Source organism: Vigna unguiculata, chromosome 9 (assembly GCF_037176805.1).
Source record: "Vigna unguiculata cultivar grain cowpea cultivar isolate G323 ecotype 2 chromosome 9, ASM3717680v1, whole genome shotgun sequence".
NCBI classification, from domain to species: domain Eukaryota; kingdom Viridiplantae; phylum Streptophyta; class Magnoliopsida; order Fabales; family Fabaceae; genus Vigna; species Vigna unguiculata.
The window spans coordinates 10607251-10679339 of NC_140800.1; the positions used below are offsets into that span (position 1 = coordinate 10607251).

The 72089-nt window shown below is 32.5% G+C and overlaps 2 protein-coding genes and 1 pseudogene across 2 annotated transcripts; all 3 read right to left on the reverse strand.

Annotated features, from left to right (window-relative positions):
* Positions 1-18508: 18508 nt before the first annotated feature.
* On the reverse strand, positions 18509-19678 carry LOC114164728 (polygalacturonase inhibitor 1-like). The gene has a single exon (XM_028049478.2). It carries the CDS (start codon positions 19644-19646, stop codon positions 18636-18638), a length of 1011 nt encoding a protein of 336 aa, XP_027905279.1. The 5' UTR covers positions 19647-19678; the 3' UTR covers positions 18509-18635.
* A 26491-nt stretch (positions 19679-46169) lies between these two features.
* LOC114162347 (uncharacterized) lies at positions 46170-46984 on the reverse strand. Its single transcript, XM_028046204.2, has one exon. The coding sequence runs from the start codon at positions 46833-46835 to the stop codon at positions 46305-46307; it is 531 nt and encodes a 176-aa protein (XP_027902005.2). The 5' UTR covers positions 46836-46984; the 3' UTR covers positions 46170-46304.
* Positions 46985-69535: 22551 nt separating this feature from the next.
* LOC146883520 (uncharacterized) overlaps positions 69536-72089 on the reverse strand; it is a 2591-nt pseudogene continuing 37 nt past the window's right edge.

Below are 72089 nucleotides of genomic sequence, written 5' to 3' on the forward strand. Positions count from 1 at the left end.
TTGTCTAGATGCATTGGCCACCAGTCTTTTCTCTTTCATCAGAACACAACCCAGCCCTTGGTACGACGCATCACAGTACACTTCAAATGTCTTTGTCGTATCTGGAATTGGCAAGACTAGAGTTGTGGTCAGCCTTCTCTTCATCTCTTCAAAGCACACCTCACAACTATTTGTCCAGGAGAAAGGCTGGTCTTTGCGAGTAAGTTGTCTCATAAGACTCGCTAACTTAGAGAACCCCTCTACGAACCTCTTATAATAGCCTGCCAACCCGAGGAAACTCCTCACTTCTGATATTATCTATGGTCGCTCCCACTTCATCATTGTGTCAATCTTTGGTGGGTCCACTCCCATACCCTGCACTAAGATCATGTGACTGAGCAACTGGACTTTCTCTAGCCAAAACTCGCACTTGGATAGCTTCTCGCACAATTGGTGCTCTTTGAGTACATTCATCACAACCCTCAAATGGTCATCATGTTCCTCTCGATCCTTGGAGTAAATAAGAATGTCGTCAATAAATACCACGACAAACTTATCTAACCACGGTCGGAAAATTCTATTCAAGTAGTCCATGAATATCGTCGGGGCATTGTGTAAGACCCGAGAAAAAATTAAATAATTAAATAAAGACTTATTTAATAAATGCGAGTAGTATAGGCCTTTATGGCATTTAATGTTAACTGTTGTGATGTGGAAAAGTACTAACTTCAATGGTTGAGAGTACTTGATTGTGTGAGAGGACTTGGGTTCAAGTCCTATGTATGCCAATTGTGTGATATTTTATTTTTTTGTGCATTATTTTAAGGTTAGGAATGAATGTGAGTAGTGATAATGTAATTCTAAAATTATAGGAATTATCACGAAACATGAATTAGTTGAATGGTTGTGCATTGACTTTATGATTCCATGGTTGTGTGTTCAAACCTTGCTGAGAACGAAATTTACTTGTTATTTTTACTAATTTAATTATAGTCTGAATGTGAAAGGGTGGATAAACCCTAGAGAATGGGAAAAACAACCCATAATGAGCTATGAAAGCCAATTATAAAAATTAAAAAGCCTTTTTCATTTTTTTTACCATTTACCATAATTAATGAGCATATAAAAGGGAAAATCAGGCAAATAGAAGTTTTTTTGGAGTCTGAAAATCTAGGGTGTGGTAAGGAGCACGAGTTTTAGAGTGAAAAGTGAGTTAGAGGGAGTCAAGATAGCTGAATTTGGAGGGCATCAAGGGAAGTCAATTTTTGGGGCAAGAAGAGCTATCACCCTTCATTGTTCTAACCAGAGGAAAATCAAGTTAGGGGATCTTTATGCTTTGATTTTATGGTTATGAATAAATTGCATGATTTTATGATTGTGTACCATGAATTTTCGTGTTAAACCTGATGTGAATTAGAGAGGGGGTTGTTTTGATGTGGTTTGGAAAGCATCTTATACTTTGGTATGAATATGATTGGGGGTTTTTGGTGCTGTCTGATTGTTTATGTCCCAATCTCGAATTTTGGAAGTCAATTTGGGTTAAATCATGTTTATAAAACTTGTGCACTATTGTAGATTGTTTGTCAACAATTGGGATGTGGTTTGGCATTGTTTTTGTGATTGTGTGTGCGTAAACAGGGATTCCATCTGCTAATTTTGCTCAAGCGAGCCAGGCTCGCCTAGGTGAAAGTTGTAGAGTCGTTACCATGATTCTACTCAAGCCACTCGCTCAGGCGGAGGCCCAGGTTTTTGGGCAACATGTTATCTCGTTCAGGCGAGTGCATCTCGCCTAAGTGAGAAATCGAGGGTTGTGAGACTTGGGTTGGGCATCTCACTCAGGCGAGAGGTTCTCGCTTAAGCGAGAACTTGTGCTTAGTTTTGCGTTGCGCTTAACTCGCCGCTTAGACAAGAGTGTTGGCTTTAGGCGAAGGAGGGGCTCACCCAAGCGAGATAGGCTCGCCTAAGCGAGACTTTGCAAGTGAGCTACTGTAGCACGATCGCTCAGGCGAGAACGATTAGCTTAAGCAAGACAGGCTTGGTCGCTCAAGCTAAGTCTTCTAGCCCAAGCGAGTTTAGTGCAGTTTGTGTGTGTAATACGCATTGATGTGAACGTGGATCAAGAGATGTTGTGTCATGAGCGGGTAGGTTCGTGGATGGTGGCTAACATGTGATCGTATGAGCGGGGAGGTTCATACCCAGCGACTCTCATGTGAGGATACGAGCAAGGTAGGTTCGTATGTTCCGTGCTCACATTTGAGAGATGTTGCGTGCAGGGAGGTACGCAGTTGGTGCATCACATGTGTTGGACTATGGGCGGGTAGGTCCGTAGAGTAAGACTACGAGCGGGGAGGTTCGTAGAGGCAGGACCACGAGCGAGCAGGTTCGTGTGAGCATCATGAATCCTGAGTCCATGCTAACCTTGTTATGTGAATTGAAGGTTGTAAAGCCTTAGGGTATTAAGAACTTGGCCAGGATCTAATTTTAATAGTATAGTTAGGTGTAATTATGTTATTGAATTGATGTGTTTATTTTATTTTTGAGCTCACCCTTTCTGTTTGTGCTAGGCGATGATCGTGTAATTCTTTACACGGGAGCAGTTGATGATACAGGTGACGCTACTAACACTTGAGGCGGAGAGAGGGGCTAGATTGGGTTGGAGCTAGGAAATTGTTATGTTTTTATTTCCTTATCAAAACTTTTGTACTTGTAATAAGTTTAATTACTCTAAGCTTGTTTAAATTATGGCGCCTTGATTAATATTTTGAATTTTTCCCGCAGTTAGGATTATTAAAAATTATGTCGATTGTTTTTCCATTTTTTTTATATTTATTTAATTGAGTAATTTTCAATAGGGATGTTATAAAATTAGCTAGTTAAAAAATATGGTGACTTTTAAGAGCTTAAAAAAAATGTTTAACTGAATCAAATTAACCACAAAGTATGGATGCAAACACTTCTCGACTGGACACTTACAACTGATTAAAAACAAAGACAGTCGATTGATTTCATTAAATAGATACAGTACTGATAGAATCAACAGATTAAATCACAAAAATAGTAGACTGAAAAACTGGGAAAATCGTAGAAATGCAAATTTGTGATTTAAGTCAAGAACAGTAGGAAAGATCAAGCAAGATAGATTCAAATGAGTTAGACAAACATGAGCAACGCTATAGATAATGCCAAATCACACAAGAATGTCAAAATATGCAAAAACACTACACAATGACTCTTGAATCACACAAGAACCACACCAGCACAACAAGACAACCCTTGTAGACCAGGAAAACCACCAGGCACAACCCAAAAGCTTGAGAAAGACCAAACCTGATTGGTAGCACAACCTAACCTACCTTTCTCCAAGCTTCAAAAACCAAGCTAAAAGCTTCAAGAATGATCTGAGATCAATCTTCAACAGTTGCACATTTGTATGATCATGAAAAAGAGAGAGAGTTCCACTGATTCCAAACAGTTTTCACGCTAAGAAATGGTTGTCTTACCTCTTTTTCAATTATAAAATAAATCAACTGATTGAATATGTACCAATTAAAACTACCTCAACAAACATTTTAATTTGTTAAAAAGTAATTTAACAGATTAAAAGATATTATTTAACCTATTGAAAAACATTTCAACATATTAAAAGGCACAACTAAGACCATATTCTTCCATACAATGCTAAAAAGTTTATAATATGAACTTCAATCTTCAAGATTGTTTTCTTCATGAATAAACCAAAAAGAGAGCATGTACACAAGGCTTGATCAACACGTGAAACATCAAATCTTCACATCTTCATCAATTTAAGCATGGTTCCAACATGTTCCAAGGTAATGAATTCATATATCTTCATCAAATCTTCTAGCACCAAATCATCCAGGCTATGTGTGCTAACAAAAACATCTAACTTGAAATCTCAATGAGTCAAGTGAATCCCACACCCTTAAATTTAAGTTAAACAACTTCCCTCATAGAATTCTTTTGCTTTTGAACCTTAAAATACATTTGAACAACAAGAAATTAGTCAAGTGAACAACAAAAATTCAAAACCGAGAACCCTAAATAAAAAATTATTTTTTCTAAACTTACCAAAACCTAAAATGAACAACTTCCCTCGTAGAACGATGTCAACGATGAGCTTCACAAGCAAACAAAATGAGCGACGGACGTAGGACTTCGGAAATTGAAGAATGACGACGAACAAAATAGGTTCTTTGTCCACGACGATGACCTACATCTCCATGGTGATGAGCGACAACTATGACATTATGCAATCTACGTGAGAAATGGTTTCTCATGCAAAGGCAACAAATTGATTTAGGAAATAGCAAATGCGGGAAATGTACACTATGCAAAGACAAATATTCACTAATCTAATTAAATCGTACCAGGGAAATTTTAAGACTGGGATTTATTACAATAGGGCAGTTAAAATTGACATATTTTACATATAAAATTTGACAGTTTTCCACTATTATAAAATGGCAGTTAAAATTGTTGTAAATTATAGGTAATATATGGTGGTTCAAAAAATGCCATATTATTTTTTTAAATGTGGCAGTTTCAAATAAAAGCTATATTAAAATCGCCACAATATACACAATTTTTGTAGTGATAGAAGTACATAAATGTAAGAGAGAAGAATAACCTTGTGAAAAGAAAGCATTAGAAATAATGTGTGGGACAAATTAGAATGGAGAGAGAAGAAAATCTAATGATGTAGTTATGATTTTAATAATTGATATTTTCAAAAAGAGTTGACACAAGTTTTTAAAATTTAAATATGAAAACAAAAGTGAAAGAAATAATTGTTAAGGATAAAATTGAAAAAGTAAATGTGAATACAAAAGAGATATGTCTTCTTTAGGTTTTTCTACATGACTGGTGCCATTTCATTTCGAAATTATAAAACTGGTGCGAAATTTGAAAAAATCACCAATAAGAGCAAGTCGTGGGAAGTTGAGACGACTTCATTGTAAAGAAGTTGTGTCAACTAAGGACGACTTTAATTAAAATGAGGTGAAGTAGTGACAATTTGAGGAGGCTTTATTGTAAAAACTAAAGTAGTCCCATGATCAGACGACTTTAACTAAATTAACCAGTTCTCTAAGCAAAGTCATAAAAAAATGGAGAGACTTCAATGTTGCATTTAAAATAAAGAAGTCGTCCAAGTGAAGAGACTACCCTAATGGATTTGAAACATAGAAGTTGTCCCATAATGATAAGACTTCATTGCAACTTTTTGTGTGTTGATTTCTTTGTAAACTCATATAGTTTTTTTTTCATATCTCTTAAAATTAAATAAAGCAAAAATTAAATATTTGTTGTATAACTGATACAAGAAGTATTGGTCGAGAAAATGAACTGGATTTGTTTTTGGTATACTTTTAGCAAAGTTATTTTTAAAATGTTAAATTTGTATACATTATTAATAGTTATAAAAAAATTAAAATTATTTTATAAAATGAATATATTATTTCAAATAAGAAATGTTTATGATAATTTAGCATTAAAATCATACTTTAAAAAAATAATTATGTCTATATTTTCAAACTTTTGCTATGTCACATGTTAAATTACATTAAATTTTACATATTTTCATAATTACTTCCATTCATACACATTAACTTTAGATAAATAATTAATTTTTAGGTTAAATATGTTTTTGGCTCCTTAACATTTAATGAAAATTAAAATTAGTCCTTCTTTGAAATTTTGAACAAATTTAGTCTCCTATCTTTAGAAATACGTGAATTTAATCCTTTTAACCAAATTTTGTTATGTTTATTTTACATTTTGAATGTGTTTCTCAGCAAACATTGAAGCGAAAATATGTCAAACGGTGCAAAAAATTCAAATGTTATTATGAAATATATTTGAAACGTCAAATAAACTTAACAAAGTTTGGTTCAAAAGATTAGATTCACGTATTTCTAAAATTGGAAGACTAAATTGGATCAAAGTTTTGAAAATGAACTTATTCCAATTTTCACTATGAGGTAAGGAAGCAAAATCATATTTATCCCTTAATTTTTTTTTCTCCGTACATATTTATTGGTATACATTTAAAAAATAATAATGCATTTTGTGATTAGCTGATGAAATAAAATTTCTTTAAAAACATATAAACTTGTGTATGAAAATTAAGTGAGTTAGTGGCATATTTTTCCACTTTCCTGTTTTAAGTGCTATGCCAACAAATCCAAAGAAAAAAATTGTAAGATAACGATACTTGTTTGTTAGCTTTAGAATAAATATAATATAATATCACCACACATGGTAGTCGTTATTACATTTTCAAGACTTCGAGGTAAGAATATATTTTAATATATTCTTATTCTCCATACATATTTATTGGTATACATTTGAAAAAATAATAATGCATTTTGTGGTTAGTTATGAAATATTTTTTCTTTAAAAACATATAAACGTGTATAGAAAATAAAGTAAGTTGTGACCTGTTTTTCCACTTCTCTTATTTAAGGGCTATGCCAACAAATCCAAAATAAAAAAATGTAAGATAATGATACTTGTTTGTTAGCTTTAGAATAAATATAATATAGTATCTTCAGTTTCTATGCTTGTTAAAAGTTTCAATACAATATATTTGTTAAAAGTAATACCAATAACAATTCAACTTTGTTGTTTGAATCAATACGTCTCGTATCAATTATATATATATATTTAACTTTTACTCTATTTAATATTAAAAATATAGAAAATGAAAAAAAGTTTAAAAAGAATTCTAACGAGTTTACAACGACTTTAACACATAAAAAACTGTAATGAAGTTTTGCCATTTTAAGATGATTTTTTTATTTATTTATTTCAAATCCTACATTAAAATTTCACTATCTCAGGACAACTTTGTTTAGGAAAATCTCTTCATTTTAGAAGGACTTTTTTATTGGTTAAATTTTACCTTTTATAATAAAGTCTATTCAAATTGTCACGACTTTAATTATTAATTGAAGTCATTCTTAATTAGTAAGACTTCTTTATAACGAAGTTGTCTCAGTTTTCCATTATTTATTTTTCTGGAATTGTTTTCAAATTTTACACTATTTTTATAATATCAAAATAAAATTATAACAATTATCTTTTTTACATGACTTCTTTACAACAAAATTGTCTCAGCATCCCATAATTTGTTCTTCTAAAATTGTTTTCAAATTTTAGACTACTTTTTATAATATCAAAATAAAATTGCAACAATAATCTTTTTTATACGTGTAACATCCCAATTTTTAGCAGCTTGAAACTAATAAAAATAGTGAGTTTCATCATAGTTCCAAACCAGATAATCCAGTACACACAATATATTAATATAGTCTATAAAAATATATCAATTATACACTTAAACTAAACTAGTAAACTCTATGCTTAAACTAACCATTGCTAAAACTTCCATTGGAAACCTCCTCCTCAACCTAAAATGATGGCTCATCATCCTCCAGAAGTGTCTTTGACATTGCAACCACATCCGCTCCCACAAAAAAGGTGATCATCGCAAAAGAAAAACATACAACACGAGATAGAAACACAGAAAGCAAGGGTAAGCTAATGTAAACAAGGAAATATTCATATGAAAACTTAACTCAATTTACCAACATAACACACATAGGCATACATATAAACAAAGATACAATTGACACTAAACTCAATTATCCGGATACATGCAAGTGACATCGGACCTCTTAGTGGCTTCCACCGGTGTATGATTCTAAAACTCTGCAGAGTTTGGCCTCAAAGGGTTATCACCCAATCACCACACTAGGTAAGTCTACTTCTCGCCAAAGACTTAATCGAGACCAGTGGCTAAGACCTCCTGCTACTCCTCACGACATAACTCATTATACTCTACATGAGCCTTAATGGTTATTGGAGCGTCAAGATAGCTACCAAAATCGAGTCCTTATGTCCTTGCATACACTGCCTCATCCACACTTAGAATTTCTCCACGAAACTCTTCCATAATTCACATACAACAGGTCCATATTCACCTAATCTCACTCAAAGCATACCAAGACAGTCAAAATAATCCATTTCAGATCATTTAATGTAATGAAACACATCAAAATAGTAAACACATGAAATCTGGCAACATAGCGCTCAACCTCAGCATTAAAATTTCGTTCCAAACCTGTAGAGGTCCCAGCGTTGGGGCACCGCTCGGATGGCGCTCAACCTCATTCTTCTCGCATTTTTCAACGCTAGGCACCGCTGGGCTAGCGCTCAGTGCTAATCCTCTCGCATTTTTCAAGGCTCAACCTTGAATTTTGAGGCTCAGCCTCACACCAGAAAATAGCACAGATTCTGGTTTTCGTTGGGAGATGTTTCACTTGATTTCATGACCCAAATTGGCACCTCCATGGCAGTGTTGTCTAGTTTTCAAAGTGGTTTTCAAGCAAAGTGAGATGATACTAATTAGAGCCATGATTCAAGTGCTCATTTTCCAATTCAACCTCAATTCACACAATGCAATCACAATTTCACTTATACCAAACATCAAACAATTCACATTGCATCACACTTCAAACAATTAATTCTGATTACACACAATTACATTCATTGTATCCTCTAATTAAATTCAATTATCAGCTTCCTTTACTTGTTATCCTGTTCAGACAACTTTATAAATGTCAACGCCTTAAAAAGGTCAACGTCTTTAACTCTACAGGATGCTCTATCTACACATAGAAACATCACAAGAACGATCAGGACATACCGTTCTAATCACTAATCAGCAAAGACTCATACTAAGGATTAAAACGTTGCATGCAAGTGAAAGGGAGCCCGCATACAACCGAAAACAAAAAAGACTAAAAAGAGAGCGAAAACTCAACTTACACGAACAGAGAAACTGATCTATCCAGTTTGAAGAGCTTGCCGAGAGGATCAATCCTACGGTCTCGATTCTTCAATCAGACGAACAGAGAGACAAAATCTCTAGAGAGAAGTTAGAGAACTTTAGAAAAGTAGTTTCTAAAAAGATGGTGTGTTTTAAAATAATGAAATTCGTTTATAACAATTCTATTTATACTACAACCTTTTAATATTAAAATAATCGAGTCTAACTATTTTTAAACCACTATCACTTTTTAAAACGCCAGTTTCTAGGATCTTACAATATGTATTATTATAAATAATTATTTAAATTTTAAAAATACTAATTAAAATAAAAAATAAAAAAATATTGAAAAACATATAAATATATAAATATATATATATATATATATATATATATATATATATTTATAATTAAAATAATTTTTTATTATTGATATATATATATATATATATATATATATATATATATATATAGTTATAGATATAGTTATAAATATATTAAATTTTTATTTTTAAAATAAGAAATATTATAAATAATATTATGTAAATAATTTTTTTGTTATGAATAATTATTTAATTAATATTTTTATAATAATAATTATTTAAATTAAAAAAGTAACTATTAAAATAATAAAACTAAAAAATAAGTATTTTACTATGAATTATCGTTTAAATTTTAAAAATAGTAATTAAGAAAAATAAAATTGAAAATAAAAAACAAAACAGCAAATAAAAGTATAATATTTGTATATAATAATAGATATATTATTTACTTTATTTAATAAAAAGAAATTTTCGTAACAGTATTTTTCTTAATAAATAATTGTTATTGGGATGAAGCTGTATCTAACGGTCCACAATTTTAAAATTAAAATTGTCTTTATAATTTTCTCGAAAATTCAACATTCTAATGATGAGAGATCTTGAAATCTGCACCACGCAGTTTTAAAATGATATTCAGGGATCCCATTTAAACTACTTTACCCATATGGGTAAAAAACAAGTTACATCGAATTTTCAAAAACATTAGCTTGTCGTGTGGACAATCACAAATTTCCTAGACAAACAACTTCAGCAAATCGTTATAATCATTGTATTAGTATATTTTCTTATTCGGAATTTGAAAGACACACACCAATAATTATTCTCTTTCCGATTTGCTAAAAAAGTGTTGCATAATCTAATTTTCAAATTTGTTCAATAATTCTTATCTTAAATAAGATCAATAGTATAATTAAATTCTTTAATTTAAACAATAATCATTACTGATTCGGTTCCATAATTGATCATGTATTGAGAAAAATAATAAATATTTTACTTTTTAGATCAATTTTACACAAATCACTCCCACTTTATTTTATAACTATATTACTTTGAATGAGAAAGAGAAAATAATTGATTTGATGACACATTAGGTAGAAAACGAATTAGTGTTTCATTTGAGAATTTTATATATAAGCTTAGTTCCAGTTTCATTTAAAGAAATTAATTGTTCATTGGAAAGTTCTATAAACTTTGTTCCACTTTTATTTAAAGTGAATTTCACATAAATTCAATAGTTTAGTTTCAAGAACAAACATAGTTTAGTTCGAATGAGAAATAAAAAATAATTGATTTGATTAGAACTAGTGAAAAAAAAAAACGTTTCATTGGAAAGTTTTATGAGCTTTGTTTTAGTTTCATTCAAAAATAAAATTGTATTGAAATTCAATGCTTTGTTTTCAAGAGAAAACATGAAATAATTTAGTTGGTTCGAACTAAAACAAAATTCTGGCCTCTGTCTTGCTTAATTTAACTGAGTTTCAAGATAAAATTTTCCCTTTAAATATTATAAAATTAAAACTTGTGTTCTTTGAATTTAGAACTTTCCCAAATACAATGTTATTGTGGTTGGTTTTCACCACACAAATTCAACAAAAAGATTTGCATCACTCATGGGGAGTAAACATGCAAATACATGGTTAAGATCCTGAAAACAATATTTTTAAGTCCAATTATATTATTAAGTACTACAAGTATTTATCTTTCATCTTGCATTTTACTGCAACTAAGGTTATTTTGTTTATTTTTGTATAGAATTTTCTTTTTCAAAACATTGTTAATGGTTTCTTCTTTCTGAAAATATATTATTTATGGTTTATGATTTTTAACTCACTTTAACTTTATTATCTTTTACTTAAAGAGCTGTTTTTAAAGAAGAAGAAAAATTAATTTTCAAATATCATATCTAGAAACATTAATGATATTAAGTTGTAATTTGTTATAAAATTCATAGATGAAATACTTTTTATTATATTTATGCAACATAAAAAAAGTCCTCAAAATAATTCATTTGAGAGTTGAATAAAATATGGAGATCGAAAAAAATAAGATAGAATGATAGCTCAAATATCAAGAGAAGTATAAACTGAGAGACAAGTAAAATCAAAGAAATCTATCTCTGACATGGAGATCTACTTTACACATTCGCACATTTTTATTAAAATTTCAAAAATGTTACGCTGTCGTGTGGACCCCACAACTTTCTTATCCAAATGCACCAAAACACTTTTCATAAAATATTAAAGAGAAGCAAATCATTACAAACATCGCATAGTAAATTTCCTTACTCGAAACTTGAAAAGGACTGATTATCATTTGTTTTCCATCGTGTAATCTGACTTTTCAAATTTGCTTAATACTCCATATCTTAAATAAGGGGAAAAGAAATTTAAACTTGAAATTTAATTCATAATAATTTAAATTTAAATTATTTTATATTTATTTTAACTTCAATCTACTTAATTAAAATTGGATTCAATTTAAATTAAATTACATTTTCGATTTTGAAAATTTGTAAATTAATGTATGTTTAGGTCATATTAAGATAATTAAGAATAAAATTTAGCTAAATCGACCTAAATTCAAGGTCGAATATAGTTGGTTCAAGTCAAAATTTGAATTAAGTTAGTCCAAGACAAAGATTAAGCTAAATCAATCTATGTCAAGCTAAGTTCAAACAAGTGAGAGTTGAACCGAGTCAGGGACATCCAAGAGTTGAGGTGAGTCAAAGGTCAAGTTTAATCAACTCAGGTCAAAAGTCATGTCAATCGGCCTAAGTTGAGGATGAAGTTTAGTCGATCCTAGATGAATGTCGAGTCAGGTCATCCTAGATCGAATGTCGAGATGAGACGAGTCTGAGTCAAGTCAACCTAGGAGGAAGTTCAAATTCGGGTGGTATGGCCAAAGGTCGACCTAAGTCGGCCCAAACTAAAGATCTAGCTAGGTCAGCCTATGCTGAAGGATAATTTGAGTTGGTACGTGCGATAGGTCTACTCGGCACAACATGGACCAAAACAACATGGATCGAAGTTCAAGCCGATACGGACCGGGCCGTCTCATCCCAGAAGTCGAGACAACCGACCTAGACCAAAAATCGACCTAAACTAAAGGTCGAATTAAATTAAATTAAATTAGACTCAAATATAGAATTGAATTTGTCGTAAAATAAAAATTAAATTACTCTATCTAAACATAAAAATTAAAAATTAAAATATTTTAATTATTTCATTTAAACTAATTATTTAAAAAAAAATAATAATAATTATACATAATTTAATTACTAATATTTCAATTTCTTTTAAAGTTTCTTGATGAAAATATGCCTTCAATGGCGTATATAAAGGATGTATAACCGTATGACAATCATTACTTGCATTTCGAAAAACTTATCAGTAAAGTTACTTGTAAGATCCTAGAAAATGATGTTTTAAAAGTGATAGTGGTTTAAAAATAGTGAGACTCGATTATTTTAATATTAAAAGGTTTTAGTATAAATAGAATTGTTATAAACGAGTTTCATTATTTTAAAACACACCATCTCTCTAGAAACCACTTTTTTAGAGTTCTCTGACTTCTCTCTAGAGGTTTTGTCTCTCTGGTCGTCTGATTGAAGAACCCAAACCATAGGATTGATCCTCTCAGCGAGCTCTTCAAATTGGACCGATCAGTTTCTCTGTTCGTGTAAGTTGAGTTTCCGCTCTCTTTTTTAGTCTTTTTCTGTTTTCTATTGCATGCGAGCCCTTTTCCGCTTGCATGCGACGTTTTAATCATCAGTATGAGTCTCTACTGATCAATGATCATAACGGAATTGTCCTGATCGTTCTTGTGATGTTTCTATGTGTAGAAAGAGCATCCTGTGGAGTTAGAGGTGTTGACATTTTTAAAGCGTTGACGTTTATAAAGTTGTCTAAACAGGATAACAGGTAAGGGAAGCTAACTATTTTGCTTGAATTTCGTATAGAAATCATTTTGAAGACTTTGAATTGCATGATTGAGTGTTGTATGAGTTCTTTAACTATGTAATTGAGTGTATGATTGGATTGTGAGAGATTTATGGACTGTTGCATGTGAGAACAAGAGATTTCTGGATCTCTTGTGAGAGCTTACCCTCTCTTTCTGTGTGTTTGTCTCGTGTTGTATGTTTTTCTTTTGCGATGATCACCTATTCGGTGGGAGTAGATGTGGTTGCAGTGTCAAAGGCACTTTTAGAGGATGAAGAGCCATCGTTTTAGTGTTGAGGAGGAGGTTTCCAATTGGAGCTTTAGTAGTGGTCAGTTTAAGTATATAGTTTATTAGTTTAGTTTAAGTGTATAAGTGATATATTTTTATAGTCATATCTTTTGTAAGACTGTATTAATATATTGTGTACACTAGATTATTTATTTTGGAACTATGATGAAACTCCCTCTTTTTATTAGTTTTAAGCTGCTAAAATTGGGATGTTACATTTATGGTATCAGAGCAGTTCGTCCATAAGATGACCTAAGGGTTGTGGGTTTGTCATGTCTTGTTTGTGTTAGAGTTCGAGTTTAGTAGAGTTTGTCTGTGAAACCGAAAGTATTAAGAACAAAAAACGTCTTGATAAAGTAATGAGGGTGTACACTCATGACTAGATCAAAGATTGTTTTCCTTTCTTAATTCTAATGGTTTGAGGAAATAAGAGAGATAGACAAAAAGTTATGGCTATCAATAGATGTTAGAGTTTTGCTTTCTATGTCCATGATTGTTTTGTTGCACCTCTGTGGTTTGCGTTTAGTGTTTATAGTGATAGAGGAATGCAGATTCAACGTCAACTTGACCTGCTTACCTTTGTGAAGGTTGGATGTAGTTTTTTAGACAACTTTTTGCCTCAAGGATATAAGTTTGTTGTATGAAGTAGATCGATGAGCGAGGAAAGTTAAGCTTTGGGATAGTAGACTGGATAAAGAGGTTAAAATTCAGCATCAATGTTTAGACTAAGGAAGCTTCAAGAGCAGGCTCACGAGATCGAATATCACAAGTTTCCCAAAAGGAGTTGAGTTTAGAGGTTAGAAATATGGAAGATATCAGTGTATGCCAGTGCAACAACGTTTGAGAAGACCAACTTGGTTATACATTCCAGAAGTGTTGAGGTTCAGAGATAAGCAAATACAAGCAGTGTTAGGAGTTGTGTCATTGGATATAGTCATATGGCCATATCTAGTGCTTTCTTGGATCGGTGAAAGAGAAGCAATTGGCAGACCCTAGGTTGCAGGAAACGGTGAGATTGCTTGGCATCGAACGAGCTAAGAAAGATAAAGATCTTGAAGTGTAAAAAGACGAATCTCTAGTGGGAGGTTAAGACAGAGCAGAGTTTGCGGATCAATTAGGTAAGGTGGTGTTTCCTAAGTAGAAAAAATAATATGTGCATGAGAATGAAGTGGCATAAAGGTTTCATATTAGGTTCAATAATCAGAAGGAGATGCTTGGATCTTTTCAGTAGACAGCAGGATGTTTCAAGGAAAAAGTAGTTCATGAGTATAAGTATTGACATTGGGTTGAGGTAAAGAAATTGAAGTGTGGGAAGAAGAAACAAACCGTTAAGTTCGATCTTGTGGGAATGATAAAAGCTAGAGAAGGCAGAGTACCATAAATAATGAAAGGAGAAGAAAAATCTTAAGTAGTTGGAATTGTGTCTACGATAGTTGGTGCTAGAGCTATTAATTCAAATTATCAAATTCAAAAGGTGGTGTTTGGGATATGAGTTTTGGTTTCGTTCGTGATCATAAAACCTTGGTGTCGTCAATATGGTAAATGAGTTATGGTTAACTGCAAGGAGGAGTTGGAGTTTGAGTTGATAGTTTTTCTTTTATAGTGGACAAGTGAAGATTTCTTGGATGTGTGGTATGTTTCGGGGTGATCAAAGGATTCAAATTCAGAGTCAACTTGAATTACTTCCTTTACAAGGTTTGGTCAAAAGCATAAATCTCAAGGGTGACTTGGTTGATTTCCAAGCTCATTCGGGTGGAATGTGATATCATAGGAAATGATGTTCGTTGTTTCAAGAAGGTGAGTAAATGATTGTACATCAAGTATGAAACAAGTTGAAAAGTGAAGACAAAATGTTACCGATATGAGTGTTTATCTAGTAAAGGCCCGCGAAGAACATATGCAAGGGATCTCAGTGGTGAAGCAATTTTAGTTATGTTATGAAGAAGATGTTAGAACAATCACCGACAAGCGGTGGGATTCATTATTGCATTGATATCTGAAACATAACCAGTGTCAATAGTTTTACATTGGATGATGTTACTAAAAGTGTGGAGTCAAGACAACAGGTAGAGGAGTCCTTAGAAAAGTAATGGTTTAATCGTAGAGTGTCATCGTGAGTAATCCAGTCTAACAAAGTTTGGAAAAAGAAGTAATTATATGTTAAGATCTACGACCAAAAGTGGTTAAGATGAGTGGGGAAACATGTTAAAGGAAGGGAAGTTCTAAGAGTGACTTTAAGTAAGGTTTTTCAAGCAAGTTGTTATCAAGGTTTCGTGACAAGTTTCTCAAATGTGAAGGGAGTCGTCAAGACGTTGAAGAAAAACATGATCAGCGCTTCAATGATTGATTATTCTTTGCAGTCTATTGTGGCTAAACACATTAGAGGTGAAAATGGTTGTTGATCAGAGTGACACAGCGGAATAATGGTGGGATATACTTATCAATAGTAGGAATACAAGAGACGGGGAAATATCTTACTCATGACCCGGTGGTTGATGTGGTAATGAGTTCTCTAAAACAACAGAGGTGTCAGTGTTATGAAGATTTGTTAAAGATGTTTAGTGACATCAACAGCTAGAAGTATGGAGTTGCATAGAGGGAGATGGATAGGAAATGAGAGAGATGATTGAGCTATGGTTTTGAGTTGTGCTATCACCTTAGAAGTGGAAAAGTATTGGTATATGTTTTAAGCAGAAAGAGAATTGTAATGGTTGGTTCAATAATGAAGGGAAAGAATTGGTGGAGGGATGGTTGCAGATTAGTGGTTTAATAAATGCTGAGGAAGTGTCAGAATTTGGTGTCGTTGTTGCCACAAGTGAAGGGTCTAGTCTGGAAGTGGGATAACATTGTTATAGACTTTGCTGCTCTGGTCAAAGTTAGTATGAGAAGCATAATGTCATGTTGATGATGGTGGATAGGGTGGTCAAGAATGTTATGAAGTTGTGTGTGATCAAGTCATATGAGTGGTACCTCAAGGAAGAAACTAGATAATGAGAAGTGATAACAGTCACGTTTAGGGTTGAGATCGGTTGCAAATCTTTAAATTTTGGTAAAAACCTACTAGAGAAATGAGAATTCAAGTGTGAGTCTAAGTCCCACATTGACCAGAAATGAGAAAGTAGAGCACCATATAAGGATCAAGGCCCATAAACCCATCGCCTTAAGGTTTTGGGTTGAGAGTGGTGTCAATGTCTTATGTGGTTGGGCTCAGGTCTCATTGGTGTTGTTCTCCCCGGTGAAACCCCCTCTGTAAAACCTAACATGTAAGACCCTAGAAAATGACGTTTTAAAAGTGATAGTGGTTTAAAAATAGTGAGACTCGATTATTTTAATATTAAAAGGTTTTAGTATAAATGGAATTGTTATAAACGAGTTTCATTATTTTAAAACACACCATCTCTCTAGAAACCACTTTTCTAGAGTTCTCTGACTTCTCTCTAGAGGTTCTATCTCTCTGGTCGTCTGATTGAAGAATCGAGACCATAGGATTGATCCTCTCGGTGAGCTCTTCAAATTGGACCAATCAGTTTCTTCGTTCGTGTAAGTTGAGTTTCTGCTCTCTTTTTTAGTCTTTTTCTGTTGCATGCAAGCTCTTTTCCGCTTGCATGCGACGTTTTAATCATCAATATGAGTCTCTGTTGATCAATGATCATAACGGTATGTCCTAATCGTTCTTGTGATGTTTCTATGTGTAGATAGAGCATCCAAGGCAACCAAGTATTCAACCTAGGCCGAGTCAGTCTAACTTATATCGGACCTGATCATTTTAACCGTATAAATGATAACCCTCATGAATATGCCAGAGACAACCCAAGTACACGACTTGGGCCGCCATGATCTCGAACTTAACTGAACAAAGGTCAAAGTAACAACAAAATGGCCAACACGGATAGTACCCGGCCAAGGACGACATCTGACAAGCCAAGAAGTAAACAGATCTGACCGCTCTCGAAAACTTAGTAAAATGGAAGCCCCCGCGTTCGATGTGCCTTAAGGGCCTGGGTTAGGGCCCAGGCCCACTCATAGCCCAGGCTAGGGCCCAAGCCAAGGCCCGGCCCATTGGATAACCAGGCATCATTAATGCTCTATAAATATGCATGGACCCCACGAATTAAAGGTACACATTCATTAATCACTGATTTAATTCTCTAAGAGCTTTGACTTACTTGAGCTTCGGAGACTCTTCTACAGGTAACCCCTCCTGGGTTCAAGCTGATATGTATCAACCGGGGAGAGGCCAACTGAAGAGATAGTGGACTACATGGTAAGGTGACACTTGTGTCTAACTCATCTTGTTTGTTCTTTGCAGGAACAAATTGAATTGCATGATTTTTCTTATCAGATTAGCTTACCCTTGCTTTCTGTGTGTTTGTCTCGTGTTGTATGTTTTTCTTTTGCGATGATCACCTATTCGGTGGGAGCAAATGTGGTTGCAGTATCAAAGGCACTTCTGGAGGATGAAGAACCATCGTTTTAGTATTGAGGAGGAGGTTTCCAGTGGAAGCTTTAGCAGTGGTCAGTTTAAGTATAGAGTTTATTAGTTTAGTTTAAGTGTGATATATTTTTATAGTCATATCTTTTGTAAGACTGTATTAATATATTGTGTACATTGAATTATCTGTTTTGGAACTATGATGAAACTCCCTATTTTTATTAGTTTTAAGTTGTTAAAATTGAGATATTACTTTACTTGCCATGTTAAAGTGTTAAATTACTTAGCTTGGCACGACGTAAATAATGTTAACTCATCATGAATGGTTAAAAAATGTGAACTAGTACAATTTGACTTGCTTTTCGGCCAAGTAAAAAAATAATTAACTTAAAGACCACAGTTTCTTTAACAAGAGATGCTCTCTTTAAAGTGATAAGAATTATATTGTCCTCTCAAAACAAGGTCTATGATGGTTACTCGTTATAAGCATCGGCACTCTTTCTTTATTTACGGATAATAGTCACGAGTGCAGATAAGTCTTTCTATACGGTTAAAACAAACTTTTCTATAAAACTATTGATTATAACTATAAATATCATTTATATTGAAGACCAAATAACTGAGACGAATAAAGTTACAGCGAGAAACGTTGTATATTCTGAAAAGCTGATAAACTTGATAAACTTGAAATCAGAGTGCGAAAATATAAAACTTATTTGATTCAAACTGGAAGGATTCCCTTACGTAATCTTATTGGTGCAGAGCGGAAGTAGAGAGACACACAACTTAGTGGGAAAATAGAATGCTTATTGTATCTGTTAATCTATTTGGTGCAGGGCGGAAGTGGAGAACCACACAACTTAGTGTGAAAGAAAGCATATTTATCGAATCTATGCAATTCCCCACCCTGCGGTATTTGGCCCTTCAACCCAGGATTATAACTCACGTTCAACTGCTGCAAATTTTCCACTTTCGTCAACGCCACTGGAAGGTTCCCATAAATCTTATTGTGATTGATATCCAACCAAATCAAGCTTTTCTTAGGAAACGTCACAGGAGAGAGATCAAAGGAGAAGGCGTTCCTGGAAAGGTCAAGTACCTGAGTCTTTTTCTTGCTCCCGAAAAGAAATGAAGCATCGCCTACAAGTTTGTTCCTTGACAAGTCTATGTTGTCTGGGTCTAGGTTGCCCAAGGAAGGGGGAAGGGGCCCAGAGAGTTGGTTGTGAGACAGTTTGAGATCAGGCCCGGGCTTCTTGAAGGACCCGAAAGACGCCGGGATTGGGCCCGTCAATTTGTTCCTGTCCAGCTGTAGAGATGCGAGATTAGGCAGTTGGGAGAGTGAGCTGGGAATGGAGCCCGAGAGACTGTTGAAGGAAAGTGAGATCACCTCCAGGGTTTTAATCTGGGCCAGAAATTCGGGTATTGGGCCTGTGAGACCACTGTTGGTGATTTCGAGACTTTTGAGTTTGGTGAGTTTGGTGATGGTGGGCGGAATTGGGCCGACGAGGTTGGGGAGCTTGTGGAAGGTAAGGTACTCGAGGTAAGGGAGGTCACCCACAGAGGGTGGTATTTTGCCGGTGACATTGGGGTCTGGATACGAGGATATTAGAAAAACCTCGTAGATACGGTTATTTCTGTCGTCACACTTGACACAGTACCAGTCGCAGCAATCTTCTTTTGGGTCCCAAGAGGCTAGGAAGTAAGGGTTGTTGAGTTCCTTTTTGAACCGGAGCAGCACCTTCTTGTCCTCTGGGTGGCACCGCTCCGATAATGCAACTGGAAATGGGGACAACACTAGGACGCATAGTCCCAACAACATTAACATGCTTCGCATTTTGCTTATGAATGTGAAGTCACAGGTTGTGTTTCACTCATTTTAAAGAACGATGCGACTGTACGGTGCATGGGCAAGGGACATTTCACGTTTTCCACATTAGAATGAAATAATGTCCAGTACTAGTCGCCGATCACACGTCAAAATCACCCATGTGGGGGTGCCTACCCACACAGTATCCCGTGATTTACAGCTTTTTCCTATTCACTGGCAGATACACGCCAAAAAAGGTAAAAGAACAAAGCACTTAAAATGACCAATAATGTAATCATAACAATGCATTATTCATTATTTAATAGAAAGAAAATTCCGAAAACAGTATTTTCTTTAATAAGTGTTATAGGATGAAGTTGTATGTATCTAACGTTCACAATTTAAAATTTAACTTGTTATAATTTTCTAGAAAACTCTTTAAACATCTTGAAATGTGGACCACGCAATTTTAAAATGGTATCTAGGGATCCAATTTAAACTACCTTACCCATAGTGGGTAAAAGAAAAACTACATCGAAATCTCAGAAACATTACCTACGCTTGTTGTGTGGACAAGCACAACTTTGCTATCCCATATCTGTTTCGTGAAGAATGACAAAGAACTTGAGGAAATCGTTATAAGCATTGGATTAGTGTATAGCCTTATTTGGAATTTGAAAGGACGGACAAATAATTATTCTCTTTCCTATGCTAAAAAGTGTTGCCTAATATTAAAACATATTAACAGAGAATTAGACAAAATTAATCAAAATTAGTCAAGTGAACAAATTCATCTAGATAAAAATTCATGATATAAATAACATTTACATTTCTTATTATTGTATTTAATATTTTTTACACTTAATTAATTTAAGTGTTGTAATGTTGTTGTAATATTTTTTGCAAGGACATCTCCTTTATTAATTTTAAAAAGATCGGTATCTAAAACATTCTGCCTAAAATATGTCAAGTTGTAACTTAAAGTGTGTAAAAAGTCAGAATTATTCTTTACAAGGTATAGTCAGTTTTATAAGAACGAGATTAATAATATATTTAAAGTGATAGTAATAAACATTTTACTTTTTTATTAATTTGACTGAAATAACTTCCACATTTTTTTTAAATTATATTACTTTTAATGAGAAAGAGAAAATAATTGAATTGAAATAACTTCTACTTTTGTTTAAAAATTATTTACTTTTAATGAGAAAGAGAAAATAATTAATTTGATGACACATTAAGGAGAAAACCAATTAATGCTTCGTTTGACAGTTATATAAGTTTTGCTCTGGTTTCATTTACAGAAATTAATGATTCCTTGGAAAGTTCTATAAACTTTATTCTAGTTTTATTTAAAGTAAATTTTTATCGAAATTCAATAGTTTGGTTTCATGAAAAAAATATAGTTCAGTTCGAATGAGAAAGAGGAATTAATTTATTTGATTAGACATTAAGGAAAAATAATGTTTCATTGGAAAGGAAAGTTCTACAAGCTTTGTTTTAGTTTCATTCAAAAAGAAAATTTTACTGAAATTCAATAGTTTGTTTTCATGAAAAAACATGAAATATTTTAGTTTGTTCTAACTAAAACGAAACTCTGGCCGGTGTCTGGCTTAGTTTAACTTTGAGTTTCAAGAACATTCCCTTTAAAGTTTCATAAAATTTAGGTATTGCCTTCTTTGAATTTAGAACTTTCTGAAACACATTGTTATTCCATGGTTTTCACTCCACAAATTCAACAGAAAAACTTATTTTCAGTACTTAAGGAAGTAAACATGCAAATACATGGTTAGATCCTGAAAACAATATTTCTAAGTCCAATCATATTATTAAGTACGACCGGTATTTATTTCTCATCTTTGTATTTTACAAAGTACATTGAAAATTTTTAAATAATAATTAATTTTAATTATCAAAATATATTTGAAGATCAATTTAAATACTAATTTTTTAATTAAAAATTAATTTAATTTCTTTTTACTGTCAAAATCTTACTGACTAATGTTAGTGATTAATTTATGATAAAAATTATTTTCATTATTAATTAAGAAATTAATTATAATTTTTTTAAATTACTCTAGTTATTATTTATTTTAATTTATAAATTAATATATAAATTGGTTACATGACTAATTACCTTCCGTTATTAAAATTAGTCATTCGATAATTTTTTTACTGAAAATTTGTATTATTTATTTTTGTAAAGAATTTTATTTTTCAAAACTTTGTTAATGGTTCTTTCTGAAATTTTATTGTTTATGGTTTATGATTTTTAGTTCACTTGAACTTTATTATCTTTTACTTATAAGAGTTATTTTCAAAAGAAAAAAATATCATATCCAGAAAGCATTGATGATATTAAGTAGTAATTTGCTATAAAAGTGATGGATGAAACTTTTGTTATATTATATTTATACAACATCAAACATGTTTAAGGTGAAATTAATTTATTTGGGACTTGAATAAAATATAAAAGATGAAACACGAAAAATTAAGAAGCTATGAAAGATAGCACAAATATCAAGAAATTAATAAACTGAAAGACAAATTAAATCAATGAAATCTGTCTCTCGGTGTTATGGAGGGTCCATTCTATACTTTGGTTAGTTATTTTATTGAAATCTCAAAAACGTGTAGTGTGGCCAACCACAACTTTCTTATCCAAATACCAAGACACTCTTCATAAAATATTAAAAAAACTGGAGCAAATCATTGTAAACATTGTATCAGTAAATTTCCATCTTCGAAACTGGAAGGGACCAATCATATTTTTTTCTTCGATATCTTAAAAAGTAGTGTAATCTGATTTTTAAATTTGTTGAATAAGAAGAGATGTCAAAAAATAAATTGAAATTCATGAGTCAATTTGGTTCATCGTATGTTTGGATTGGATTAATTTAAAAATTTTGTACAAATTTTAATACAAGTTGATTTTTTATCCGGTCCACCTAGAATCAGTTTATTCGGGTTGTATTCGTGATGAGTTAAGTTGGCTCACTAGCTTGCAAATAGAGGGTTACATAAGTATTTTTTATCATATTGGACTTTGCATTTGGGTCAGATTAGATTGTTTTTTAGCCAACACATTAATATTTTTGTGATTTTGGTTTGTAGTTGGAGTTTAACATCCTTTTGGATTGTATTTGGATTCTATTGAAGTTTATTTAGATTTTAATCATAATTATAATTTAGTTCTTTTAAGATTGAAAAAAATATATTTTTTAATTAAGTGAGAGTGAGTCAACTCATTTAACCCACCAACTTGTGGTGGGTCAGTCGGGTTTGAATCTTTTTGGCTCGCTAATAAGTGAGTCGGGTTGGGTTAGCTCATTAAGTGACCAATCCATGATGAATCGAGCTGGACCAGGCCGGGTCGGATTACCCATTTTGATAGCTCTAATAAGAAGAATAATTTATCTAAATTATTTAATTTGAAATGATAATTACATCTGTTCCTGCGGAGAACAAAGAAGATATGTCAGACACAAACGTTACCTTACCCCAATCTGCAATCTCCTCAGTAGGCTTCCTCCCGGCTAGTATATGTCGTCTGTGGATATCTCGATGTGAACTGGTTTGGACCCGAGAGGGGTTACCTGCAGAAGAGACCTGCTACTCAAGTCAGCAAAAACTCTCATAAAGTCAAATCTCGTAATTAGGGGAGTAATGAATGCGTACCTTTAATTGTTGGGGTCCATACGCATTTATAGGTTATTAATTATGCTTAACCACATCATGGACTGTGTAACATCCCTATTTTCTAATAAACTGTATTATTTATTTTAAATAAAACAATTAGAAAATATTCTATTTTTACTAATGTTTCATATTTTATTATGATGTAGTTTAAATAGTAAAAAATATATTTTATCATGTTTTTACTTATTAAGAATAACAATAAGAAGAAAACAAAACTAATAAAATATATATATATATATATATATATATATATATATATAATATTAAAAAAAATATTACGTAAAAAAATATATTAATTTAAATTTTATTAAATAGGTGTGTAAAAAAAATATAGAATATATATATATATATAATATTAAAAAAAATATTACGTAAAAAAATATATTAATTTAAATTTTATTAAATAGGTGTGTAAAAAAAATATAGAAAAAAAAAGAAGAGATAAGAAGATAAGAAAAAAAAAAAAAAGATAAGATGAGAAAAGATAAGAAAAAAAAAACCTAAGAGATAAACATTAATTAATGTAGGTAATGATGACTTGAGAAAGATAAGCACATGTATAGGCTTATATGTACCTATGAGATGAGAAGTTAGGTGAGAGAGAAAGAAAAGGAGAAAACTGAGAAGGAGGGAAAGAAAGAAAGAAAGAAATGGGGAGAGAGAAAGAAAGAAAGAAGAGAGAGAAAGAGAAAGAAAAAGAAGAGAGAGAAAAAATTTAGAGCAAAGATTCAAAGAGATCTTAGTCCTCTTCAAATATTATTAGTGTGCTCTTCAATCAATAAGGTCAGGGGAAGTAAGGTTAAGCTTTTATATATTAATATTGATAAGCTCATGGGTTTTATATTAATCTTTTATTTATTTTGACTCATATTATTCTATTTACTTTCATTTAACTTATTTTCATTTATTATCCTCTTATATTTATTTTATTTCATCTCCAATTATACATTGATCCTGTTTATTTATTTATTTATTTATTTTATTTACCTCCAATTATGCACTGGTCCTATTTATTTATTTTATTTAATTTATCTCCAGTTACGCACTGGTCCTATTTATTTATTTTATTTTATTTACTTCCAGTTTACGTACTGGTCCTATTTATTTATTTTATTTTATTTATCTCCAGTTACGCACTGGTCCTATTTATTTATTTTATTTTATTTATCTCCAGTTACGCACCGGTCCTATTTATTTATTTTATTTTATCTCCAGTTATGCACTGGTCCCATTTATTTATTTCAATTAATATATCTCCAGTTACGCACTGGTCCCGTTTAATTTATATTTTTGTTATTTTATTTATTTATAATGTTATAATCCTTATCTAATTATTTATTTAAAGTTCTTGCTTTGATTCTTATTTTATCATTATTTTATGATTAAAAAAAATGTGAAGTGAAAGTAAATATTATTTTATTCAGTGAGCTTGAATATAAGAAAATTACATGTACATTTTATTTTATTTTATGTTCTTTCTGTATAGTTTATACAATGACATGATTTGATAGTCATCACATTTTATGACCTTTGAAAATATTCAAGAGTATGTCAGTTGAGTAAGAGTTAAGTCTGGTTTCAATAAGTTGAGATTAAACCAGTGTCAAAGTGTTTGTATTTGGGAAGTCACAGTTTGGTACACTGCGAGATGAAAGGCAGGGACCATGGTGGGGTCTAAGGAAGTTTTACCAAGTAGGTGAATATCTGGATAGTTCAGAATAGTGCCCTGGACTAGGATATTCATAGGCCAAACTTGGGACTATCCGATACCTGTTCGGCATCGCCAAGGTTAGGTAGTGAGTATATATCTCTTTTGTGAGCCAATGAATGGCTAATACTCTCGAGAAAGAAATAATTATGATTGTACCAATATTTTATGAGAAATACTCAACTACCTAATCACTTCCCAAAGTAACTTTTGATGTTCAGATTGGATCATCAGAAGTGGAATATGGATCCATATGTCTGGTAAAACAAGATCAAGTTTTGTGGTTGTAGGTCCAAATTTAGGCCCCCGGTGTCTGTATTGTTTGTTGAGTTTATTAAGATTGATATTTAAGGCTTATAAAGACCTCATTCCTTTCATATTTTTCTTTCATATGTCCCTGTTGCATGAGCAGAAGAGGAACCTGCTCAGTGAGAGTTGTTCGGGATATTATTGGTGGATCTTCTGAAGATTGACTCATGGATAATTTCTATTAACATCTTTAGGAGATATTAAAAATATAGATAAATATTCTATTCTAATGTAGGACTCTTAATATTTTACAAATATATACTTTTGTAATATTTCATGGACAATTACATAGATGTAAATTATATATATATATATATATATATATATATATATATATATATATATGAATATGAAGTTATGTTATTATTAATGTTTTCTCAAGGAAAATCCTATGGTAAAAAAAAAATTGATTCCATATCTTTTTATCAAATAATAATTATTTAGTATAGTAGTCGGGGCGTCACATTTAGTGGTATCAGAGTAGTTCCTTCTGTCAAGACCTTGGGTATGGTGTCTTCCATGTTTGTAGTCTCTACTAGTAAGTAGAGGTGCAAGTTGTTTGTTCTTACATTTTTCTTGTAAAAAAGAAATGCAAGATAAGTAGACTAATAAAAGTAAGTAATAACAACAATTAACACTTGTAGTAAGGATAAGTTTTAACAATAGTTAAAAAAAATTCTAAAGAAAACTAAGGAAATTGTTCATTTTTTCAGGAAAAGATGGATAACGGACCAAACATTACCAATGAATTATTGGAAAGAATGACAATTGTCCTGGAAAATATGAGCCAAAAACAAAATGTTGAACCCATGGAAAATCAAGGATTAGAAACCTTTCGCAAGAATAATCCACAAAAATTTAAAGGAGGATTTAATCCTGAAGGTGCTCAATCATGGATAGCAGAAATTGAGAAAATTTTCATCGCAATGACGTGTGCAGATGCAAATAGAGTCACATTTGCTACATTTATGCTCGTTGAAGAAGCTGAAAACTGGTGGAGATTTACAAAACAACAATTGGAGGATGAAGGGAGACAAATTACTTGGGAAGTCTTCAAACAAAAGTTTCTGGAAAAATATTTTCCAGAGGATCTACGAAGGAGGAAAGAAGTTGAATTCCTTAATCTTCGTCAAGGAATCATGTTTGTAGGAGAATATGTAGCAAAGTTTGACGAGTTGTCAAAGTTTTGTCCTTACTTTCATGATAGAGTTGATGAACGTTCCCGTTGTTCCAAGTTTGAAAGTGGACTAAGACCTGATATTAAACAAGCAGTTGGTTATTTAGAGATTTCTTCTTTTCCACTCTTGTAAATCGTTGTAGGATTTATGAGTATGATACTAAGGCAAGGCAAACTCAGTGGAGGCAAGGAGGGCCTTTGAGGCACAAAAGAAATGATTTTAATAATAAGAAACCTTACCAACGTCCATCTCATGCTTCGTGGAATTCTTCAGGACAAAGACATTCCTCTACTGCCAATAATTCAGGTATAACCAACCATATCAAATGTTTCCACTGTGGAAGACCTCATCTGTCAAGAAACTGCACCACAAGGACTATAACTTGCTTCAATTGTGGGAAGTTGGATCATTATCGTAATGAATGCAAAGAGTTAATTAAGGAGCAAGGAAGTGGGGGAAGCAGTAATAGAGGAAATAATCAACTTGGAAGACCAAAGACAACCAAAAGAGTCTTCACAATGAATGGTACTAAAGCTGTTCAATCTGAAGATCTAATCCAAGGTAAATGCATCATAAATGGTCACCTCGTTAATGTACTATATGATTCAGGTGCTACTCATTCTTTCATATCACATGAATGTGTCAAACATTTAAAGTTATCTGTCTCTTTATTACCATATGATTTAACTGTGTCTACTCCTACCAATGTTCCAGTCACCACTTCACTTACATGCACAAATTGTCATATTTCTATAGGGAATAGAAATTTTTTTGTAAATCTTATATGTCTACCCTTGTCTCATTTGGATATTGTTCTTGGAATGGACTGGTTATCTTCCAACCATGTTCTCCTAAACTGTCACGATAAGACTTTAATTTTTGAATCACACATAGGTGAAGTTTTTGACTCAAAAGAATTAAAACAGAGTACTACCAACCACAATGAAATCCCAAAAGGATCTCAAGTATACATGATCTTAACTTCTTTAAAAGTCAAGGAAATTCCAGACATTAATAAGTTTCCTGTTGTTTGTGAGTATCTTGATGTTTTCCCTGAAGATGTTCCTAGGTTACCTCCACAAAGAGAAATAGCATTCACTATAGACTTGGTACCAGGATCAAGACCTATGTCTATAGTCCCTTATAGGATGTCACCTCTAGAGTTAGCAGAGTTGAAAATACAAATAGAAGAATTGTTGGATAAACAATTCATCAAACCTAGTGTTTCTCCCTGGGGTGCGCCAGTATTGTTAGTCAAGAAAAAGGATGACACTATGAGGTTGTGTATGGATTATCGTCAGCTTAACAAAATCACCATTAAGAACAAATACCCTCTACCAAGGATTGATGATTTGATGGATCAATTGAGAGGTGCTGTGGTATATTCCAAAATTGACTTAAAATCTGGCTATCATCAGATTCGAGTCAAGACGGAAGATATTCAAAAGACAACTTTTAGGACAAGATACAGTCATTATGAGTACTTGGTAATGCCTTTTGGTGTGACCAATGCTCCTGCCATTTTCATGGATTATATGAACCGTATTTTTCATGAATTTTTGGATAAATTTGTGGTTGTTTTCATTGACGACATCTTAATTTATTCCAAAAATCATGAAGAACATGAGAGACATTTGAGGATTGTGTTACAAATTCTAAGAGAGAGACAATTGTATGGAAAATGGTCAAAGTGTGAATTCTGGTTGAGAGAAGTTCAATTTTTGGGTCATGTGATATCACAAAATGGCATTGCAGTTGACCCCTCAAAGGTTCAAGCGATATTGCTTTGGGAACAACCAAAGAATATCACAGAAATACGTAGTTTCTTAGGATTGGCAGGCTACTATATAAAATTCATTGAAGGATTTTCTAAATTAGCATTGCCTTTGACTAAGTTAACACGTAAGGGACAACCTTTCGAATGGAATGAAGCATGTGAGTTAGTTTTCAAGAGTTGAAGAAAAAATTAACATCTGCGCCTGTTTTAATCCTTCCTGACCTTACAAAAAATTTTGAGGTATATTGTGATGCATGCGGACAAGGATTAGGATGTGTGTTGATGCAAGAAAGAAAAGTTGCAGCTTATGCTTCACGACAACTCAAGCAACATGAGCTTAATTATCCTACACATGATTTAGAATTAGCTGCAGTAGTATTTGCGTTGAAAATATGGAGACATTACTTGTATGGAGCAAGGTTTGAAGTTTTTAGTGACCATAAAAGTTTGAAGTACCTTTTTTATCAGAAAGAACTAAACATGAGACAACGTAGATGGATGGAATTTCTTAAGGATTATGACTTTGAGCTGCAATATCACCCTGGTAAAGCAAATGTTGTTGTGGATGCTTTGAGTCGAAAGTCTATACATGCATCCATGATGATGGTGAAGGAATTGGATTTGATAGAATCATTCTGAGACTTGAACTTAGCTGTAAAGCTTAGACCCAATAGCATATGCCTAGGAATGTTAAAAATATCAAGTGAATTCTTACAAGAAATAAAGAGAGCTCAAGAAAGAGATCAATTTTTGCAAGAAAAGTTGATAGCAAAGGTTGAAGGAAAGGAATCTGAATTCCACAAGGATTCAAATGGAATCGTCAAGTTTAAAGATAGAATTTGCATACCTGCAAAAGAAGAGTTGAGGAAGTTGATAATGGAGGAAGCTAATAAGAGTAGCTTAAGTATTCATCCGGGTGCTACAAAGATGTATCAAGACTTGAAGAAAATGTTTTGGTGGTCTGGGATGAAGAAAGCAGTGGTGGAGTTCGTCGCACGTTGTCTAGTGTGTCAGAAAACAAAAGTTGAACATAAAAAGCCTTATGGGGAACTACAATCCTTAGATGTCCCAGAATGGAAATGGGAAAGCATATCCATGGATTTTGTGACAGGTTTACCAAAGACTGTGTCTGGTCATGATGCAATTTGGGTCATTGTAGATAGATTAACAAAATTTGCTCACTTTCTACCTATTAACATTAGATTTTCCTTAGAAAAGTTAGCTCATTTGTACATAAAAGAAATTATCAAGCTACATGGAGTACCTTCTAGTATAATTTTTGATAGAGACCCTCGTTTCACATCTAGATTTTGGGATAGCTTACAAAAAGCCTTGGGAACAAAAGTTAGGCTCAGTTCAGCTTATCACCCTCAAACTGATGGACAATCAGAAAAGGACTATCCAATCTTTAGAAGACTTGTTGAGAGCCTGTGTTTTAGAACAAACTGAAAGTTGGGAGAAATTTCTACCACTTATAGAGTTCACTTATAACAACAGTTTTCACTCAAGCATAGGAATGGCTCCATATGAGGGTCTATATGGGAGAAGATGTAGAACCCCGTTGTGTTGGTATGAGAATGGAAATTCCTTAGTTTTGGGTCCAGAGGTAATTCAACAAGCCACTGAGAAGATTAAAATGATTAGGGAAAAGATAAAAATTTCTCAAGATAGGCAGAAAAGTTACTATGACAAACGAAGGAAACCCATTGAGTTTGAAGAAGGAGATCATGTTTTCTTGAAAGTTACACCTGGGGTTGGTAGAGCTCTCAAATCTAGAAAACTTACACCCAAATTCATAGGTCCTTATCAAATCCTTAAAAGAATTGGTTCTGTCGCATACCAAATTGCTTTACCTCCAAACCTTTCAAAACTTCATAATGTTTTTCATGTGTCTCAACTTCGTAAATATATTCATGACCCTTTTCATGTGATAGAACCTGATGTAGTACAAATACGAGAAAACCTTACTTATGATGTTCCTGTAAGGATTGGAGATCGAAGGATTAAACAACTTCGGGGAAAGGACATACCTTTGGTAAAGGTATTGTGGAGTCAACAAAATGAAGGTGATGCAACTTGGGAATTAGAAAGTAATATGAGAGAGATGTATCCCCATCTTTTTACAACCACGTGAATTTTGAGGACGAAATTTCTAAAAGGAGGGGAGAAATGTAACATCCATATTTTTTAATAAACTGTATTATTTATTTTAAATAAAACAATTAGAAAATATTCTATTTTTACTAATATTTCATATTTTATTATGATGTAGTTTAAACAGTAAAAAATATATTTTATCATGTTTTTACTTATTAAGAATAACAATGAGAAGAAAACAAAACTAATAAAATATATATATATATATATATATATATATATATTAAAAAAATATTACGTAAAAAAAATATTAATTTAAATTTTATTAAATAGGTGTGTAAAAAAATATATAGAAAAAAAAAAGAAGAGATAAGAAGATAAGAAGAAAAGATAAGAAGAAAAGAAAAAAAGAAGATAAGATGAGAAAACATAAGAAAAAAAAAACCTAAGAGATAAACATTAATTAATGTAGGTAATGATGACTTGAGAAAGATAAGCACATGTATAGGCTTATATATACGTATGAGATGAGAAGTTACGTGAGAAAGAAAGAAAAGGAGAAAAAGTGAGAAGGAGGGAAAGAAAGAAAGAAAGAAAAGGGGAGAGAGAAAGAAAGAAAAAAGAGAGAGAAAGAGAAAGAGAAAGAAGAGAGAGAGAAAGTTTAGAGCAAAGATTCAAAGAGATCTTAGTCCTCTTCAAATATTATTAGTGTGCTCTTCAATCAATAAGGTAAGGGGGAGTGAGGTTAAGCTTTTATATATTAATCTTGATAAGCTCATGGGTTTTATATTAATCTTTTATTTATTTTGACTCATATATTATTCTTTTTACTTTCATTTAACTTATTTTCATTTATTATCCTTTTATATTTACTTTATTTCATCTCTAATTATACATTGATCCTGTTTATTTATTTTTTTATTTTATTTTATTTACCCCCAGTTATGCACTGGTTCTATTTATTTATTTAATTTAATTTATCTCCAGTTACGCAGTGGTCCTATTTATTTATTTTATTTTATTTACCTCCAGTTATGCATTGTTCCTATTCATTTATTTTATTTAATTTATTTCCAGTTACGTATTGGTCCTATTTATTTATTTTATTTTATTTATCTCCAGTTACGCACTGGTCCTATTTATTTATTTTATTTTATTTATCTCCAGTTACGCACCGGTCCTATTTATTTATTTTATTTTATCTCCAGTTATGCACTGGTCCCATTTATTTATTTCAATTAATATATCTCCAGTTACGCACTGGTCCCGTTTAATTTATATTTTTGTTATTTTATTTATTTATAATGTTATAATCCTTATCTAATTATTTATTTAAAGTTCTTGCTTTGATTCTTATTTTATCATTATTTTATGATTAAAAAAAATGTGAAGTGAAAGTAAATATTATTTTATTCAGTGAGCTTGAATATAAGAAAATTACATGTACATTTTATTTTATTTATTGTTCTTTGTGTATAGTTTATACAATGACATGATTTGATAGTCATCACATTTTATGACATTTGAAAATATTCAAGAGTATGTCAGTTGAGTAAGAGTTAAGTCTGGTTTCAATAAGTTGAGATTAAACTAGTGTCAAAGTGTTTGTATTTGGGAAGTCACAGTTTGGTACACTACGGGATGAAAGGCAGGGACCATGGTGGGGTCTAAAGAAGTTTTACCAAGTAGGTGAATATCTGGATAGTTCAGAATAACGCCCTGGACTAGGATATTCATAAGCCAAACTTGGGACTATCCGATACCTGCTCGGCATCGCCAAGGTTAGGTAGTGAGTATATATCTCTTTTGTGAGCCGATGAATGGCTAATATTCTCGAGAAAGAAATAATTATGATTGTACCAATATTTTATGAGAAATACTCAACTACCCAATCACTTCCCAAAGTAACTTTTGATGTTCAGATTGGATCATCAGAAGTGGAATATGGATCCATATGTTTGGTAAAACAAGATCAAGTTTTGTGGTTGTAAGTCCAAATTTAGGCCCCCGGTGTCTATATTGTTTGTTGAGTTTATTAAGATTGATATTTAAGGCTTATAAAGACCTCACTCCTTTCATATTTTTCTTTCATATGTCCCTGTTGCATGAGCAGAAGAGGAACCTGCTCAGTGAGAGTTGTTCGGGATATTATTGGTGGATCTTCTGAAGATTGACTCATGGATAATTTCTATTAACATCTTTAGGAGATATTAAAAATATAGATAAATCTTCTATTCTAATGTAGGACTCTTAATATTTTACAAATATATACTTTTGTAATAGTTCATGGACAATTATATATAAGTAAATTTTATATATATATATATATATATATATATATATATATATATATATATATATATATATATATGTGAGTATGAAGTTATGTTATTATTAATGTTCTCTCAAGGAAAATCCTATGGTAAAAAAAAAATTGATTCCATATCTTTTTATCAAATAATAATTATTTAGAATAGTAGTCAGGGCGTCATAGACTGAGCCCCTGTTTGGGCCGTAGGTGGGCCTGGGTCTTGGGCCAGGCCTCTTAGAATAATTATCATGGTCCCTGTTGGATAATCTTTAATTTTGTTAGATAATCTTTAATTTTGTTAGATGATATTTAGATTAGTTTTTAGATTATAGAGTTGTTTTTATTTAGCAAAGTGATAGGGTATTTTATATTTGGTTAATTAGATTTAAGTTAGTTGTTATTTTAGTTAGTTGAAGTATATAAGATTTAGTTTGATAATATGGGATATTAGATAAGATTAGATTAGGTTAAGATTTAGTTTTGTTTGTTATTATTTGGTTTGTAATTGGCTATATAATAGTGCATTCTCCATCAATGAAAAACACCACAATGAGTTACATTGCATATTCTTCTAGTGTGTGTGAGTTTTTTTTCCAACAGGCCCTTAGGGGCCTTGTGGGTAATTCTCTGAATTTGTCAAATTCCTGCTTAATCATCTTAAGTTACCGGCTTAGGCCGGTTACCTTTTAACGGCTTAGGCCGGGTACTGTTAAGCGTTCATACATGGTGATTACTTGCGTTTTTGGGGGCTATATAGGCGGGTTTTGTGGCTATAGTTGAGTTGGACCGGCTAGGTGTGGTACAACATCGGTTCTGTAATGACCCCCTTTTGGTATTATTGTGCATGTAGTAAGAACAATAATAAATATTTTACTTTTTAAACAATTTTTTTCTAAAATAACCCTTATTTATTTTATACCTATATTACTTGAATTATTAGACAATTTTCAAAATATACGGAATAATATGAAATATTTACTTTAAATTAATTATTTCTATAAATATATTTATTTCATTAATCAATTTTGATATTGTTATCCCACAAAATTTGAAATCATTAATTATAATATTATTTTGTGATGACAAAGTTCTATAAATTTCACATATGTTATATGTTTGAAGACGTTAAGTTTGTTTTATTATAAAATATACTATCTCATTAGAGTTTAAAGGAGTGAGTGTTTGAAACTCTCAAGGATAAAACGAGTGAAGCACTCACTTTAGGCCTCCAAGGAAAGAAGGTCTCAAATTTTTTTTTACTACTAATATCTTTTTATTAAATAAATTATAATATTATATTTAAGAAAAAAGTCCTCAAAAATGTTTTTTAGTACTAATATATCTCTATTAAACTAATTATATTTTTTTTAAAGAAAAAAAGCCTAAAAAATACTATTTTATTACTAATATAACTTTATTAAATTAATTATAAATTTATGTGTGAGAATAAAATTTAATTAAATTATTATTAGTGTCTGTTAAATTTTGTTGGTATTAAAAATGATATTTAATTAGTTAAAATCTTTTTTTAGGAAATTATAATTTTGTTTACGAAAAAGACAATAGTTAGTTATCTTTATTTTCTTATAATCAATATTGATTCTATTTTCTTTCTTTATCTCTGTGTGTTTTCTGTTGTCTCTCCTTGCTTTCTTATATTCTAGAGTCTTTATTTAGGATTGAGTTTGGCAGATAATATTTTTTAAATCTCATGTTACCTGTGTGTACCAATCTTTTCATCCTCAATTATGGTTAATATGTTTCTTCTTTATATTTGCGTTGATGTTATTTTTATTTTGTTTGTTGGATTTGTATTACTGTATTAGAATTAAAAATGCGTTTCTTTTGCCCAATTTTTTTTTCGGTACTTTTAATCGCATGCTTCTCGAGAGTTTTTCTTTTTCCATGTATCTTAACCAGGAATTGAAACTTTTCTACAAAACTATTAATTAGATTAATGTTTAGTCTTTTTTTTTTTTGGATAATAGATTAATTGGAGCATAATTCAAAGTTGAGTTTCTATAGAAAGATAATTTAAGTTTAGGGATTAAAAAATTTACTATCGAGTTGAAAAGAACAATAATTTTCTTAATTATTTTTTATTAATGATTAATCTTAAAATAAAATTTACACGTTCGTGAAAAAGTAGAGACTTGAGAAGGAGAAAGAGACTTGAGTGTTTACTACCGAGTTTACTTTCCTAACAACCTGAATCGGGTTTTATTATTTGAACCCATTTGTTTCATATACTTATCTTCATTTGTGTTTTATATATTATAATTTTTTATTTTATATAAAAATATGTAGATATGTCAACTATAAATTTTGAATCAGGCTATTTAACAATTCATAAGTGTTGACATGCGAAACTTGGATGGTGTGTCTCTTGAAGATTTGATGAAGCTTTGTTGAAATAACTTGAAGCCATTGCTTTGAAATCAAGTCTACATCGATGAAGTTATGGAGATTTGATGTTGCTCATGTTGAACAAGCCTTGAACGCGTGCCCTCCATATGGATAAATCATTAGGAAAACAAGCTTGAAGTTTGAATTCTCTTTGTAGACCATTTAGCATTTATTAGATGTATAAGGTCTTTATTGAGTCTTTTAATCTGTTGAAATATTTTTCAACAAGCTAAAATGTGTCTTTTAATCTATTGAATGGATTTTTAATAGGTTAAAAGGTTAGTTATAGTAATCTTAAACTGTGACTTATTCAATCAGTTGATTTATTTTTTAATCGAATGATTTTACTTAAGTTAAGTGAAATCAACCGATTGATTTTAAAATCAACCTGTTGAATTTCGTAACAATTTGACTATACGAGCTGTATTTTTCGAAAGAGAGGTAAGAAGACAATTTTTTAGCGCGAAACTGTTCTAGAAACCTGGGAATTCTCTCTCTTTCGCGATCATATAGATTGCAGCTGGTGAAGATTGATCTTGGATCAATTCTTGGAGCATTTTGGTTTTGTTTGAAGCTTGGAGAATGTATTTGTGGTAGACAAGGTTGTGCTACCACTGAGGTTTGATCTTTCTCAAGCTTTGTGTATGTGTGTAAGGGTGTAAATTTTGTAAATCTTTTGAAATAATGCAAAGTCAGGCTCGGATTGCCTTGACAAACTGAATGTAGCTCAAGTTTAAGTGAACCAGTATAAAAATCTTGTGCATCAATCTTTTCTCTAACGCTTCTCTTGCATTATCATTTAAAGTTTAAAAAATTTGGATTTAAACCATCTTTTTGATATTCTTGAATGTTTTGGTGCCATATGTAGCATTGAGCATGTTTGTGTAACTCATTGGAACCTATCTTGATTGATCTTTTACATTGTTCTTGTTTTAAATCACAAATCTACATTTCTGTATTTTTTCTAGTATTTTAGTCTATTGTTTTTCTGATTCAATCGATTGATTATACCAGTACATAATCTGTTTAGTAAAATCAATAGACTAACTATATTTTTGATCGGTTGAAAGTGTATTGTCCAGAGGTGTTTGCATTCAAACTTGGTGATCAAATTGATTCAATTTAAAACAATGTTAAACCTTCAAGAGACATCCTATTTTTTATCTAGCCAATTCAACCCCCCCTTCTTGGCATTTCAACCATTTCAAAACTTACAATAAGAAGAGAATAATTGAGTTTTAATCACATGACAAAAATGAGCTATGAATAAATTTATAAAAATAGATAAGAAAAATGAATTAGATAATACAAGTGTGTGCTCTGTGAATGAAAGATAATAATAATATAGATATAGGTGAAACCAACAATAGAGGAAGAGAAGTAGTTAGTGAGGAGGATAATTCTAATTCTTAAACCCATGATAACAAGGAGGAGATTGAGAGATTAGATGATGATTATACTCTTAATAAAAATATGTATAAGATCCAAACCAATGGAAGAATACTGATACAAGTTTGAGAGATTTATTTGTAAAAAAAGTTCTATTAAAATCAATGATATAGATTTTCCTAAGGATATACATTCTAGGAAATTTTCTTCATCAAATTATATTTAAAGGCCTTTTAACCAAATTTTGTTAAGTTTATTTGTCGTTTCAAATGCGTTTCATGATAATATTTGACTTAATATTGAAGCGAAAATGTGTCAAACAGTGTACAAAACTCAAATACTATCATGAAATGCGCTTAAAATGTTAGATATACTTAACAAAATTTGGTTAAAAGGACTAAACCCATGTATTTCTAAGGATGAAGAACTAAATTGGTCAAAAGTTTCGAAGAGGTGATCAAGGGAGAGCTTGCAAGAGTTAAGGCGAAGCTAAGGAAATTCAGGTTAGGGCAGTTCCTATGGCTTGTTTTAATTTCGCTATTTTATGAATGTATGATCTGAATCATAATAGAATTGTGGAGCTTGTTTTTCTCTCATTTTCAGTAGTGTTTCTGGAATTTTCCAGAAATCGCCTGGCGGCAGTTCATGAGCCGCCAGGCGACACATACATTTTTGCCCATTTTTTTGGGTTTCACCATGAACCGCCTGGCGGTCGAGGGGTGACCCGCCAGGCGACGCATACTGCGCATCCCAGTTTTGGTTGTTTTGGTGTTCTTGGTGCTTTCTGTGATGTGCCATGATAATTTATATGCATGAACATGAATTCTATGTTGTAAATGTCTGCAAGTGATCTTGATATATTGAGGTTATGTATGTTGTGTGAAATTAGGGTTTTAGAATTTATGTTGGGATTGGGGACGAATCAGTTTGGAATTGGTAATTTATAGATGAGTCGTGGCATAAACAAATAGTGTACATGAGAAAACAGTTGTTTTGTCGTATGATGGTTACAAGGAAGTTTATGACTATATGATGGATGTTTTGTAATTGTGATATTTATGTGTATTTTCGTGCTGGAAAAACCTGAGCAACACCCAGATATGCATGTACCGCCTGACGGTACAGGAACTGCCACCAGGCAGCTCGTTGGTATATCTTACTAGGTGATTTTGTATGAAATTTGCACCTTTAGTCATTTAAATGATGAATTAGCATGTATGAAATTGAAAGGAAGCATGTTGTTGCAAGTGGTATGATAGGGAACTAAATAAGGTTAAGAAAAGTGGAAGTTGAAATAATGATACGATGTAGTCGATGTGTTAATTGGTTGTTTTATGAAATGTGTTATATTCCAGAAAGTTTGACATGTTGTTAAAATATGAAGTGTGATGAAGAAGGTGGCATTACTGCTGAAGAGTTGGTATGCTAAATAGATGAGAAAAATGCTAAGTGCAGTGTGTAAAGTGGAAATTCAGTTTGGTGAACAAGTCTGAATGCATGAAAGTTATGTTATTAGGAGTATAGCATTTTACCACATGGATTGAGTTAATTTTGAGAAGTGTATGTAACAATGGTAGTTATTAATTGCATGATTAAGTGGTGTGAATGACAATATGGAGTAGAATTGTGCTTGGTGTGACATATTTGCGCTATACTTTGGTGAGTGGTATGTTTCGAGATATGTTTAAGTGCCAAAAAAAACCAGTAGCAGTGTGCTACTTGTATAGCGCTTGGCGGCATGAGCCGCCACGCAGACGGGAACTAAATCAGTGACAGTGGTCACAACGGGAGCAGGGTGCCTGGCGACGGGTGATGGCTGCGCCAGGCAGTGACGGCAGAGCAGGGCGCCTGGCGGTGTGGTGGTGCCCGCCAGGTGGTAGCGGCACAATGAGGGTACTGCAGGCACGCAGCGCCTGGCAGTGTGTGATGCCCGTCAGGCGGTCTGGAGCTAAGTTTCGCCTAGCGGCGTGAGATGCGCGCCAGGCGGTTTTGGTCCAGTAATGGTGCGCGAGGAAATTTTCTACACCGCTTTAGAGGATGTTCATGATGCGATGCTTTGGCTGGGGGCCCAGTTACGAGTGCAGCTTGTATTGGGGAACACGTGACCACTCTAGGTTGTAGCCTGGTGGTTTAGGAAGTCCAGTGGAGTGTGCGGGTTGTGGCTCGTACGGCGGGGTTTCGGATGATTGCCCTCTTCAGTGGATTCTGATAGAGATTTGGTAGTCTGAAAATAACTACAAACTTAGGTTTGTTTTTGGGAACTCCACTTGGTGTCACGGTGAGATGCTGTGGCAAAGTTATTCCCACGTGTGGACTATCAGGTGGTGGCCTGTAGTTGGAGGGGCAAGTAGACACTCGTACAGCAAGGAACGATCATTGATCTCACCTAAAGGGTATAGAGATGTTAGACGTCTAAAGGCAAGTGTTGGGAGTGAAGAAGTAAAAGAAAATGGGGAAATTGTACTAACCCGGGTTTAAATTTGTTGATGTTGTATTTCAATATTATATTGTTTGGTTTTGTTTAAATGAGCTCACCCTATCTGTGTGTGTGTGGCGATGATCATGTAACTTGTTACATGGGAGCAGATGTTGATGCAGGTGAGTAGACAGATGCGTAGAGACGGAGTGGGGGTACCTCGGGGTTTTGTCACTAGACATTATGATGAACTATGATTTTATATGTAATAGTTTTATAGACGATTTTTATTTGTAACACGTACTGATGCGACTTATATTATCTATATTGATGCATTGGACTTAAATATTTAAATCTTCCCGTGTTTTTGGGAAATTGGCGATTAATAAATGAGATGATTATTTTATTTACTTTCGTAATTAACTTAATAAGTAATTTCCGGCTAGGACGTTACAGCCTACGTATAGCCCCGTAAGTAGTTATCGAATGAATAACTAGACAAGCATAAGTGGCCTAGGCCACCTACTTCAGAGGACAAGACGACATCTGTTGACCATTCTAGATTAAGAATATTACAAACAAGGCCCCTAGTACCAACAATCATTAACTAAGGGCCTAGGCCAAGCCCAGGCCCATCTACGACCCAAACAATGGCCTAGCCCACGACAGGGCCAAACATAATTAATAACTCTATAAATATACATGGACCCCAGTAATTAAAGGTATGCATTCATTAATTCCTTAATAAAGAGATTTGACTTTCTAAGAATCCTTTGGCTGACTTGATTGTTAGAGCCCTCTCCGTAGGTAACCCCTCAGGGGTCCAAACCGTGCATACCAGCAGATGACATACGCAAGCCGAGGAGGAGCCAACTCGAGAGATTACGGATTGAGGTAATGTGATATTTGTGTCTGACTTCTCTTATTTGTTTCCACGGGAACAAGTTATATGAATATGATTGAGTATGACTATAGCCCATAAGCAAGTTTTACGTCACTAAATTCATTTATTAAAACATATTTTCTTTGGTAAAACATGATATTTGTCAGTATCAAATTATGATGATGGATATGTATTTTAAAATTTGTAGTTTCTCAATTTGTGATATTTCTAATATTAAGTGTAGTATTCCTGAACTAAAAGATAATTAGAAGTTTTGGAAAGAGAAAGTTCTTCTCCATTTGGATTGGATGGACATTAATTATGCTATTAGATAATAAGAATCATATGTTATTATTGAGACCAACACTCCATATGTTATTAATCTTATGAGAAGTGAGAGAGGTCAAGTCATCTTTTTGTAACGTTCATAAAGACCAACATTTCTGCTAGAATTCAGGGTTCTATTGATCAACACGACAATGTGAGAAAATTACTTAAGACTATTGATGAATAATTCACCACATCTGATAAATCTTGTCAACACCCTTATCATGCAATTTTCATCCTTGGATATGAACTAAAAGCCTTGGAGATTACCATGTCTAATTCCTTTCTAGAACATTATATTTTGGTTACTTTGTCTCATCAATATGTTCCTTTCAAATTTCTTATAACAAACATAAGGATAAGTGGTCTTTAATGAATTGTTGACCATATGTGTTCAAGAAGAAGAAAGATTACTAATAGAGGAAGGTGAAATGGTGAACTGGACTACTCTTACAAATAAGATGACTCATGTTAACTAGAAGACAAAGATGTATGCCAAGCTGGTTATAAACAAAGAGTCAAAGTGTTTCTTTTGCAAAAGAAAATGACACACAAAGAAGGATTGTCCAAAGTTTAAGAATTGGCTATAGAAGAAAGGTAATTCTTTGCTTTTGTTTGTTATGAATCTAATATGACTAATACTAAACATAACATGTAATATCCCGACTGGATATTACATATTTAAATAATAAAATAAATAAATAATAATTAAACTTCATTTAATAACATTTTATTTCCCAAATGTGGAAAAATTAAAACTTTATTTCATTTATAAAGTGTCTCAAATTCACCTTATAAACTCAATTATAAAATAAATCCATATTTATAAACCTAAGGTTACAATTTGTAAAATTCATAATAAAAACAACACTATAAAATCTCCCCATAAATGGCATACATAGGACTTGAACCTAAGTCCACTCGCACAACCAAGTACTCTCAACCATTTAAGCTAGTACTTTTCCACATAATATCAATCAATACTTAATGCCATAAAGGCTCCCACTACCCGTATTTATTAATTATTTATTTATTTAATTAATTAAATTGCATGGATCTTACATAACACATGGTGGTTGATTTTAGATTTATAGTCCATGTTTGTAATATTATACAAGGTATGCAAGACCTAAAGAGACCAATGATAAGTGAGCATTACTGGTAAGTTCACATGTGGAGGCCATTAGGACATTCATTTAGTTTTGAGTTGAGGTTTTATTTTGTGTTTTGAAAATGTCTTCTAGTTTCTAATTTTAATAAGAACTTAATTTCCATTTCGCAACTTGCACATTTGGGATTCCTTTAATTTCATGGATTTAAGTTATACTTTATTAAGTAAATCGAAAGTTGTTGGTTTTGGTGAATTGTATGATGGTTTACTCTATTAAATTACAAAAACCACAATGATTATAGTTCTATGCATGTTTGTGTTGGGTTAAAACAATATGTTGTGATTGAAAATTCCTTTATGTTATTGCACCATAAATTGGGACATATCTCAATTGAGAGAATCAAGCGATTAATAAAAGATGGAGTATTTGGTACTTTAGATTTTGTTGATTTGAGATTTACGTGGATTGCATTAAAGGTAAGAAAACTCACAAGTCCAAAAAGGGTGATAAAAGGAGTTTAAACCTACTAGAAATTATTCATACAAATATTATGGTCTAGATGTGAATGCAAGTAATTTGAGATACTTCATCACCATTATAGATAATTAATCACGATATATTTTTCTTTATTTACTTTGATTCAAGGATGAAACTTTAATTGCCTTTAAAGCTTTTATTGTTGAAGTAGAGTTAAAATGTAATAATGGAGTAAAACACATATTCTAATATGATTCCGATGGATCAAATGTTAGTCTTTGTTGTAACATGTTTAATACTAGTCTTTTGAAATGTCAAATGTGTTAGAAAATATTGAATGTTAGATTATAGACTAAAAAGAGTTGGATGTGTACGTATGCATTTGTTTAATGTTCAATCTTGTAATTTTAATTAACCTACCCTCGCATGTTATAGTGATCATACTTGGTATCGCAATATATAATGCAGTAGTTGGCAGAGACATCAAGTTGACTAGGAGGTCCTTTACCTTGTGTTTGGATGAAGCATTTCAACAATGTTGAGAAATTGAAATGCATTTTATTTGAATTGCTTGTAATTAGATTCCACTCATTTTTTTGAATAACTTGTTTGGATAAAGAAATTAAAATACCTTACATTTCAATTTCTTGTGAGATAAAATTTCATTCTACAATATTTATATTAGGCTTAATTATGTTTTGAGTTCATGATAAATTTGGAAATGGGCTCGACGACCCTAATAGCTTGGGCTGACCCGACTACCCAACCAGGTTAGTCTGATTCGACGACCCAAACATACCAGGCCAGGAAACCTAAACAGGCTAGGCCGACCTGACAATCCAAACAGGCCTGATAAGTCCGACAATCCATAAAGGTTGATCGTGCCGCCAAGTTCGTCGACTCGGTCCGACCCAGCCTGTCTAGGTCGTTGGCCTAGCTTGGCCTCCCCAGGTCGTCGGGCCCACCCGACCCATCTCGGCCATTAGGTCCATTTATTTTATCGGACCCGCTCGACCAATCTATGGGCCGACTCGGCTTGGTCATCGGGCCGGTCGGACCCGTCTAGGTATTCACGACGGTAAGGTTTTTTGGGTCGATGGGTCAGTTAGGCCCGTCTAAGTTGTCGGGTCAGTCCCGTTTGGGTTGTCGGGTTGACTGGGCCCGTACAAGTCGTTGGGCCTACTCGACAAGTCTGGGTTGTCGAGTCCAAATGACACCTCTAAATCGTCTGGCTCGTCCGACCTGTGTTGGTCGTCAAGCCTGCTCGGCCAGTTTAGACGTCAGTCCCGCCCATATGTGTCATCGGGCCAGCCTTGTCTATCTGGGTTGTGGGGCCTGCTTGACCCATTTGGGTCATCGAGCCCGTTCAGCCCGTTTGGGCAGTCGAGCCCATTTGGGTTGTTGGGCTCGTCCGACCTATTTGTGTCGTTAGTCCCATCCGATTCATCTAGATCGTCTTGTTTGCCTAGCCTGTCAAGGTCTGCCTAGGCTGGCCTGTCTGGATTATCAGGCTAGTCAGGCCCATCTTGGTCATTGGGCCAGCCGGCCTGACAATCTATTTTAAAAAATAATATACTTTTCATGTTTAAGAAAAAAATCCATGGGTTGGCTTTGACCCACAGGGCTTTTATGGAGTTTTTGGCCTTATGAGCTTTTTTAATGTGGGGCTTTTTTGCCTGTGAGCTTCTTTAATGTGAGACATTTTGCCCCTATGAGCTTTTTTGGCCCTAGCCCACGTCGATCAAGGCCAAACTCTATGGACTAGACCAAATTGACAACTCTACCATAGAGTTCAAAGTATGAGGTTGAGTGAGAATAATTTCAAATTCCACCTATTTTGAGACTATTTGAATTTCTACTAATTTAGCTAATTGAAATACTTCAAAAAAAAAAGTTTGCATTTTAAATTCTTTTTAATTTATATATCCAAACAAAATATTTCATTACAAAGAAATCTAAAATCTTCAAAAAAAAAATATGAATTACTTAATTAAAATATTCTATCAAACACACCATTATTGTTACTTTTAGTTTTATGTAATTAGTGTGAATATTCTTTTTTAGAACTCCAATTCTAAAGTTTTGTAATTATACGGGATTCAAATGTTAAGTATTATATATAATTTTGTATGCATAGAAATATTAAAATTGTAGTACAGTTATAAAAAAAAAAAGTGTTTTCGTTAGCTCTATTCAAATTCTCCCTTCTAAGTTACTTTCACTTTTTACATTGATTAAAATTCGATGTGGAAAGTCTTCCACAGTCAGCATTGGTGACATTACATTATGCCACTAATATATAAAATATTAAAAATAAACAATATAGATGGTTTGTTTGCAGAAATTATATTTACACATTACAATTTAAAATTGTTTTTGGATGTATTTTTTGTCTTAACAATTTCCTACTTGATTGAAATTATGAGAGCTTGCATCCAACCTTTATTAGTTAAATGTGGTAATGGAATCAATTCCAAATAAGCTTCCTTATAACAAGAAATTAAAGATAAAAGGATAAAATTAATTAGTTCTATAATTACAATTATAAAAGTTTAAACTAAAATAAGAAAAATTCTTTCTACTTTGTGAGCAAAAATTCAACAAGTCTGCCTCAATTGAGATCACACAAAATAGCATAAGACTCCAATAAATTAAAAAAAAAAAAAAAGACATATTTCGTTTTGAAGCTCTAGAATTTTAGAATCAATATAACTAGAATCAACCAAAAATAATATCTATGGAAAAAGTTACGATAAAAATAGTAAACAAATGGTAAATAAGCTAAAAATACAAAATTTGTGCAAATATATATATTGAATCCAATTTATTACTTATAAAAGGAAATGATGTAAAAATTTTAAATAAAACATATTGAAAGTGTTTTTAATATACAATAAATTTATAAATGTATGCATAAAACATGTGTCATCAACTCATTAAGTTCAATAAGTTGTATAACTATATGCATATATGTATGCATAAAATACATAAAGTTATAAATGCATGCATAGATTATTTGAAGACGAATTATTTTACGTCATTATTTATTTATTTTTAAATAAATACATAAATTCTTGTTATGTTTGAACTTTTTTTATTTTTCTCGACACGGGTTTTGTTGACTTGGCTCAACTTAGGTTGGTTTGCTTCTCCGATTTTGCTTAATGTAAACTTGTCTTGACTCAACTTGATATGGATAAGGTCAACTCAACTTTCCCTAAGCTTGATGTAGACCAATGCTGGCTAAGTTCAATTTTGGCTCAATCTGACTTGATCAATATAACTCAACCCAACTTGAGCTTGGACTTACTTGGCCCATTATATGTTCATGCTGGTTTGGCTCGATTTTATCCAACTCAACTCATCTTGACATGTCATAGCTTGACCTAGGTTCCATTGACTTGAACTAATTTAGGCTTACCTTGACTAGGTTGACATGGTTCGAGCTTTGATTTAGGTTAGCATGGTTCAAACTTTGACTCAGTTTGACGTGGTCTAAGCTTGACTCTACTTGATATGACCCTGAACCTAACTTTCCTTAACATGGTCTGACTCCACCTAACCTAGCTTGGGCTCAAGGCAACCAATTGGAAATGATTCTACTGCAATATAATTTAACTTAATTTTAACTTGGCCAACACTAACTTAGGTTTGGCCCAACCAACTTGACTTAGGCCTAACCCGACTTAAGGTTAGACCTACCCAACCTAGTCAAACTTCGATTTGACTAACTTGTCTATCTTGAGTCAAACCTTGTCTAATTTAACTTTAATGTGACTTAGTCTAACTTGTCTCTTACTTAACCCAACTTTACACAATATATGTCCAACCTAATTCAACTTAGAAAATAATTTTTTTTTACAACTAAATTTTAACAATTTTCTCTTACGACCTGATGAAACCGTTCCCTAAATTAGTCTCACTTAATTTAAAATTTCATAATTGATTTAAACTAACCTTAATTTTAAATTTTTAAAATTAAAAAATGTATCAAATGCAAATAAATTAAATGGATTAAAGTCCAAACTATATGAAATTAAATTGAAATAAAATTGTTAAAATAAACTTAAAATAATATAAATTTCAATAATTATAAATTGACTTTTTTTATCCAACTCTAATTTAACATATTTAAAATGAATAGAATTAGGATATTATTAAGTTCAAACGAAAAACTATCTCTAAAAATCTCCCTGTTAAACATAAAGAAAACTCTCAAAATATAGCCTTGGTAATTAATCCGAAGGCACATCGCACTCATGAAGGTTTATCAACACGACGTCTCATACACGTCACCAACCATTAGAAAGTACGTGTGACTTTGATGGATAAAGGATAACTATGAGTTTGTACACATAAAAATATCCACTAAAGTGGAAAAAGAAACGAGTATATACCGAGAATAATGCTTTAAAAAGATATCAAAAAAATAATTAAAAAATATTGTAAAGGAGTATACAGTAAAAAAAATCTAAGACGCTATACTAATGATATTATAGTAAAATACACAAAACTGTAATTGTAACTTATCAAACTGAAATTCCAAAAAATCGACACCACTCAGCATAATCCGTGCAGCTACGCAATCGTTTTCTTCTAGTCCAAAACGGCGACGTTTTGATTGGAATTCGTGGAGACAGACTTTAACGGAGGAGCCGCGGCGTAACGGGTGGAGAAATTCCGTAATCCGTCGTAACCTTCATCGTCGAAATCCCCGTTATGACCCTCGTCGAAGTTCAAGGCGTAACTCAAGGGGTCGTACTGGTATTTCCCTGGCGCGTGACGCGAACCGCCACTCCGGGTGCGGTTGAACCGCCGGATGAAGGTCTTCCACCGGGGCCCCGCCGCGAGCTCTGACCACTCGCGCACCTTCATCAAGGCGGTGGCGCCGGGCGACCACCAGCGCCTGGCAACGGGGCTCCCTGTCGCCGGTTCGGACTGCGAGTCGGACAGCGACGACGTGGCCCGCACGCGCTCCCACCACGCGAATCCGACGCTGGCCGAGCGGCGCCGGGAACCGAAACAGCAGGTGAAGCAGAAGCTGCAGCGCGCGTTGGTTAAGAGAGAGTTTGACCTCTCGTCCCCGCCGGCGGTTGAATCATGCTCCGAGGGTTGCGAATTGGACATACTAGAACCTGTTCTATATCCGTTTCAGTGATAGTGTGTGTGATACCAATGCAATAGGAGAGTGTCTAATTAATATACTACAACATGGATTAACCTAATCAATCATTCGCTATTAACGACTTGGTCAGCGCCCACAATACAAGTGCGGTTTTAGTTTTAGAACGTTAGTTTTATTAATGCTGATTGTTTTATGTTGTTGTTTGGTGAGGGTACTTTCGTAATTGGATAGCGATGGGTGTGGTAGCCGTTGAAGTTGAAGACTTTCTATTCATCGTTGACAGCATATGGTGAGCTGGATCATATATTATTGTTAGGTGTCAGAATGTGCCATTTTCATACATATCCACTTCACAGCTGGATCCACAATTCTTACATTATTTATATAACTATTTTTTATTTTCTATTATTAAGAGAAGTACTACCGCTAAATTTATAAAACTTTATTATTCAATATTAGTAGTTAATAAATTCAGTAAATATTTTATACAGAGAATATGATTACTTAACAATAACTTATAAAAAATATCACGTAAAAATTATTAAATAAAAAGAAATATATTTAATCAAAATACATAAATTTCAATTTGTAATAGAGCGTGTTTATGTTTTTGTTTTCGATATGTTTGATTTTGTCATTTTATTTTATAGAAGTGTTTCTATTTTATTTTAAATATCTGTATAAATGTTGAATACTATGTATGTCTGTTGTGCGGGGAATCCTAAGAGAAGTAAAAGTACTGAACACGAGTCAACCGACATCCAATAATTTATTTCACCGATTAATTTATCTACAGCCGATCAATCATGTGATGAAAAGAATGGCAATCAAAAATTGGAATATTTTAATTCTATATATATATATAACAACGCATTCATAAATTAACATTGGTAAGGTAAACTGTTAGGTGAATTTCATTTTCTTTTGTTATACGTGTAAAACGTTTGTTTGAGTAGTGTTTGCAATGAAAAATAAATTAGGTGATGAAAAAAAAAACAAATAAATATAAAGTATAAATTTCTTTGTTTATGCTGATAACTTTAATGATTTTCCATGAAAATATTGTATAGAACATGGATCCATAAAAAGTAAATAATTTCAATGAAATAGATAGATTATGGGAAATGATTTTAATGTTCATATTACTTAAATTTGCTTTTATAAAGAAACATAAAGAAAAATGTTAAACGTTTGTTTTACTTTAGATGAATGACTACATATATTGATAATTAATATTCACTGAAAACGTAAATGAACACTATAACTCTTAGAAATAACTTCATTTTTATAACAAGTAGAACACGTGAAGGATGTTATGTATTGTTCTTTTCATAAGAAAGCTTATTACATTGTGTTTTGTCACACTCTTAAACTTCACATTAAATTTTTATTTATAAACTTACTTTTTATAATTATTTTATTTTAGGTGACACTTACATTACACTTATTGTTGGTGAAGTCATTAGTGCATAGAAGTTTTTATATGTTGGTTAGAGAATGTTTTGTATGTTTGTCCCAGAATCGAATAAATACACAAGATATAAAAAACTTTTTATACCAGTTATTCCAAAATTGCTATAATTTTTCTCACTCGAAGTTTTGTTTTCTTTGTTACATACTTCTTTCTTGCTTTCTTCATTCAAATGTGATCAAAACAGCAACTCAACCTGACATCATCGTCATTCACCGCTTAGGGGAAGAGTCGTTAGTGTCAATGAGTTTCTTCTTCTTCACCTACGATAGCCACTCCTCCTCGTTATTGCCACATTCACCTCCACCATCAACATTGTTGGGGCACGATCAGGAGAGGTGTCGGCCCACCCTCCCTCGCGCAAGGATTCTTCATTCTTCCAGTTACGAGTATCGCTCAATCTCGCTAGAACATGGTAACTTGTTGTCACCAGCGTTGAGTTTCTAACTCCTCTCACAAAATTTCCTTCTTCTTCTTTTTCTCCAAACACCCCCAAATTTCAACCACTGTCATTCGTCGCTCCTATAGCTAGAGCAGGTTGAACACTCACCTCCGCCTAAGGTCATTATCAACAATGTGAATCTCCCCTGCTCAAATTTTGGCAAGTCACGACATAGAGAACCCAAACCACAACATAGAGAATTGACATAGATCAATTGATGGTTTGGATTGTGTGTGTTGTGTGTGTTCTAGAGGTTTTTAAGACAAAGTTTGGAGAAGATTAAGAATAAGAGAGTTTGTAAAACACAACGACAAGGAAAATAGTAGCATTAAAAGGTTTGGGGTATACTATGTCGGTTACAGTGATAAATAGACATAGAAGGTCTTATAATATATTACAAAAATGCCACCATCCCACTTTCTATGCCGATTCTATGTCTAACCAGTATAGAAAGTCTTTCCATTTATTACAAAAATGTCACTGCTCAAACTTTCTATGTCGGGTCTAGGTACAATCAGTATAGAAAGTCTTATTATTTATTATGTGAACGTCATTGTGTCCACTTTTTATACCAGTTATAGTGATAATGGACATAAAATGTCTTACCATAATTACAACTCTACCACTGGGACACTTATTATGCCAAATGGATTATAACCGGCATAATAAGTTGTCATAAAAACTTATTTTTGCAGGTTAAATTATGTCTTTGGTCCCTATTTTTGTTTGAAAATATCGATTTGGTTCCTCTATTTTTATAAGTCTCAATTAGGTCCTAATTTCGATAAATGGTATCAATGATGCCTTTTCTATTAAGTTGACGTAAACAACATTTGGAGATGTTGAGGTGGATTTTTGTAACTAATACATGTCATTTAGATTTGAAATGCGATGGAAGACTTGTAATTGTTGGAAGATATATGTGTCATTTGGGTGTTTTTATTGAAGCCCTAAATTGTGAAATTATTCCTTTTCTTCTCCAACGTTATGGTGAGCGTAAGTGAGTGATGAATCTAGGGCAGTCTTCTTCATCTTCCACCTGCAATGTTTCGGTCACAACAAATGGGGAGGAGTTGTGTCATGCCAGAAGGAAAATCTGAAGATATTACAAAAGGTATTTTAAAAGGGGCTCTTGGTATGCAAGATTCTCTAAGCATGCTTCGCAAGTTGCATGAGGGGATCGCACAGCATACACCTCCTTTTGGGAGAAAACAAACTGAGAAACCAGAAAGAGACATAATTGTTGGAAACAAGATTGGTAGAAGAAAGGCTAATCCATTGGGGGAAGAAAGTAATACAAAAGGGTTTCAAAGACCATAACTTTCTGCTGGTGGTTCTTCAAGTAACTACAAAGAGGAACTTAAAAAGGTGATTAAAGAGAGTTTGGTTAGGCGAAATATGTTTCCAAAGACCTATGAAGGATTTAATTCAGGTTTAGAAACTTTTCATATAAGCACCCATGAGGGAAACTCTTGACACTATGCATTTCAAAGGTATTTCTAAGGAGAATTTTGTCAAACATATTCATCATCATTTCAATGACACCAATTCCAAGCAATTTGTTGATTTATCTCATATTTCACCTATGGAACCTCAATGTACAACATACCATCAATCAGAAAAAAGTGCCTATGTTCTAGTTCTTCCAAAAGAGTTGACAAAAATGAGAGGAGAAATACTCTTTTCTAAAACCATGCAGATGATCACATTCACTACAAACATCAATCTTGTATCACACTTGAATCCCCATTTGGCTTCGAATTTTAGAAATCCCAATCTGCGTAAATCCCTTATCTATGCTATTTAGAAAAATCCTAAATTCCAAATTATGTTTAATTATTAAATAACATTTTTCTTTATTTCAATTTTATTTTCCTTGTCATTGTTTCAACACACATAACCATGCCACATCATTGTTCCTTTAACGTTGTTTACCTCAACTTAACAGAAAGGGCATCATTGATACAATTTATCAAAATTGAGGACCTAATTGAGACTTATAAAAATAGAGGGACCAAATCGATATTTTCGAACAAAAATGGAGACCAAATGCACAATTAAACCTATTTTTGCACTAGTGAATGGTTAATTCTTAAGAAGGTTTAAATAAAGTTTAAAAAGGTTTTGAAAAAATTTTCCAAGCTATAATGGTCATAAAAGGTTTACGAAAATGTCATTGTGTCTACTTTTATCAAACCAAAGAAATTATGCACTAATGACCATATATATTAATTATTTAAATATACACTTATTTTTCTATTGACACATGGATTTTACTTTTATCAAACCAAAGAAATTATGCACCAATATATATTTATTACTGTAAAAAGCTATAACATAAAAAAAATACTCAATTACCAATCATAACACTAGAGCCGATAATTTAGCCCCATCCACAGGGCTTGGCCTTAACCCACGTGGGTTGGAGCTAAAAAAGCCCACAAGGCCAAAAAACCCCCCACTAAAAATGTCCACAGGGCTAAAAAGCCCACAAAAGCCCTGTGGGCTAGGGCTAGCCCATAGGATTTTCTATAAACATGAAAAAAAATTATATGACAAAAGTCCAAAGCTTCCAAACCCTAATTAATTGTACTACCCATTGCAATAGGAATAAAAACATCACTCACTGAAAATTGTACATAAATCATAACAACCCATGCCAAAAAGAGATGTGACGTCATACAACACATTCACAACCCTATCATTCATTCTTTCCCAATCAAGAATCACCTGATATCAATAAATCAATAAATGAAGGCACCACTGCGAGAAAATAAAATAGATCGACAAATACCCTTACTCACACCATGCACTCAAAGTCCAACAAGATCAATACCACATTTCATAAATTAAGTACTAAATTAACTTCTTTGATGTACACAAGTTCTTAAGAAGTAATCAAGCACCAAAATGCATTCCAGCTATGACAAACCTAAAAGTACATTGAAAGTTCCCCAATTTTTGGACTACTTTTAACAAAGACAACCTCAGTAGCAATAACACTTTCCAAGTGATCAAAAAGCTCCTTAGCTTGACATGAACCAAAATATCTCTCTGCATACTCCTTAGCCCGATGAATTGAACATGATTGAGAAATTTGGTCTCACAATGCCAATAAGTAAGCATTTCCTAGTTGTCATACTTAAAATTTAATTAGGAAAAGATGTTTTTTTTTTCAATTAATAAACTTCATACTATTTTATCTGCATGAACCTTCAAATTATACTATTTTTGTCAAGGTTTATGGTCTTTTCTAACCTTATAAATCTGAAAAATTATCTCTATCAAAGCAATAAATAAATTTTTGATTCTAAAACAAAAAAAAAAAAACAATCGAAGACATGTTTTTCATCTTCAAGGACTGTCATTTCCTAGAGATATGTTTTGATATCTTCATTTTGAAAATTTTATAACCAAATACACTACATCTACTCTGTCACTGCTAATTATAGTTATCAATGCTTACTTTGGTTGTCTAATAGATTCGTATCAAATCCATTGAATATCTAAACATATATTTCACACATTTACATATATTATAACTATGTAAAATATTTGAATCTAAAACAGTAATGCTTTTCAAAAGCATACAAAAGCTAAAAGCATGTTCTTGTGAAGAAGTAATCGAACCTGTCAATCTTCAACATCTTCAAGAATACCATGTCCAAAAATATCATGCACAACTTCATCTATCTCAGAAACAATTGACAGATAATCAAACTACTAGTCTAGAGTTAATTATTCAATGTAAAGTAATTTTAAAAACAATAATATATAAACTTACCACTAGGATTTTCAGAAAGTCCGTATAACCAACTTTGAGTATAAATCAACATTTGCACATGATTAGGAAGAATAGAGCTTCTATATTTGGAAAGTACACGCCCACCTTTGCTAAAAGCTGACTTTGATGCCACAGTAGTAATGGAATACTAAGCACATCTCGAGCCATTATAGACAACATAGGGAATTTTTTCTCATTAGTCTTCCAATATTTGAGTACATCAAAATCTTCACTTTCTTCATCATCTATTGTTGGTTCATCTAGGTAAACATCTACCTCGCTCTTGCCAATTATGGATTTTGATTCATTTTGATACATTTTAAAATCCTACATTGTATTACATATTAATTATCAAAAGAAAAAAATGAAAACAATGAACACCAAGTATAAAATACTTACCGAAATAATCCTTGATCTTTCGGCCTTACTCTCTTCGATATTGGATTGAGACATGAAGACGAATTTCGTAGGAGATTGGGAAAGAGAACCACAAGAGATATACAAGCTCTTTGCATAATCTCCAAACAACATCTTAAACTTTTATAACACTTTCTTAGTTTTCTCTTCATAAGTTAGAAGATCCAACTTTTTATAACAATACATTATAAAATCAACCTATAGTCGTGGGTTAAGAATAGCTTCAAAGGCTAACACAATACTATACTCCTTCTAATACTTTTGAAAATTTTCCTTCATATTCAAAGCCATTGTATTTAAAATGACATCTCCATTCAACAAATTCTCTTCAATGATTAATTGAATCTTCCAAATTTCCATAAAATACGAATTTGAAGTGGGATAAGATGAACCAGACATCATGTTTATGATCTCATAAAATGGTTCTAAGAATTGACACATTTTCTCTCCCCTATCCCATTCCTCAAAAGATGGACAATTTTTATAACTTCTACATCAACCACTTTGAGAATTTCAAAAGCTTTTTTGTATCTTATTGCACTTTCAAGCATCAAATAAGTCGAATTCCATCTTGTAATCACATCTTATCTCAAACCAATGCTCATATTTATGCCAATATCACTAACACATTCTTTGAATTTGAGAGCTCTTCCATCTAATGATTTAACATACTTTACACTCTCTCTAATGTTATGAAGTGCTTTGTCAACCACCTTTAAACCATCTTGAATTATCAAATTAAGAGTATGAGAACAACATTGAACGTGAAAAAACTCACCATCACATAATAAATTTCTCTGAACACAACGATGGCTTTTTAAAATATCTTGTAAGGTATTATTAGCATAAGCATTGTCCAAGGTAATGGAGAAAATCAATACCTCATTGCTTTAGGCAATCAAATACAACACTTTCTAGTTCAGCACCTGTGTGTGGTGGTTTCTTTCGACAAAAGTTCAGAATCTTACTTGTCAATTTCCAGTTTTCATCATCAAAATGTGTAGTTGGGCAAATACAACCCTAAGAAATAATTGCAGTCCAAACATCATAAGTTAAACAAATTCTATTAAGAATCATAGACATGATTTGCTTAACTTTATCCCTCTCTTGAATGTATTCCTTCTCCACATCTAAAACAGTGGTGTTCCTACATTTCATGTCAACATCTAGATTAATGTATTTTATCCACTACCTAATTCCTTCGTACTCAACGAAATTATAAGGAAGACCATGTTTAATTATGGCTCTCGCAAGTAACTTATGATGAACCTTTTGATTAATTTTTCATGGCCCAAACTTTCCTTCTTGATCAAGACTGAGATCCACATCTAAGTTTGCAATACTTTTACATGAATAGATATGGCGACTTAATGTGAAGTCCCATAATTGTTTTTGGTTTTAGGGTTTTTTCCAACTTTATAGTGATGGCCACAATACTTACACGTAGCCTTTTCAATTCCATCCTTGTCTTTACCTATTCTTGTGAAAAAATTCCAAACATTTGATACTTCTTTTTTATTTGTGGCAGCACTTTCAGATGGACCAAGAGTTTCAAATACAAGATCATCATCCAAATTCAAAGGGTTACTCTTAGAGGGATCCATATTTTATAGCTATTCCACACAACTGCATAGAATATTTTAGCACAAATGATTCAATCCTCATTGTAATGATTAAAATTGCTAGATAATATATATAGCTAAACAATATAATTAGACATTTTTCACTACGAAGATGTCTATATTGGATAATCTTAAAAGGTATCAACTAATATTACATTACATCTAAGATCATTGTAAACTCAAAATTTTGAAGATTTCTATATTGCATAATCTTGAAAGGTTTAAACTTATATTACATTGAATCTAAGATCATTGTAAACTCAAAATTTAAAAAATAGTAGTTTTTTAATAAAACTTTTTTAAAGAGTACGCATTTTATATGTTCTTATCACAATTTTTTTTTTCATATCTTCTCGACGGATAAAGCTTTAAAATTTGTCTTCGTTGTTTATGTTGTCCTCTTTTTAAATGTTTATTTGTCCTCACACTAATATTAATTTAAAAATTCTTGCACCATATTTGTATTATATATATATATATATATATATATATATATATATATATATATATATATATATATATATATATATATATATATATATATATATAACTTCCTTGTATGAATATACATTATCTTTATTTCTCTAAATCCTTAACATGTAAGCAGGTGCTGGCATTGTTTTAAATAATGATGTGTTATCCTAGTATAGTACTACACTAGTAATTCAAATAATTGAAAATGATCTCTACATAGTAATAGTTACTATAAGGTTTTTATTTTGCTTTGCTTTACTTAAGTGATGACCCTTAATGGTTCCAACTATAACATCCTCCTTCCCTCCAAAAGTTACACAATCCCTTTGTCCCAATTTTTCTAATCCATTTCTTTTACCTAAACAAGTTATAAAATAACAAGACATTTCCAATAACATGTTGAAATTGCCCATAAAACACAACTTAAAGAATTAGTATACAGAATCAAACTACAAACAATTTTACTTGACTACAAACTACCCTATATCTTTAACCATTATTTTGTTAATCTTTGTTGTTGAGGATGTTCCAAAATAATTGACTCGTTGCATTTATATAATCGTTTATTAGAAACAACATCTATATACACAGAAGATCAGAAACTCTGACTTCGCAAAAAATGAATTATAACTTTGTCTGCCGATCAAATATTTAGATGAAACAAGAAAAGAATTCTCAGTCTCCATACTGTAGTCTAATCACAAAAGAAAGAAATCACCAATTCATCAACAGATTTTGCAGAATATAAATATTTCAAGCATATTCTCCTAGAGACAATAATATAGCTAAAATGGATATGTTAACATAGCAAACTAGTCTTGCTAGACACTGCAATACACATAAATGGACCCTATAACTGAGATTTATCCCTTGTATCCCCACCTCAGTAAAATTTGAAAATTCTATCTCCTATAGAAACTTCCCATATTCAAATTGTTACAATATATTCATATAAACATGTTACATGAATGCTAATACTTCCACAAATTCTAAATCAACCTAAAAATTAAGAGAACCCAAAATAGTTAGGCTTGAAACAACCATAAACTTTACTATTGACACTTAAATATATAACTTATTTCAGAACTTGCCACTTTTGATTGGTACAACAATGAGATTACTTACCCATGTTTCTTCTTTGACCTCTCTTACTGTTGCTACACAAATATCTTCTCCCTGTATAGATTGCACGAGTAAATTATATGCATAAACGTTAGACTTTTAGACTGTAATGAGAACGATATCCAACACATCTACCTGGTCAACAACTCTAGTAGGAAATTTCCAAATTCTAGTTCCTTGAAATAATCCATTATTCTCCTGAACAACCAGGACCTAAGATCACGAAAGAATTTAAAAGTTGCTCTATATCAAAATTGTAGTCCCCAAAACTGAAAGGATTACCTTTGATATCACTTTTTCATTGACGATTCTCGATTCTTATCTTCTATCACTATCACCACCGCTATGCACCGTCGTATTTTGCCGTCAAGCTTCGTCGTAGACGATGGAAGTCGGAAAAAGTTAGATATAGCTTGAAGTTGGGTGAAAGAATTTAGGAAGAAGAATAATTGTTGAAGGAAGAAGACGTGTGTACGTTGTTGTTTTGATCGAAGAGCGGTTGTGAGGGGGCTACCCGGCCCTAGCTTGTCCCAACCTATTGCTTTGGGGGCTTTGGGGGTCATGGGCTTTAAAAAAGCCTCCTAATAAGTGGGCCACAAAAATGGAACTTAGTTTTACAGGGGGACAAGGCTGGCCCAGGGGCTAAAATAAAAAATGACAACTCTACATAACACATATATAAGATACATAATATGTAATATATATTTAATTTGATACAAATCTTATCGCTATAAAATATCAAAATCCAAAAGTTGCCATGTGCTTTAAAAAGTATTTGTATTACGTAACTTAAAAGAAAACACCTTATGATTCATATGTCATTCAAATGTATACTGTATATTATATTATGTAATATTTTACAAACTTTCCACTTTCACGCTGTATAATACATTATAATTTGCATGCTTATGAAATAATATCCAACCATATATAATAATCTAATATAAACCAATAATCTAATATAAACCAATCCCCTAATTTTTCTACACAAACCATTCTCGTATGGTATCTATCGTAGTGCCACTGCCATGAAACTATTAAACAAAGATACTCATCTTTGCAGTTAACAATAAAAAGTAAAATCTTACAATTCAAAATAACATCCTATGTGAGACCCTTTTATGCATTCTTTCTTTCTCTCCTTTTTCAAGTACACAAAACTCACACTTTTTCTAAAAAAAAAAACCACTCTTGCTTTCTACTTCTTTTTCTCTCTACCTCTCCACTACTCTCTAATAGTTTGCACCTTGATCATCCTCTATCTGAACCCTTTCCCTTGGTTTGCAATCAGATTCTGAAAGAGCAACTCCAACAGAGCTCTCTACTGCTCCCTATCCCAGCTCCTTTCCCCCTAGGTAAGTCTCCACTCCTGTTTTGGTTCAGTTCTAGCTTGAATTCAAAATTTTTGCATATATTATGGGATTAATCATAGGTTCTTCCTCTCCTTGTGTCTTGGTGATGAAATTCCCTAGTTTGAATTGAGGTTTCTGCCTTTGCTAGTTGAAGTTGATTTCACCATGCTCAAAATCAGTAGAAAGGTAAGGGAAGCTAATTGTTTTGCTTGAATTTCGTATAGAAATCATTCTGATGACTTTGAATTGCATGATTGGGTTTTGTATGAGTGCTTGAATTGTGTAATTGGGTGTATGATTGGATTGTGCAAGATTTCTGGGCTTTTGCATGTGAGAACAGATTGGGAATCTGGTGTTTTCACCTATGCGAGCAGCTTTCGCCTAAGCGAAAACACCAGAAACTCACCCACTGTCACTATGCAAATTATCGTCTAGGCGAGCCAGTCTCACTTGAGCGAGATTCATTCTCGTCTAAGCGAGACAGCTTAGCCTGAGCGAGACTTCACCCAGAGTTTAGGTTGTTCTCTGTTTTGAGCCTCGCTTAGGCGAGAATAATTCGCCTAAGCAAGAGAGCCCTTTCGCTTGGGCGAGACCTTCTAGCTTAGACGAGAACCTTTGTAGCTAAGTGTTATTTCTTTGTTTTGATGGATGAAGCTATTTTTGAATGTTAAAATGTGAAATTAGTTATGATATGCATGGATTGTTATGGCTGGTAATATGAGTGGTGAAATTGCATGAAGTTAGATTATGAGAAGATGTGGTTGAACTAGGATTTCAAGGGAAATTCTAAGGGGGATGTTTTAGTATATGTAAGGACATAAGGACTCACTATTGGGGGTATCCTGAAACTCCAATAATCATTCACGCTCAGATAGAGCATAATGGATTATGTCGTGAGGAGTAGTAGGAGGTCCTAGTCTTTGGACTTGATCAAGTCTTAGATGAGAAGGGGACTTACCCTGTGAGTGGTTGAGTGATAACCCCTTGAGGCCAAACTCTGCAGAGTTTGGGAACCATCACATGTGCATGCCACCAAGAGGTTCAATGTCGCTTACATAATCCAGATATCAATGTCGCTTACATAAATGAGAAAGATTGCATAGTTTCTGTTTATAATTGAACTACATGATTCCTTTAATCATATTAGCTTACCCTTTCATTTCTCTATGTGTTATGTGTTTGGTTCTTTCTTGCAATGATCACTTTGGTGTGAGCAGATGAAAATGCAGGTGAAGATACTCCTCTCCTAGACAAGAGTTGACAACAATATAGGGATTTGATAGTTGTCCCTGTTTGTGTTTTGTTCAAGGGACTTTTGTTAGCCTTTCCTTAGTATAGGATGTGCTTGTAACCAATATGTTATTATGGTTCTACGGATGACTGTATGAATACTTCATATGGGTCAATTCCTACTATCTGCTTTGTTTAATCATGATATAATGTTTTGTTTAGTAGCATAAAAACTATTAAATGGGATGTTACATCCTACCCATACACAATACATGAAATCATGAAACCACTAAAGTGTTAACCTTATTTCCACTGTCAAAGCATAAAAAAACAAAAAACCAATTTCATAATTGAAATCTACTACTGACATACATTAATAATAAAAGAAACTCATACGAGAGAAAACACAATAAGGGTTTCCTAATCCTTACCATTCATGCCAAAAGGGGTTTTAGCAAAAAAGATCCTATTTAGTGTCAACCAAGGTTCAAACACACAACCATGAAAATGTCAAGTCAATGCACAACCAATTTATGTTTCGTGATAATTCCTACTCCTCTAGGATTATATTATCACGCACCATGGTCAAGCATATTATTAAAAAATAAAATAATTAAATTAACACACAAATGGTATCAAGAAGACTTAAACCTAAGTCCTTTTAACATGACAAAGTACTCTCAACCACTTGAGCTAATATTATTTCATGTCATAACTCTCCGCATTAATTTCTATAAAGATCCTTTCCATTGCATTTATATTAAATAAATATTTATTTATTTAATTAATTTTCCAAGGTCTTACAAAAACTCGAAATGCTCAGTTAATTGAGAATGGTGAAACCAGTGGGAGTGAAGCTTTACGAAATGTGGATATTAAGGAAGTTAGAGTACAAGTTCCTATAGCTTGTACTTCTTCTTCAAGAGTTATTGTTCCCCATGTTGTAGAAACTAATCAAGAACAACAAAAAACTAATGATCTTGGGGTTAACAATGAGCTGATAATACAACAACCACAAGAAGTAGGATTAAGAAGATCTCACAGAGATAGAAAGTCTGCTATTTCAAATAATTATGTGGTTTATCTATAACAGTCAAAAAATGACTTAGTATTGATAACATTCCAGTTTCATTTTCACAAGCCATTAATGGTGATAATTTTGATAAATGGTTAGATGTCATGAAAGATGAGCTTAAATCAATGGCATTAGTAGTTCATTATGATCATGAGTTGCATCAAATGGATGTCAAAACTACCTTTCTAAATGAGAATTTAGAAGAAAATGTTTATATGGACCAACCGGTGGGATTTACTGAAGAAGGAAAGGAACACATGGTGTGTAAACTTAAGAAATCAATAAATGGACTTGGTAAGCTTCTCGACAATGGTATCTTAAGTTCAATGATACTATAATGTCCCACAGATTTAAGGAAAACATTATTGATCAATGTATATATTTGAAAGTCAGTGAAAGCTAATTTATATTTTTTATTTTATATGTTGATAATATCTTGCTTGCGACTAATGATCTTATTCTATTAGGTGAGATTAAAAGGTTTCTCTCTAATAGCTTAGAAATGAAAGATATGGGTGAGGTATATTATGTGATAGGAATAGAAATATTTTGTGATAGATCACAAGAACTGTTAGGTTTGTCTCAAAAAGCATATATTAATAAAGTTTTAGAGAGATTCAAAATGGATAAATGTTTATCATCTCTCGTTCCAACACAGAAAGAAGACAAGTTTAGTTTGATGCAATCTTCAAATAATGATTTGGAACGAAAACAAATGGAAGATATCACTTATGCATTTGTTGTTGGGAGTTTGATGTATGCTCAAACTTGTACAAGGCCAGATATCAACTTTATAGTTGACATGCTTGGTAGATACCAGAGTAATTCTGAAGTATTGGAAAGTTGCAAAGAAAGTTTTAAGATACCTACAAGAAACAAAGAATCACATGCTTACTTTAGGAAATTTAATCACCTTGAGGTGATCAGTTATACAGATTCAAACTTTGTTGGTTGTACAGATACAAGAAAGTTTACATTTGGTTATGTAGCTTTTAGTAGAAGAAGCAATTTCATGTAAAAGTGCAAAACAGTCTATCATTGTTGCATCCACCATGGAAGTTGAATTTGTGGCATGCTTTGAGGCCACCGTTCATGCTAATTGGTTGCAGAACTTTATTTCAAGACTTGGAGTAGTCGACAGTATTGCCAAGCTGCTAAATATTTATTTTGATAATTCCGTATCATTTTTCTTTTCTAAGGACGACAAGTATTCCAAAGGTGCTAAGTATATGGAATTGAAAGACTTTGTCATTAAATAAGAAGTTCAGAGGTGTAGAGTATCAATAGAACATATTAGTACTGATCTTGTGATTGTTGACCCTTTAACAAAAGGGTTATCACTAAAATTGTTTGTTGACCATGTAAAGAATATGGGCATTATGTTAAATGTTGAATGTTAATGTTATTAATGTTTATGTGACACTCTAAGCTCTTTAATGTATAAGTTTTTGAAATTAGTGTTTTCTTCCTTATGTTTATGCATGCAAATTATGATGAAGAAAACAAATTATGTTATTGAAATGATATTATGCTTGACCCATTATTGATTTCTCACCCTAAAGTCGTATTAAGGAGAAAGGGATGATATAGTAGTACATGGAAGGAAACACGTCGACTGAATGATGTGCAATTGCCATGACTCTTGCTTTTCTTTATCTTTGATTATGAATTATGTATGTGATTTTCTTTAATGCACATTATGTTTATGTATTAAATCACAAAAATGTTATTACATCATATGAGTTAATTAACGAATTAATTATATTATGTGACTCATTTGAAATATTATGATGGACCCTAATGTGATTTAATAAAATATAAGGACCTATTAGTTATTATGGAAAGATAATAAAATAAAATAAAGCCCAACCCAACTTGATAGATGTTGGTTTATAAAAGGGGATTATGATTTTGTCTCTAGCCATAAGGTTCTTTCACAGTAAGTCATCAGAAAAGAAAGTGTGAGGGGAGAAAGAAAGGCAAAAAGATAGATTGGGAAAAGGAGGTTGAAGAACAGTGATCGAAGAACACATTCTTATTAGATCTCCCATAGATTAAGGTTAGTATCATATTATGAGTTATATGTTTTAATGTGTGAGAATCATGAATCTTAAGATCCTAAAGTAGTTTTCTTGAATGAGTTATGATCGTATGAAAAATTACAAAATAATTTACACTTTGCCAAATATGTCAGTTCTGAAAACTGGTGATCTTCTTAGTGATCCTACTCCTTACATAAGACTTATTGGGAGACTCGTTTACCTTAATAGGACGTGGCCAAACATCACTTTTATTGTTCATTACCTTAGTCAATTGCTCATACTAGTTTACATCATCAACCTTCTTTATGTGTTTTTCGATATCTTAAGAAGAATCCACGATAAAGAATTTTTCTTGATTCAACCAATGAAATATAGTTTAAAGCTTTCAATGATTCTAATTGGATAAGATATCTTAATACTAAGTGTTCCGCCAATGACTACATAGTTTATCTTGGTCATTCTCCCATATGTTGGAAATCTAAAAAGCAACTCACTGTTTTCAAAAGTTCTTCAGAGGTAAAATATCATCATGCTCTTTCTTCCACCAAGTGTGAAGTTCAATGGCTCACACACCTTATGAATAATTTAAAAGTTCAGCATGTTCAACCTTCTTCGTTATAATATGATCCTCAATCAACTATTCAAATGACATCCAATAAGGCTTCATTGTGAGAGAAAAATTACAACAAGATGTTATCAAGCTTATTTTAGTACTCATTATTAGCAAGCAGGCATTTTAACCAAAGCTTTACGTAGATCTTGTATGTATCATGCTCCATTTTATTGATGTATTACATAAGATGATTGAATATGTTGCAGTTTACCCTTGTATTAGCGTCTTGTTATGAAGATCTCAGTTTATCTTGTTATACGTCGAACAATTTTATTTATAATTCAAAGTTTTGTCCAAGCTTTAGAATGAAATATTTCACACTAATTTATACTTATTTTCTTACTATGATAAATTTGTTAAAATACAACAAAAAAAGCCATTGTTTATTTTTATTAAGACATTAATGCCTAGACTTAACATAAAATTAAAACTTACATCATATCATAAAACATATTTGTGTCTTAATAATATATAGTTATAACCTTATCACTCTTCATAACTTCTACTTTTATTTAAATAGCTCATTTATAACTCTCTCTTTTTTATTCTTAAAACAATAAATTCTCCCTTTTAACATTTTTATAATTTTGATGGAAATAAAAGTTTCACTTTTCTTTATCTTTCTTATCGCATTTCATCTTACATTATCTTAATAGTTTTACTTATAACTATTTATTTTAAGTATGTTAATATATATATATATATATATATATATATATATATATATATATATATATAATTTTGATAAGTCTTACATCGATACCATTTTAGAAAAAATTGAATTTCACCACCACACATTTCATTTTCTCATTTGTTTTACTTTCTAATGACATATTCTCACTGATGTATAATTTTGAAAAATCATATATTTAAAATGAAAAATATTTTTAATAGTTAATGTAGCACAATATTATATCACATAGATGTAGTACTCTCATTTATTAACAAAACGACCGTTCAGTGTGAACACATGACCAGGAGCCGCATTAGTCAATAATAAAACCATGGTCGGCATACAGAAAAGCAAAAACAAATAAAAATATATAAACTATAAAATAATTTAATGTATGTGGAACAGTTAATAAAGGTCATTTATGTAATTTTCTTTCTTCAATGTAAGGAAATACTGATTTACTTTTACATAAATTTATTATTATTTTATGCAAATATAAAATAATGACTTTAATATAAATTATTCTAAATATGCAATGTGGGGAATAGCCAAAAATATCTTGTTTTGGACAGAGGAGTGTGGAAGTAATGAGTTTCACAATGTCCATGTGTCTCACGTGAGGGACATGATTGATTAATAGAAGTAAATTTCTACTCACTGTACAAAATAAAATTTATTATATTATATATATATATATATATATAAATAAATTTAGGTAAAAATATGTATAATTTAAAATATGCTAATTACATTAAATATTTATTAAGGTACAGAATGTCTTAATTACGTACAGGTTTTTCTTTGTATCTCACTAAAAAAACTGTAAAACACAGACTTATATTACTACATAAATTATTGTGATATGATTTAAAATTTTTAGGTTTGACAGAATCTCACTATAAAAAAAATCAAATTTATCTATAGCTGAAATATGTGAGTAACTAATAAAATTAGTAGGTAAGAAAATACTACCTACAAAAACAACAATTTATATATAAATATGTCGTAATTAAATTTATATACGAAATTATTTGTAGGTAATTACATACGAATATATTCATAAATAATTATATATATAAATAATTATATATGAAATTATCTGTAGATAATTACGTACGGATTTATCCGTATATAATTATTTAGAATGATTTTTTGTGTAAACTTAACTATGACATATTTACATATGGATTTTTTTTTGTATGTAATTCGTAAGTAATACTCTCTTATTTACGGATTTTATTAGTTACATACATATTTCGACTGTAGGTAAATCAAGTTTTTCTTGTAATGAGCTTCTGTCAAACCTAAAAATCCATATGTAAGATCAGTGGGTAAAAGTTTTTAAAATTTATCATCAATCTTATATCGTTACATACAAATAATATCCTTCACAAAATTATACGTTCTCACTCACCAAAATCACTTACGAAAAATCAAGACGAAATTTATTTAGCATTACCTACGAAAAAATCCGTATGTAAAACAATTTTTAGATTCGTATGTAAAATTCGTATGTAACAACTAACTTACCTACAAATCAAAAATTCATATGTAATTATCTATAAATAATTCACATTTTTCTTGTAGTCTTATCTCAAGCAAGTAGATAATTTTAACCTAATTTCAAAATGTTAATAATAAAATATATTTTTAAAATTTGAGTCATATAAAGCTAAATTAATTTTAACTTTTATATATAACGTTGTGTATATATTTTAATAAAATGATATCACTTTTATTTTTTTTTTAAATTATAAGCATTATTTTTAGAAACTAATCAACTAAAAATCTCATGTGTACCATTATTGTTTTTTTAGTTTATCCAGAGTTGATTATCTAGTTTATTCGAAGTTAATTGTCTAGTTTAACCTATTTTATCGCCACAATTTATCTATCATGCATTAATTTTTGAAATATAAAATGAAATTATTTGAGCAATTGTAACTAAAGAAACTAAATCAAGCATTTGAGACCTTTCAAGATCATGCGTTAAAATTATAAAAAACATTCAAATGACTAAAAACGTCTAAAATTCTCAGGACGGATCCAGTAATTTTTTTTCGAAAAAAGTTATGTAATTTGTTCAATATTTAATTGGTGTCTTTTTTTTAATTAAAGTTAGCTATTTAACCATTAAAAAAAATATCTTATTAATCATCAATCGTGACCAAAAATTATTAATGATTATAGTAACCAATTTATAAAATAAAAATTATTGATTATTAAAATAATTATTATTATGAAAAAAATTATAATTGATGATTAAATTGGTTATTAATTAATTAGAAACTAATTTAGAAATTAATTTTTTTGTCAATAAAAACCTTGGTAGTTAATATTTAGTGACCAATTTTCTTTAGTGGCTAAAACTTTTGTAGATAACTTTTAAAAATCAATCTAGAGATCAATTATAATTTTTTATTCATAACAGTGACTATTTTAATAATCTATAAACTTTTTATTTTATAAATTGGTATTTAAATTTGTTATTATAATGACTAATAACTTTTAATTATTAAAATTAGTTGTTAATGAAAATTTTTCTTGTAATAAACACATAAAAATTAATGAAGTTACGTGACTTTTGTTCAAAAAAATTCCAGAATTCGTTCCCAAAATTTTCTTATAAAAGCTCCAGAAAAAAAAACTTTATATGTAAAATATATTCCTTTTATAAAATAAATCTTTATAAATCGGTTTGTCTTTAGAGGAAGTATCCTACAAACTCAAATCTTAAATTAATTTTAGAGAAGTTATCAAAAAAAAGTATGTAATTTTAGCTTTATAAAACATTAAACATCCATTGTTTTTTCTTAAATTATTTTTTAAATCAGTAATGCATTAATCATTGATAAAAAAAAAGTAATTTATAAATATTTCATTGATTATCACAAAAATAGTATAAAGTTTTCATTAGTATAATCAATATAATATGACAAATATCTTCGCTTTAGTTTATTGAATATTAATTTGAATGAAATATCTCATTAAAAAGTTTCAACATATTAATTTACTATAGAAATATAGAAAAGTGAGTGAGAGCGAGTGAACTCAGGTTTGTTTTATCCGATTTATAGAGACGAGAGGAAGAATTTGGAAGAGGAAGTTGAATTTGCATCTTCGCATATTAGAGAAGATTTACACAAATTATATCAGACTATATCAGAAGGTATCAGTGGAAGAATTTGTGATGATTTTATTATCAAAGAACCAGCCATGTATATACATATTACAACAACTATGTTTACGGGAACAAAATATTTACATATCAATTAACAAAAAAAGATTCCTATAAACATGCTAAATGAATCCCTTGATTGGATGTGATTTGACAATCAAATCCCATTCTGGATTGGCACCATATCAGCGTGAATATTATGTTGATATGTTTCCGTATTTAGTCTACCTCCAATACCCCCCTCAAGTGGGTGCATGAAGGTTAGGAATGTCCAACTTGCCAATTAGGAAATGAAATTGATTTCTGAGCCTTAGTATGTAGGTCAGCCAACTGAGTCTGATTAGAAACATAGGATGCCTGGATGACACCGGCAAGGATTGCATCACACACAAAGTGACAATCGACCTCTATGTTTTTTGTGCGTTCGTGGAAGACAGGGTTCTTTGCAATTTCTAGTGTGGCTTGACTGTCATAGTAGAGGTGAATAGGTTATCTGTGAGTTATCCCAAGACAGTGCAAGATGTTTTTTAACCATTTAAGTTCACACGTTGTAGTGGCCATGGATCAATATTCAACTTTAGCAGACGAACGAGACATTGTGTGTTGTTTCTTGGTTTTCCAAGATACCGGAGAATTGCCAAGGAAGATGATCCAACCTGTGAGAGATCGTCGGGTGAGAGGGCAGTTAGCCCAATTAGAGTTGCACCATGCTAAGAGAAGAAGATTGTTGTCTCTATGTAGAAGAACTCATTGCCCTAGGTTGCCTTTTAAATATCGAACCACATAGAGAGCTACATTACAATGATCTTCTTTTGGTTGTTGCATAAACTGTGATAGCATGTGAACACAATATGATAATTTTGGTCTCGTGAAGCATAAATAAATAAGACAATCGAAAAGATGACGGTAGCGGTCAGGATGGGAAAAAATTGGTCCATCAGCAAAGGCAAGGTGGTGATTTTGTTCGAGCAGGGTAGCAGTAGGTTTGACACCTAAAAGATCAATTTCGCGAATGATGTCTAAGGATATTTCCTTTGGCATAGATAAATTCCAGAACTAGAGTGAGCAACCTCAACCCCAAGAAAGTATTTGAGTGGACCCAAATCCTTCATATGAAAACAGGCATGTAGATAAGCCTTGAAATATTTAATTGCATGGCAATCATTTCCAGCCACAATAAGATCATCCACGTATACTAGGACAACAATACGTGTCTTGAACATGTTTAAGACAAATAAGGAGTAGTCACAGAGGGAATGTACAAACCCATAGCCTTTAAGTGCTTAGCACAGTCTAGCGAACCAGCAACGGGGTGCCTGCTTAAGTTTGTAGAGTGACTTTTGTAGTTTGCAAACTAGTCCAAGTCGAGAAATAATGAAACCAGGAGGTGGTTTCATAAAGACTTCTTCTTGCAAATCATTATATAAGAAGGCATTATGCACATCCATCTGGTGTAATTCCTAGTGTTTGGCAACAACTATCACGAGGACAATACGAACAGTTACCATGTTGACCACTGGTGCAAACGTTTCCATGTAGTCGATCCCTTTGACTTGATGATTTATGAGAATGACTAATCGTGCCTTGAACCGTTCCACCGTCCCATCCGAATTTCTTTTTATCTTGTAAACCCATTTCAATCCAAGAGCCTTTTTGTTAGAAGGAAGTCTCACTAACTCCCAAGTTTGGTTGTTCTCTAGTGCAGAAATTTTAGCTTGCATTGCTTTCTACCACCTGGCATCTTTCATGGCTTCTTTGTATGTCAAAGGTTCAATTTCCTGTAGAAGTTATTACAATTCACATATTGAGTAATACAATAAGGATTACTTGATGATGAAGGTGGTGTAGGCAAACATGCACATGGGCTTATTTGATGGATATTGTTGGTCACGTAACCCCTCAGTCGTGAGGAAGGCTGCCTAAGTCGCTTGTCTCTTGAATTGTTGAGTTAAGAGGTCACATGCATGTCACTATCTCGGGGCACATCATTATTCTGATCATCTTTAATATCATGAGCTATAGGTGTTGTGTCGGTAGGTTCAATGGATGAGGGTACATCATTCATGGTCACTAGCACTATGTTGCTGGAAGAATGCAACAAAGGCAAAACATCGGTGGCCATAGGAGTTGTGTCGGTGGTATCATGGCCTCCCCTTCACTTCGAAGGACTTGCCACGATAGAAAGCATCTTCATCTTCATGAGAAATATTGGTTAAATGTGGCAGATTCTAGGCATTATCTTTGTCCTTTGTTTGTGGTTGACTGTAGGGAAAAACATTTTCAATGAAGTGTATAATCCGAGAGACATAACTTTCTCTTATTTCCAAATCAAACACTTTCCACCCTTTTCTCCCATAGGGATAACCGATGAAAATACATTTCTTCCCTTTGGGAGCAAATTTGTCACCTTGTCTTCCTTTATTGTGTGCATAGCATAAGCACCCAAATGTCCGCAAATGTTGAAGAGGAGGAGAATTTCCATAAAGTACTTCAAAGGTGGTTTTCCCATTCAACACTTTTGAGGGAACTTATTAAGTAAACAGCAGTAAGTATACATTCTCCCTAAAAATCATTTGGGAGATTACCTTGAAATCTTAGTGCACGTGCAACATTTAAAATATGCATGTGTTTCCGCTCAACTCTCCCATTTTGTTGTGGTGTGTGAACGCAAGAGGTTTGAAATATTATTCCTTAATCCAAAAAGTAATTTTTCAAACCAAGAAACTCGATACCATTATCACTTCGAAACACTTTTACACTTTTATTAAATTGTCTTTTGACTAAAGCAAAGAAATTAAAGAGGAATTTTGATACTTCCTTTTTATCGACAAGTAGGTAGATCCACACACTACGAGAAAAATCGTCCACTATAGTCATAAAATAATAAGCACCACATGAAGATGGAGTTCTATAAGGACCCCACAAATCACAATGTATCATTTCAAAAATACCACTAGCTCTTTATTCACTAATGGGAAATTTTTCTCTACATTGTTTAGCTCTAAAACATGTATCGCAATTCTCAAATTTATTTTTACCAAATCCATAAATGAGTTATGTAACTTTAAAAGATGGATCTCCTTAGCGCTTGTGCCACAATTCCATACAATCCACATTGTCTACCTTGTTAACTTGTAGTCTTTGAGCACCACAAAGGTAATAAAGTCCATCTTTACATTTACCCACTCCAATCACCATCCTCGAAATGCGATCCTGCAATACACACAATTTATTAGTGAATTGTATAACACAATTTGACTCATCTAACAGTTGCGATATAGATAGGACATTGCAATTCAAATTTGGGACAAAGAGAACATTGACAAGTTTCAGTTGTCCCCCTAAGTACACAGTTCCTTCTTTTGTTGCATTTGTGTGTTCTCCATTGGGCAATCCAACTGGACATGTCAGAATATCATGTACATCATGCATTTCTTTCATGCTTCCAGTCATATGATTTGAGGCTCCTATATCAATAATCTAGGGTGCAAATTTGCAAATACTTGTCATCTTCTCATTCTTTTCTCCTTTGTTCAGCATGTCTACCAACTTTTGCCATTGATCAGTTGTTAATCCAACAAAACCATATTTGTCTGCGTCTGTCATTGGTTTGACTGCACCACCGATTGCATATGCTTGTGCAACATTGGCTTTCAAACTTGCTCCTCTCCCTTGTCTTGTACCAGATCGATGTAGCATCTTGATCTTTCCACTAGCTTTCCTGTCAGTTTTGGGTCTTTCCCCCCACCATTCAGGATATCCAATCAATTGGAATGGTGGAATTTGATGGCTGATTGAAGCTTCCTTGCAGCAAAATGGATGAAGCACCAAAGGTTGGAGATGTAGTGGCACCGAAAGTGGTTTGGTGAAGGTTCCTAAGAGGTTAGGACAACTTAGGGAGGAGGGCTAGAGGAGACATCTAGAATGCTCTAGCAATTTGGACTCTCAAAAATGCAAGTCATGGAGTGATCTCAACATGTATTGGCATTAACAATACAAGAGTAACCTTACAAAGAGTGTAGCGTATCTCATTTATAGTAGAGAGCATCTCCTAAAATGAAAACCGAATGCAAGACTAAATGAAATGCAAATGAAAGGTGACCATGTGAAGCACATGTGTCTATATCTAGATCTAGATCTAAGATCCACAAAAAGTGGATCACATGCCATGTGGCATGTCACACTTTCCTCATTTAACACATTGCTAAATGTGCAACTCATGGATAAGGCTAGATGCAAACTTGGTCTAGACTTTTGTAATTGGCTTGAATGAACCCAATTGCAAAAGCTAGATCAATTATGACCCAAAACTACTTCTAGTAATTTTACAATTTATTTTTAAAGCATGGCCTAAACAATGGGCTCATAAATAAAGTCTAATCTTATATCTTGACATGTCTCTTGTTATTGGGCCTTTGATTGGACTTGGGCATTGAGGTGCATGTGGGCCATAGCATGAGTCTTGACGTTGGCCTAAGTTATAAGCCTTGTTGGGATCACATAATTTCCCTCCACCATTCAGGATATCCAATCAATTGGAAGCAATTTTCAGCAGTGTGTCCCGATCTGCTACAATTGCTGCAGGTTTGATTTTTGTCCTTGGTTTCCTAGGGATTTCTTCCCTTTGCATGTGACATAAGACCCATAATTTCACCTCATTCTTCTTGTGTTCTTATAATTATTCAAACATGTTCCTCTTGGATTATGATCGAGTATACTCGATTCAAAGAAGACAACGGATCACATGTGAGCAAGCTTGAGCACACCCTTCCATATGTGGCATCATCTAACCCCATAAGAAACTTGTGCACCTTTTCTTTTTTTTTTTTTTTTGTGTTTCCAGCTTGGTGGAAAGATTACAAGTGTAGTTAGCACAAGTGCATACTAGGACTTTCTCATAATTATCGAGTTCATCCCATAACACTTTCAACTTTCCATAGTATTCAACTATGGTCATTCCTCCTTGCTTGCAGCCTACCAATTCTGATTTAAATTGATGTATCCTTGGCCCATTTGCAATTGAGAACCTTTCTTGGATATCGCTCCATAATTCCTTTGCATTTTCTGCATATGAAATTGTAGAGCGCAACCTTGGCTCTATGGTATTCAAAATCCATGAAATCAACATAGATTGGACTGTCCACCAATCTTCAAGTTTCGTTGTTCCTTCTTTGGGTCGTTCAACAATGCCTTCAACGAACCTCCACTTTCTTCTAGCATGTAAGGATGTTTGCATGGCACGGCCCATTCCTCATAGTTTTCGCCTCGTAGTTGAACTTGAGTAATGATGTTTCTTGAATTGTTATTTGAATTGAGGTCATAAGGAGAAACACATGTTTCCCTTTTGTCACCAGTCTTTACTTCATGTTTACCCTTAGGTTGTTCAATTTTTCCTTATTCCCATAGATCTTGCTTTGATACCATATCAAACTATATCAGAAAGTATTAGTGGGAGAATTTGTGATGATTTTATTATCAATGAACCAACCATATATATATATATATATATATATATATATATATATATATATATATATATTACAACAAATATGTTTGCAGGAACAAAATATTGACATATCAATTAACAAAAAAACGATTCCTATAAACATGCTAAATGAATCCATCGATTGAATGTGATTTGTCAATCAAATCCCATTCTGGATTGGCACCATATCAGCGTGAATATTATGCTGATATGTTTTCATATTTAGTCTGCCTTCAATAGATTAATATTAAAATTATCATATGATTCTTCTTTTTT

Bases quoted from the DNA above. Each gene is read 5' to 3' on its own strand.
- LOC114164728 (XM_028049478.2), bottom strand. From the start codon at position 19,646: ATGCGAAGCATGTTAATGTTGTTGGGACTATGCGTCCTAGTGTTGTCC.
- LOC114162347 (XM_028046204.2), bottom strand. From the start codon at position 46,835: ATGTCCAATTCGCAACCCTCGGAGCATGATTCAACCGCCGGCGGGGAC.